The 72089-nt window shown below is 37.9% G+C and overlaps 1 protein-coding gene across 2 annotated transcripts; it reads right to left on the bottom strand.

The window, feature by feature from the left end:
- Positions 1–23186: 23186 nt before the first annotated feature.
- Positions 23187–51142, bottom strand: LOC6544440 (homeobox protein Nkx-2.1). Of its 2 annotated transcripts, XM_001973774.3 has the most exons (7): positions 50796–51142; positions 49441–49897; positions 45709–45920; positions 40935–41086; positions 37075–37170; positions 31646–31732; positions 23187–23702 (listed from the first exon to the last, which is right to left on the bottom strand). In XM_001973774.3, the coding sequence occupies exons 2-7, from the start codon at positions 49854–49856 to the stop codon at positions 23271–23273; spliced, it is 1395 nt and encodes a 464-aa protein (XP_001973810.2). In that variant the 5' UTR covers positions 49857–49897; positions 50796–51142; the 3' UTR covers positions 23187–23270. The 2 variants fall into 2 exon arrangements, with proteins under 2 accessions (XP_001973810.2, XP_026833496.1); XM_026977695.1 differs by lacking the exons at positions 23187–23702; positions 31646–31732 and adding an exon at positions 35109–35457.
- Between the last annotated feature and the right edge of the window lie 20947 nt (positions 51143–72089).

The raw sequence follows: 72089 nt of genomic DNA, 5'->3' as shown, positions 1-72089 counted from the left end.
GCTGCTGTTCTGCTGGATGTGCGCACAAAAAGGAATCAGAAGTATGAAATGCTGCCAGAGAGCGGGAAACGGCCAGCGATCTCAGCTGCAGAGAGGCGAGCAGGGGTCGCAAAGTGCCGCCACTCCAAATTAACTGGAAAATAAATCAAAGAGGAGCAGCAGTTGTCCGAGCTTTATTAGCGAAGAGCTGGCGGACAAGCTGCCTGCCCGAGGATCGATTACAAGGTGTGGCGAAATCAGTGCACAGCTCGAGGTAGAAGCCGAATTCGCAGAAGACTTTACATGAGCATCCTCATACTTCCAGGGTGGAATTTCCTCACGCAAGTCGGGGCTGAAATGTGATGCACCGGTCAAGAAATCAAGATACCGACTAGGAACAGGCACAAGGAGAGCCTCGAAGGCTCGAACATTAGGTACAGCCGATCACACGATAACCATGAAAGATTATAAACCGATTAAGCAGAGATATTACCCCAAGAATCCAAAAAGTTCCAAGATTAATGCAAAGGTAGACGAACTTCTGGAAATGGGACTCATAGACAACTCGAGAAGCCCGTACAGCTCGGATGTGTGGACTTCAGCAGATAAACGTAAAATCCAAAAAGGACGCCTACCCAATGCCACGAATAAGCTACATCCTCGAAGCGCGCTTTATGAGCAGTCGAGACCTTAAGAATCTTCTACGGTTAACGGCGAAAGGGCTGTTCCAATGGAGAGTGTAACCGTTTGGAGAACACTCCGCATCGTCCACATTTCAACGGGCACTGGACCATTTGATTGGTACGGAAATGCGGCCAACTGCCTTTGCAGTTGTACCTAGGACACCGCGTCACAAGCCAAGAGATAGGTACGGACCGAGAAAAGGTAGCAACTTTAGCCCAATTAGAATCACCCTTGTCCGTGAGCTAAGACAATACCTAGGAGTTGAAGGCACTCAACTCAAATGGGCGTGGTCACAGGACCATCAGCAAAGCCTATGAGGAAGTGAAAGCAAGACTGTTCACTGATCCAGACCTGGCGTGCTCCGATTTCGAAAAGATGTTCATTCTGCAAACGGACGCCAGCGACTACGGTATAGGCGCAATTCTCACACAGGACACCGAAGACGGCGATAAGGTCATCTCATACTCGTGCCGGGCCCTAAACGGTGCCGAGGAAAACTATTCAGCCACAAAGAAGGAGCGCTTGACAATTGTGTGGGCAATTCGAAAGTTAAGGCCATACCTTGAAGGCTACCATTTTAAGGTGGTGACGGAGCACATGGCACTGAAGTAGTTAAACAACATCGAAAGACCTTCGGAAAGAATTGCCAGGTGTGCAATAGAGCTACAGCAATACGACTTTGAGATTGTGTACAGGAAGAGCCAGTTGAACGTGGTGGCCGATGTACTATCAAGGCAGCTACTACCAAAGTCGGTGGTCACAACACCAGAGACACTACGTAGAACACAAAGGCACATCCTCAGAAATTGCCAGACTATGACATAGTCATAGAAATAAAGCAGCAGTTTGAGGCACCATACTCTCCTCTGAAAAATACGACTGAGAGAGAGAACCGCACAGTGAAGACCATGATAGCCCAGTTCGCCAGACAAAACCAGAGGCATTGAGACGAAAAATGTCTCGAAATCATTCTGGTGATGAATTCCAGTGTGTCAGAATCCACAAACCCATCCACAACCAGCATTCTTGACACAAGGCCGCTACCCAAGGCTACCGAACGCGCTATCCGACAAAGAATCGCAGGAGAATGAACGGAGCAAGTTTACCGTTCAGCGTCAGGACAAAGCCGGAGTCAACGGAGGGACATGCAGGGAGCAATGCGGAATATGTTGCATCCACACGGACATCAGGATCCTTGAGGAACTAAAAGAGAGGAACGTTAAGACAGAATAATTCAGCAGGGAAGGGAAAGCCAAGGGTAAACATTTTTAAACTTCAAACTTACCGGTGGGGCAAGCGCTATAACCATGGACTTTGGACAGGGAGACGGAAGACATCAAAGAGTAACGGTTAAAGGATGTCATATAACCAGGCCGAACGCGTGAGGCACGACAGTCAAGGAGAACGGGAATACGAGTGAGCAACGCAAAGCAACGGAATCAGCAAGAAAAGTACAGCCGTCAAAGTCAGCAAGGACTCTACGTCGAGACGTTTTGGGACAAGACAATTCTCCGAATTGAGACACAGATAGCTGAGGTACATAAAGACAAAGCACGGCTAGACTGAGACGCCTTGCTACACCGCGAATCGAGACCAGATCGTGGCGTTGGCCCTGCGAGTCTGAAAGCGTTTTAGTAGGCGAGCAGGCGTGTTCCTGGTGCCACCGGTCAGAGCAGACGTGGGTTTGACGTGTTGTTGTTTCACCCGGCGATTGCCTGGAAGACACAGCCGTTGGCTACCTAACCCAAGTGTCGAGCAGTATGCACCATCGAGGACGATGAGACCGGCAGGACAGCTGAAACGAGGCCGTCGAGCAGACCCGCCCAGGGCCGTCCGTACCAGCTTGAGGAAAGGTAAGGGTGAAACGTTCGGCTGCTTGCTACAGGAACTGCGGCGTAAGCAGACTGCATGGAAAGTTTGTAGGAACGGGACAGACGTCTGGCGGGTGCGGCCGGGATGGAACCAGGGCCAAGAGGTTGCGGCTAGCACAGCACCTGTTCACCTGAAACCGGTAACGCTTTCCTAAGCCCACAGCCACAGGCAGTACTGGGGCGTGAGATCACTTCCACGACGGAGGAGAAATCCACATCGGAAAATCAAACCAATGTGAAAAAAAAGACAAATAAAGATCAAGAACTGCTAAGTGTTGTTACTGGTAACATGGTGATCACTTTTAATATAAATTTTTGTGGGACGAAACGTCGAACGTATTTCGTAGCGAACAGACCAATAAAATCAGTTCGTTATTATTAACATTATTACCTACGTACATACATTCGTACACACTGCAAAAGAACGACACCCAGCGGAAATGAAATTTTTTGATATTTACCTTTATCCTTTAATATCGTTTGCCACCTTTAAATCTAAGTTTATTAACATAATTTAAAGAAAAGTTATTGGATTAAGTGGATTCAATAAATGTTTAGTATTTTTTTTTAAGATTACTAAATAAAATGTATGGTCAAGAAAGAATCTCCACATTATCTCTTTGCAATCATTGTATAATTTGTGAGCATAAACGTTTAAAACGTTTTTGTCATATTAGACGCATCAAAAAAGGGTAAAAGGGTATACTAGATCGTTGAAAAGAATCAGAAGGAAACGTTTCCGACCATATATGGCATATATATTCTTGATCGGGATCAATAGCCGAGTCGATCTGGCCATGTCCGTCTCTCCGTCCGTATGAACGCCCCGATCTCAGGAACTACAATGTTGAGATTAAGCATGCAGCTTTCAGAGACAAAGACGCATCGCTAGTTTATTTCCAAATGTTGCCACCCCCACTTTAACGCCCACAAACCGCAAAAACTGTGACGCTGACAATTTTGAAAAATGTTTTGATATTTTTTCATTTTTGAATACATATTGTACATTTCTATAGATTTGCCAAAAAAAACTTTTTTTTTGCCTCGCGCACTGATCCGCCCACCAGCCACCCAAAACTCTCACGACCACACTTTTAAAAAATTTTAAAGGATTTTTTATTTAATTATTTTTTCCCCAATTTCTATCGATATTCCAGAAAATTTGAAATTTCTCGTTAGCACTAGATGAGTAATGGGTATCTGATAGTCGGTGAACTCGACTATAGCATTCTATCGTGTTTTTCTTTTGAACTGTCCACTTTCTTTGGGAATTTCCTTTAAAGATCAGATCGCAAAACAACCTGTGCCGGCGTTCGTTCAGTCTCCTCGACCTGTGGGCACCTACACGATATACAAGTTAAGAACTAGTTTTATGTTTGCCCTAGAAACTAAGTAGATTTGTTGCTGATGCAAATGTTGATGCGCCCAAATCAAGTTCAGTACTCCGCACTAAGAACGGACGGCAGCGGAAATGGTACACCCCTTATCCGGGGTACCGCATTGCGCTGCACAAATGCTGAGTCGGCTGGCTGACCATGAATTCATGGCGTGATGGATTGGAGCTAGGGTAAATTCATATTTTCCCGTTTCTCTGTATTTAGTTCTGAGCAAGGACTTAAAGAATAAAGACTATCAGCTCCAGCACTCCGCCGTTAAATACATTTGTTTGATATAAATCATTCTCGCTGAGCCAAAAGGCCAGTGATCAGCAAAGGGGGGCTAAGTCACGCCCTCCACCATAATCATCGTAAGAAGTCACCCCACCTGGATAAAACCTAGACTAGGGAGACCAACCGATCAACGTTCTTCTTATCTGCCGGAGCCACTTAACTGGAGGACATCTGGACCATAAGGAATTACATAATTGGTGCCCAACGTACATAAACAACATAATATCTTAACAGGCTAGTTAGAAAAACAAAACATGTAAGTTTGAAAAGTGAATTCAATTCGGCAAATTTTAGGAATCGATTTTTTTTTTTATTTTTTTTTTTGTTTTTTTTTTATTATAGTTTATTAAGATATACAGGATAGCTATGAACCCTTTAATTACCTATTGTTTCTGCCAATTGGCGCTCCGGCTATAGGAAATATTTAATATAGCTTTTTCTAGTTTAGTCGAATACTCTCATGTTGTTATATAATTAATATATAGCTATTAAACTATTGTTATCTTTGTACTAAGTCTCTTGGTTGACGTCTTTTGATCCTTTGCCTCGGTCGAGTAATGGTGAGATCATTAGCGAGACGATTGCTGTGGTTCATCAGTCTTGAGTTGTACCGACTGGAGTGGAAGTTGATTTGATGTAGGACCGTAACTAGTTTTAGGTCCCTATGTAGCACGCTATTTCGAATGTACCACTCACAGCCTGTAATTTGTCTCGCTATTTTGTTCTGGGCCACCTGAATTTTTTTGATTTGGCTATCTCTTGCTATCCCCCAGATTTGGCAACCATATTGCCAGATGGGAGCAATGACCTGCTTGTATAGGGTGAGCTTATTTCGGGTGGAGAGTTTACTGTTGCTTCTTAGGAGCCACCAGTGCTTTGCCACAGCTGCTCTCACCCTTATTTTGATGGCTGCTATGTGGGGAGCAAATGTGAGCCGGCGGTCTAATGTTATGCCAAGATATTTGGCCGTACTACACTGCTGTACCATCTCCTCACCTAGTTGAACAGCAGGTGGTGTTTTCCTCCTTAGTGAGAAGCACACGTTAGGAATCGATTAGTGAATAGAAAATAAAAACAACAAATAGAACAACTTCATTGCATACTTTCACCAAAAATAAATTATATTGCATACCCAAGTTACTTTGAGTTATTGCTGCCCAAAAGAATAAATATAAACAAAATTGCTCTCTGGCGCAAGCCTTTCGTTTCAAAAAAAAAAGTAAGAAAAAGTTTTTTTCGTCGACTTCTATTTCTTGCAAGATTGGACTGCACTTATGCAGACAAAACATCATTGCGTGTACGCCGGCAGGGACTGGAAACGGTCAGGCAAGGAGAGCTCTCCCTGATGCAGTACTACGACGAGCTAGAAAAAACTTTTGACAATAGTGACAAATAAAACCATTATGACATACGAACCGGACAGCCCTGCTCTGTTTAATACTGAGGTCAGAGATGATGCACTCCATGCGTTCATTTCCAGCCTTAGGAAACCGTTGAGAGTCATAGTGTTGCCAGATCAATCCAGGGATTTGCCCTCAGCCTTGGCTTTGGTTAGGGAATCCGAGGCGAGCATGGAGCGCACCGCCTTTGCGGCCACGTATGAAAAGGAGTGGAGGAAAAGCCATTTACTTCCGGGCAGCAAAAGAACCAAAACCGTTCGCAGGAAAATCAGGAAAGAAGTAGCAGGGCCGAAGTCGACCAAGAAAAAAACCTCCATTTTTACAAAAAGCAAAGTAGGTTCCCACAAAATAATCAATATAATTTTTTAGGGAACGCTCCCGGCTGCCGTTCATTGAACGCCAGTTGGAGGCAATTAAAAATTTTAATAAACACAGGGGCGGCGAAAAACTACATCAAGCCCGTAAAGGCCGAATCCCCTTTCACGGTTAGTTCCATTCATGGTTCTAACAAAGTCCGCCAGAAATGTTTAATGAACGTTTTTGGGAAAACAGCGGAATTTTTCCTTTTGGACACTTTGACGCCTTTTGATGGCATTATTGGTTTTGATTTTCTAGCTCAAGTTGGATCGAAGCTGGACACAGGGAAAGTCACAATAAACTATGGTTTTGTTGTTGAAGAGCTGCAGCATCATTGTTGCGCCACTGTTAACTTTACTAACGTGAATGGCATTAATGTACCGGAATCTGTAAAAATCGAATTTCGAAACATGATCACAAATAGATCTTAGGCATTTTCAGCCTCTAACGAGGTCCTACCATTTAACACATCCGTTGTTGCCACGATTCGCACAACTGATGACATGACCGCGAGAAAACCGCCTTCTCGGTAAATGGCGGAAAGTATGAGTTTTGTTGACTACCGTTCGGTTTGAAGAATGCTGGAAGCATCTTCCAAAGAGCGATGTCCTACGAGAACAAATTAGGAAATCGTGCAATGTTTACGTAGACGACGTCATTACTTTTTCTGAAAATGAAGAAGACTATGTTAGGCGCATAGATTCAGCGCACGTAGCTTAATGTTGTTTCGAAGCAAAACCCGCCATTTGATCAGTTTCGCCGACAAGAGCAACATTCTAAAAATGCTTAAAGAGGTCGTGAACCCTGAAGTAGTGAACGTGATACACTGCGACTTGGCAAGCTTCCAAAACGACTTAATAGCTCAATTGCCGGCTACACAATTTCGCTATTGCAAAAATGTTGCGAGCAATTGGAAAGTATCACTGCAGAACACAATAGGGCACACAGGGCAAAAGCGAATCCTCCGTCACTATAACTTCCCGAAAATAAGCAGCTTAACGAAAGAGGTGGTTATAAATTGCAGGGTCTGTACCAAGGCCAAGTATGACAGGCACATAAAAAAGCAATAGCTCCGGTAAACGGCTATACCCAGTTGCACGTTGAAATTTTTTCGACCGATAAGAAGAAATTCCTAACGAGTTCTCTAAATTCGCAGTGGTATTAACAGTGCAAGAACGATAGTGGATATCAATGGGCCTTTGCTTAAACTAGTAAAATTTGTTCCCCGCTACACAGCTCATCAAATGGTCAGGTGGAACGGATTCACAGTACCTTAACAGAAATCGCTAGTTGATTTAAAAAAGACAAGAAAATCAGCGATACAGTAGAGCTGGTCCTAAGGGCAACGGTAGAGTACAACAAGACCCTACATTCGGTCACTCGGGAGAAACCGATTGAGGTTCTTCACGCAGGGACCGACGAATGCTGCCTGGACATTAAGCAAAAGTTTATAAAGGCCCAACAAAATAACATCGAACGATGTAACCCGGCTAGACAAAACCGTGCTTTTGAGGTAGGAGAAGTAGTATTCGTAAAGAATAATAAACGGTTAGGGAATAAGTAAGGACAACCTCAAATAGGTTTCCCCAATCATATTAGATAGTAAGCCAGAGAAAAGAGAAATTAAGCCGCATCACTCTACATTAGATTACAGGTTCACCCTCATAGCACTCATCACCTTAGCAGTGGCAAATGCACGGATTACCGACATTTCTCACGCCAACTACATCCCGTTCGTAGACGGAGATGTGCTGGTGCTCGAACGACGCGTCTATTTTAGGCTCTCAAGCAATCTTTCCGAGTTCACGGATATGATAGAAGAGAAGTCGTCCGAGCATTTTCCGCAACAGCACATAAAGTGGTCGCGGGCACTGCCGACGTCTTAGACTTTTTGAAAATTAGGATGACAGAAGCTCAGCTGGTAGAATCGAATTCAAGACAAATCACAATTAACTCAGAAACAAATAAATAGACTAACTTACACTATAAATAAAATTATCGAAACCCTCAAGAACGATTGGGTTGATACTCCACATCTGTATGAGACACTTCTAGCAAGAAATATAGTGTTGACAACAGAGATTCAAAATTTAATCCTCACTGTAACTTTGTTAGCATAATAAATCCTACAATTCTGGACCATGCCGATTTGAAACCAATTATTGAACAAGATATTCCAGTAGTTAGTTTACTAGAAGCCGCAAAAATTAGGGTCCTTCAGTCCGATGAAATAGTTCATGTTTTAATAGCTTATCCCAGAGTTAGATTCAAATGTAAGAAATTCTCCGTCTACTCGGTATCGCATCATCAGGAAATCCTACGGCGAAGCGGACACCTGGGAAGTCACGGAATGCACGGAGACCACGCACAACATCTTTTGCGAGCGGTCCAATCGCGAAACCTGAGCCCGTTCACTCCACGCAGGAAACACGGCCCAACGCCATACTCAGCCTAGCCACCTTGGGAGTTAATGCCCGTAGATGACGGCGTCGTCATCATTAACAAGGCGGCCCAGAGGTGCTCATCAGAGGAACGCATCTGGTGACCTTCGAACGATCAGCCATCATAAATAGAACTGAGTTCGTAAACTTGCGAAAGACATTGGACAAGCAGCACGGCGTTGTAAGGTCACCACTGTTGAGCATCGTCGGCCATGATCCGGTACTGAGCATACCATTGCTGCATCGTATGAACGCCAACAACTTGCGCATCATCCAGGACTTCAAAGATAAGGTCGGAGCCCCAGGCCACCCTAAGGTGTGGTTCGTGGCTGGAGCGTTGCTGAATGTTTTCCTGATTGGCTCACTCGTCCTTTCTCTTGTATTAAGGAGAAGATCGCCCCGCTAAAATACAGCGAGCGATTGGAAAGATTGGTACGACCGAGGACGTTCATAGAACCTAGAGGGGGTGTAGTTAACAACTAGTGATATGTTTGCCCTAGAAACTAAGTAGATTTGTATAAAATGATGATGCGGCAAAATCAAGTTCAGCACTCCGCGCTAAGAACGGACAGCAGCGGAAATGGAACACCCCTTATCCGGGGTACCGCATTGCGCTGCACAAATGCTGAGTCGGCTCTCTGACCATGAATTCATGGCGTGATGGATTGGAGCTAGGGTAAATTCATATTTTCCCGTTTCTCTGTATTTAGTTCTGAGCAAGGACTTAAAGAATAAAGACTAGCAACTCCGGCACTCCGCCGTTAAATACATTTGTTTGATATAAATCATTCTCGCTGAGCCAAAAGGCCAGTGATCAGCAAATGGGGCCAAGTCACGCTCTCCAACATAATCATCGTAAGAAGTCACCCCACCTGGATAAAACCTAGACTAGGGAGACCAACTGATCAACGTACTTCTCATCTGCTGGAGCCATTTAACTGGAGGACATCTGGACCATAAGGAATTACATAATTTATATAAGAAAGAAGAAAGAAATTCTTGCCTAATATTGTATAAGTAAAATGACATTAAATTGATGTTGCAGTCATGCGCTTCTACGATGATGTTGTTCGTAGTGATCGCTTCTTAGCCCACCCTACCAATGTATATACCACTTTATACTAACCACTGTATGTACCAATGTATGCGTTGTATATGTAACTGTTCCCAAACGTGTTTTAGATTACCCTTCCGTAGTGTGAAGGAGAGTTCTTCGATTACTATTTCATAATATAAATATAAAATATTTTCATGTTTGTTGAGCTAATATCCATTTTTATTAGCCTTTTTTGCAAATGAAAGACGTTTTTTATGGTAGCGAATTTAAGCGATTTTATTTATTTTTCTATTTATTTATTATGCAGCGAACAAAGACAAATATGCAGGCGAGAGAGCGCGATCTACAGCTGTTCTGTATAGATAAAGCTGAGGTGCCGTGGGTTCTTCAATTTTGACAACAATTGGACATAAATTTAGGCAGCTGCGAGACCCGACAATGTTCATAACGGTATAAATTCATGTTTATTTAAACCTATATCTTTCAGCAACACTTAATTAATGTGAATGCTATTTGGTTTCCTGATAAAAAATATTAGCTGGTGGAAGTGTATACAGAAACGAAAAGTAGCCTAATGCCTATTTCCATCTTAATAATGTTTACATGTGCGAACATAGCTTAATTTTTAATTTAACGTAATTGACGTTTCATATTTTTGTATTATCATTGTATTATCATTTATTCACACAAATAAAATAGGAAATCAAAGTACTGTAATCTGGATAAGCAGTTAGCTTCTTATGTTAAGATTTGGTATATTCATTTTCTTGCATTTCATCGTGACCAAATCAGGCTTACATACTCCTCCGCACTCACTATATCACAGCAACTGTGATAAAGGCCTCGCCACGTTGATGCTGTTAACGACGTATTGTAGAAGAATATATAAAGTGTGAATGTATCCTAGTTTAGTTCCTCGACGAAATGAATCTTCCTAAGGAGCAATTAGGAAATAATGAAATTATCACTAGGTAAGCTTGTTTGCTGCAAACTTTTCCATCTAGCCCTGCTAATGTAACGAGGAGACATCACCTACTTCTTGGCATGAGTTCCTACACTCCTTGCTTAGATTAGGCTGATCTCCGTGCTTGAAACATCCTGCTGTGGCCTTCAACAGCATCCTTAAGGGTTTGCAGACACAGTTTATTCTCTGCTCGCTTTATCAATCCTGTCGACTCCATCCTACACAGGTAGCAGCTCAACGACTCTAGCCAAAGGCGACTTCATGGGTGGCAAATTTTCGTACTTAACTTAACCATGTCATCCTAAACAAAACCAGGCTTGGGAGTGCGCCATACTCTTCCTTCCATCGGGACCAGAAAACATCAGGATTGGCAGGGCTTTCTGAAATTAATACTAAAGGTCGAGAATTAACTACCGCAGATATGTGACAAAGAAGGGTTCTCAGCTCATGGAAGGTCAGTATAAAAGAGCCCACAGCACGGTAAAAGTGATGCTGTGCCGTCTTCACTGCAGTTTCCCAAAGATCACTAAAGGTCGAGGAGGAATGAAAAACTACTCTAATTCCTGCGCCAAACAGAAATCCAACACTGCTTTAGTGTGGTCGTCGCTGAGAAACAAGCGTCTTAGTTCAAGCAACTCGTTCTTAGCGCCAACAAAGTTAGTTTCATTGTGGGACCGAATTTGTCGTGACTTGTGCATATGAACCGTTTTAGACCGTGCAAGATATGAACCTTCTTGTGCATATGAACCGTTTTAGGCCGTGCAAGATAAAGCGGTTCATATGCATAATAATATATAATATGCACAAGAAGCAACTGTAGAGAGAAATTTGATGAGCTCTAAATGTATCGTCTTAGTTGCAAATCTACTGAAAACACACACGTAGCATTTCACAGGAGCCTTATTGCTGGCCTCAGACTTCTTGAAAAATGGTCCACAGATATCGGTGCTAGTGGCTTTATACGAATGAGATCAATCATAACGCTCCTCTGGTAGATTCGCCATTATGTGCTTAATTAAGCGGGCTTTTGATCGAAAACACTTGACGCACTTATTTACTGTCCGCGAGGACCAACAAGTTGCGTTCATGAGCGTGATTTAGTATTAACTGGGTAACTACTAGTTTTAGACTAACTGGGTGATCCTTCGGTAAGATTATTTTTAGGCGGCCATTGAAGTCAAACGATTTCTTCAGTCGATCTTACTCGAAGAAGTCCAACTTGGTCAATGAAGGGTGAAAGCGAGGCAAGATAATTAGATGACTGCACTTCTCCTATCATCTGTAAGGATTTCACGCCTTTTCACAAATGAACCCGCTGTAGCAAAAGAATGTCCGTAACCATAAGCCCAGAATGTCAAACTCGGTTGTAAAACTTACGGTTGTATCCAAACATACTTTGCAAAGAGCAAAGGACTTCGACAAAGTTTCAATATTGGCTTCCCTGTTATGGGGGTACACAGAAAGGACGGTGTTCACACTATAAACTAATGCGTACACTTAATTAGTTCAATTCGGGTGTTTGAATTTAACTGACTCGCTACTGCGAGGGCATCGCCTTTTATTCATTCTTACATAGGTTCTTATCATCTAATTATATAATGCAGCGCTTGTAAGACGCTGCAGTCTGCGTTGGTCAATGCAGCAGAGGTTTATCTTAAATCTATGTTTGAAGCCTATGACCGCGCTAGTCACCTCCCGCGTGATCATATCTCTTGACACTTCGGCAATAGACCACTGCAATCGTACTTATCTGTAGTTGCCACTTATGCTGTCCCGTGACATGTTTATTGCAGCCCTTAAATAGAACATATTTATAGTTTGTCTACTTGTCATGTCTAAACACATGTTTAGACATTCTCTGGGGGGGAAAAATGTACGGCCAGTAGTCGTCTATCATTTATGCGTTCCAGCTCCAGCTGGTTTTGCTTCGCTAACAGGAAGTTGACAGATCTTGTTTAGCGATCTTTTTACTTCCCCATCGCTTGTTTTAACCGTGACTACCCGGACTTTATCATCTTGTCCTTTAGTCGTACTAATGATTCTTCCCATTGGCCATCTTGCAGGGTGAGTGTTCTCATGTTTTATAAGAACCAGCTGTCCCTCCTTCAGATTTGGCTTTCTTGGCGCCATTTGGTTCGCTGTTGCAATGACACCAGATACTCCTCTTTCCATTTCTTCCAAAAATCTCCTCTGATGCGTTGAATAAGCTTCCATCTATCCAAAGAGCTGATTGTCTTACTTATAATTTTATGCTTTGCTGCTCGAGTTATATTTCCGGACACAATCCATCCAAATTTGGTTTTTTGTCCCAAGATTCCATTCACGGTTTTTATTTTCTCCATCATAATCAGGGGAAATAGATCCACACCTATCACTATATCAATTCTGCTTGGCTCGTTGAATCGTGGATCTGCTAGCCTGTAGCCCTTCCACTCTTTGTTGATATCAATATCAAACTTTTTGCTGGGAAGGGCTCTATGGAGTGTTGGTAAAACCAATGCTTCCGTTGATGCTTTGAAGCTGCTTGGAATTTTTTGTTTGATCGTCAGGTGGACACTATTTTTTGATAATTGAGTAGTCTGGAAGATACCTTCGACCTCTATAGTACTCCTTACTCTGGGAATCCTTAATATTTGTGCTGCTTCCTCTGAAATCAGCGTCTTCTGGGATCCACCGTCAATAAGCGCCCTCAACTCGTTGTAACCTTTGTTTGTTTTTCACTAAAACAACAGCTGTAGCCAATAGTGTGTCTTGGCCTTGCTTAAGGCTATTGCTGTTGATACTGCGTTTTGTGTCTTCATGCAGAAGGCTGTTGTGTCTTTTGGAGCATCGATTGCATGTAATTTCCTTTCTGCAGTCGATAGCATTATGCTTTCCAAAGCATCTAAAGCACATGTTGTTCTTTTGAACGAATTCTTTTCTTTTTTCGATTGATTGTGCTCTGAATTTGAGACACTTTATCATATCGTGGCCATCCTTAGAGCAAAAGGCACACGATCTAACTTGCACTTTTCTTGTAGCAAGCTGAGCGGTATTTTTGGTAATGGCATTTACTGAGTTGTATTGTTGCTCAATAAACTCCAGTACATCTTGTAAGGACTGTATAGCTCTTGCCTTTTTTACAAGTTGTTCATACAGCTGCAAGGCTTCTGGCGAAAATTTCCGCAGCAGAATTTCTGCTAAAATTACGTCAGCAGAGCTTCCTATTTTTCCTTTTTGCTTTATGATGAATATGCTCATCATTTTTCTCATCATGGGGCAGGAAGCACTCCAGTTCCATTAATTTGTTGAAGTGTTGGGAGAATATTTTTCTGCTATTCTCATAGCGTTTGCAGATAAGCTCCCACGCTGCTGCATAGCTAGCTGCTGATCCCGTTATCAAATGGCTAACCACCATTTGAGCTTCTCCTTTTAAGCAAGCTCTTAAATATCCCAGCTTCCTTGTGTTGCTGAGCTCCTTCCTGCTGTCTATTAGTTCAGAGAACAGCTCGTAAAATTTTGGCCATTCCTTCGCATTTCCATTGAACGTTGGAAGGTCCACTTTTGGGAGTTCTGGCACGTCGCAGTTGGAACTTTTGAACTGTTCCAACTTCATTTGAAGTACCATCTCTAGTGCGGCAACTTCAGATTGCAGAATGTCTGCCTCATCTTGATGAAAGACAGTTTTGTCATACTTGTTTTCAAGCAGTTTCAGTGTGTCCGTCACGTTGGACCAATGACTTTTCATCATTGCCAGCTGCTTGACTAGTTCAATCTCACTTGAACTATCCAGGGTTTCGTAGATAAGGCTCAGATTTGCCTCACCCTGTCCGCTCTTCTATCCACCAGTTGAACCAGATTATCAACTGGACTGGAGCTCCGAGCTGATGCAGTATCCTTGTAGGCCTTGACAGCATCCATAGTTTTAATAAATATTTTATCATTAAAATATTGATGATCGCCAACTCCCAATTTTACCAGAGCATTGTTGTTAGTAGTAAATCGAACTACCAATGCTTCTATTGCTGGTATAGATGCCTTTTCCTTGATTGTTTGCAGTATTTTGTTCTGCAGCTCTCCTTGGTCTTGCATCAATTTCACAGATCTTTCCGACAACATCTTGGGAAAACAATCACTGTGACTTTTTTGTGCTTTCTGCTTGTATTCTTTGGCGTGATCCGTTGGAGGATTTTTTGATTGGTCGCCCAGTTGACCTAGCTGTGCCTCGACTCACAGCTGATTGATCAGCCAAGGAAAAGCAAGAACATAATGTTTCACCTTATAGTCCTAGTACTTAAAGGCGTGGTCTTTTATTCTGTGTTTCTTACCACTGGTGGGTAAGCGCCACGCGCACATTTTTGAAATTTTTTTTTTTATATTTTAATTTTATTTGCGATTCTTACCGATATTCAAGAAAATTATGAAGTTTCTCGGTCGCACTTCCACTAGCTGAGTAACGGGTATCTGATAGTCAGGGAACTCGACTATAGCATTCTATCTTGTTTTATCTGAATGACTGGACTAGCCATCAAAACATTCTTGAAGGAGCATTCTGAAGGAAATGGCGGTGAAACATCAAAAACGACTCATAGCTAAGATAATAATTTAGCTTCACACAAACATAACCTCTTCCATGACGCAACGAAGAGGAAAAATATTGATAGGAACGCTCCCAAATGTAAGTTCTCGTTAATGAAAGCTTTGGGCTTTGACGGCTGGAAGATGCTCTAGTTCTTTCTCAAGAGATAAGAGTCTTTGCAGAGATTGCTGGTAGGCCTCCCCCAGAAGATCTTAATTAATCGAACAGAATACTCCCCAGTAGGCAAGCTAGTAAATGGTTAACTATATTAGCTCCCAAAACCGCCGAAGCAGCACTTCAAGACGATCCAGTTGGGTTTCCTCATTAGGTGAAACAACCGCCCGCGACGATATTAAAGCCTTGCCATTGGAGCGACTGCAACCTCAGGCCTAAGCGAGTCTGAATTACAGGCAATCTCGGCAGAAGTCTGACTTGATTAACGCATAGCAGGTCGTAAAACTGGCGCTAATCAACAAATCAACGCGCTGTGGACGATTGAACTCTGTATCCGCGAGCTTCATGTTTTGGCATGTTTTATGTTACAAAGGTCGATGTTAGGATTGGGCTGATGCTCGGTTATATTGGAAGCAAGAACACCAGTGATGGACGTCAAGTATTTAGAGGTTAGAGATCGCATTGTCTTCTTAAGTTGAAGCTAATATGTATCAGGAAGCTATCAGTACGGCACGGCAAGGAACAAAGGTGCCTTAACAGTTTTTCAATATACTTTTCAATTGATGACCACTTTTAAGACAACTTATACAAAGAGTCAGACGTAATGAATTGACTATAAGGAATTAAGTGTTCAGAAACACACAGGTGTCCGACACTGGTCGGAGGGCTAAGATTTGTGCCGAAAAAGGCTAAGGTATTAGATGTAAGATCACTTCCCACCTGGTTTCCTGGCGCATAGCTTGACATGACAAAATCCATCGTCTCCAGAGTCCTGCCTCGCCGCTCCAGAAATGATGCCATTGATTCCCACTTTGGTTTTAAGTTATTAAGGGCTGGGTCCTTCAAATGCTTCTCCAATTTGGCCTAATGCGCTGGACAAGTATTTGGATGATAATGGAGGTGGACCCTTCGCTGTCAAGGTTTAGACGGCCAACCCAGGCCTCCGCTGGCATCAGCAAGCGGTCGGCCATGTCCGATCGCACTAACGATAGGAAAAGGGTCAATCATGTAACCCAAGACGCTGGTCAGGGGGAGAACTCGTACGCCGAAGCCGCCAGCGGCGCTGTGGCACAAATCGAGGACGATGCTGGGAGCGATTCGGACGCTCTCAATTTTTTAGGGGAAGATCCCTGCTACCCGTCATCAGACGAAGAGTAGCAGGGCTAGATATGAGCTTCTTAATCGATACCGGAACGTCCAAGAATTACATCAGACCGCATAAGTGCTTGCGTGGCGTTCGTCCGGTTAACTCGCAATTTAGCTTGCGTTCGATCCATGGCTCAAACACAGTCACACAAAAATGCTTTGTTGCGTTGTTCAACGTGAAAGCAACGTTCTTCATTCTGCCAGACTTGTCAACCTTTGGTGGGATAATTGGTCTAGATTTGTTAGCTCAGGCTGGGGCGTCACTCTGTTTGGCCTCCAGTCAGCTCAAATGGGGTACGGAAGTCGAGAAAATCTCCTTCCACAAATGCGCTGATGTCAACTTCACCGATGTGGATTGCTCAGACGCGCCCGCTTCAGTGCGGGAGTCTTTTCGGAAATTGTCAAACACCAGAAAAAAAGCCTTTGCAGACCCAAACGAATCACTGCCATACAATACTTCGGTCGTTGCTACCATCAGAACAGTGAGCGAAGAGCCCATATGTGCCAAGCTGTACCCATATCCATGGGCGTAGCAGACTTCGTCAATAAGGAGATCCAAGATCTTCTAAGAAACGACATAATTCAAAAATCGGCATCCCCCTACAACAACCCCATATGGGTAGTAGATAAGAAGGGCACCGATGAGGCGGGCAACCGCAACAAGCGCTTGGTGATAGACTTTCGCAAACTCAATGAGCGAACTATCCCCGACAAATACCCCATGCCGAATATATCGATGATACTAAGCAACTTGGGCAAAGTCCACTATTTTTCGACCCTGGATCTCAAATCCGGATATTATCAGGTTGTGCTAGCGGAACGTGATCGTGAAAAAACTTCTTTCTCCGTGAACGGGGGAAAATATGAGTTCAAGAGACTGCCGTTCGGCCTCAGGAACGCAGCCAGCATCTTCCAGCGAACAATCGATGATATCTTACGGGAACAAATAGGCAAATTTTGCTATGTTTATGTGGATGACGTGATCATCTTCTCGCAAGACGAGGAGACTCACATTAAACATATAGAGTGGGTGTTAAAAAGCCTACAAGAAGCGAATATGAAGGTATCGGTCGAGAAATCGCGTTTTTTTAAGAAAAGCGTGAGCTTTCTCGGGTTCATAGTCACCAGTAACGGTGCAACAACGGACCCAGAAAAAGTCAAGGCCATAAAAGAATTCCCGGAGCCCAAGACAATATTTGAAGTCAGGTCGTTTCTGGGCCTCGCGTGCTACTATAGATGTTTCATCAAGAACTTCGCTGCTATAGCAAGGCCCATTTCGAACATATTAAAGGGCGAAAATGGAACGGTTAGTAGGCACAGATCAAGGAACATTCAGGTGCGTTTCTCTGAGTCCCAGCGAGAGGAGTTTCAAAAGCTGCGCAATATATTGGCATCAGAAGATGTCATGCTCAGCTACCCTGACTATAAGAAGCCATTTGATCTAACGACAGATGCTTCAGCCTACGTTATAGGTGCGGTTTTGTCCCAAGAGGGCCGCCCTATAACAATGATTTCAAGAACGCTTAAAGACAGTGAAGCCAACTACGCGACTAACGAGCGGGAGCTATTGGCCATCATTTGGGCCCTGGCTTAACTGCGGCATTACTTGTATGGAGTGAAAGATATAATCATCTTCACTGACCATCAGCCTTTAACATTTTCTGTGTCGGAATCAAACCCGAACGCCAAAATTAAGAGGTGGAAGGCCCGCATAGACGAGTTCAATGCTCGACTGTTCTACAAGCCCGGTAAAGAGAACCTGGTAGCGGACGCCTTGTCCAGGCAGCAGCTTAATGTGCTGGAACAAGAAGAGCCCGAATCTTGTGCAGCAACGATTCACAGCGAGATATCTCTCACCCACACAATCGAGTCGTCAGACAAGCCGTTGAACTGCTTCCAGAACCAGATAATACTGGAGGAAGCACGTTGCCCGTCTAAGAATACCTTTATTCTGTTCGGGAATAAAAGGCGCCACATGGTCAACTTCGTCTGCAGGGAGTCTTTATTAGACGAACTGGTAGACATAATCGTCCCAAGGGGCGTAAACGCTTTCTATTGCGATTTATACACGCTCGCAATGATACAGGATGAGATAGTGCGGAGGCTCCCAGCCATGAAGTTCTGGCATTGCAGGAACCGCGTCGTGGACGTACTCAGAGTTGAAGAAAGAAGGGAAATCTTAACTGCTGAACACAATAGGGCGCACAGAGCAGCGCAGGAAAATGTAAAGCAGGTATTGTCGGAACACTATTTTCCCAAAATGGCTAAGCTGGCCAACGAGATCGTGCAGAATTGCAGAACTTGTGAGAGGGCCAGGTATGACAGGCACCCAAAGAAACAGGAACTCGGTGAAACGCCGATACCGTCACACACAGGGGAGATCTTGCATATAGACATTTTCTTTACTGACAAAAAGTTTTTCCTCACTTGCGTCGACAAGTTTTCTAAATTTGCCGTCGTACAACCCATCGCCTCGAGAACGATTGAGGACCTGAAGACAGCGCTGCTTCAGCTCATGAACTTTTTCCCAAGGGTAAAGACCATTTATTGCGACAACGAACCATCGTTGAAATCGCAAACGACGTGTCCATGCTTTGTAACAACTTTGGTGTTAGCATTACAAACGCACCACCACTGCACAGTACCTCGAACGGGCAGGTGGAGCGTTTCCACAGCACGTTGCTGGAGCTATCCAGATGCATAAAGATAGACAAGGGCATGAGTGATGCGGTCGAAATAGTAATTTTGGCCACTACCCAATATAATAAGTCGATTCACTCGGTCGTCAACAGGAGACCGGCTGGCATCGCCCTAACACACCCTGATGAGCCACAGGTAGAGATCCACAATAGGATCCAGAAAGCTCAAACCGCGCTAATGGCCAGAGAAAACGCTTCGCGGCAGAATAGGGTATTCGACGTTGGCGAAAAGGTGTTGGTAAAATCCAACCGAAGACTCGGCAACAAGCTCACAGCATTGTGCGAGGAGAAAGCTGTAGAAGCGGACATGGTGACCACGGTCCTTATTGAGGGGAGGGTGGTCCATAAGGACAATCTAAAATGATGCGCTCGGTAGCGAGGTCCGCGTACCGCTAAGCCTAGCGCCATCCACGCGCATTATATTCTTAAGCATTTTACGTTATTGGTGTTGGGTTCCCCCTTGCCTAAAAAACAGAAAAATCAACCATTTAAACTTTCACCCAAAGGACCAATCTTATCCGTCTCGTATATCTGTCATTGGCATCGGCACACATCACCGATTATTCGCGCGCCAAGTACATTCCCATAGTCGATGGCCAGATTTTGGTGTGGGAATATTCTGCCTATGTGAGGCACTCCGCGAATATTTCGGAGTACGCACGTGTGGTAGAGGATACGTTCGGCTTGCTCGGCCCATTTCCGCAATCACTCAGCACAGACTCAAAAATCGAGAGTCAAATCAATAGACTAACTGCCACCGTCAACTTAACAGCAAAAGAGTCGCAAATTGACACCGGTCATTTGTATGAAACATTGCTCGCGAGAAATATAATGCTCATGATGGAGCTTCAAAATTTAATGTTGGCCGTGACACTTGCAAAAATGAACATTGTTAGACCAAATATTCTCGATCACGCTGATTTAAAATCAGTTTGGCTGAAGGAGCCCACCAACACCCCCATAGGGGATCTCATGTCCGTATCGCCCATAAAGGTTCTGCAATCCAGTAACGCATTACACTTTATAATTAAATTTCCGGTAATTAAGTTCGCCTGTAAGAAAATTACTATTTTCCCTGTCAGTCACGAAGGAGCCATGCTACGATTAGACGATGGCGTTATCGCAGAGTGCAACAACGAGATTTGCACCGTTAAAGCTTGCACTGCATCAACCAGCACCACCTTCTGCCAGCTATCATCAGGCAGCTCATGCGCAGAGAACTTCATGCCGGAGGCGCGGCGCACTGCGAAATCCAACCCAGCAGCCTGGACCCCATCACCTATGTAGATGAGGGGATCGTCATCATAAATGACAGGGTCGCCAGGGTGCAAGTGGACAACGGCACTGAAATCTGGGTGCATGGTACGCACCTTATTACCTTCGCCCGACGTGCCGTCATTAACGGAACCCTGTACGTTAACCAGAACGGAGTCCAGAACAGAGTACCCGGGGTAGTGCGAGTGGCACTAATCGTGGCAGCATCATGTTGCCTCCTGTTGAGCGTTGCCATTGTGGGCTGGCGTGCCCAGAAGGCCAGAAGATCCGCCAGACGATTGAACGTGGCGATCACCGATTTAAGGTCGGCGCCTCCATCTTGAGGGGGGAGTAGTTAACTAAAGTTAACGTCGCTATGTCGAGCGCATGAAATACGACGACGACGGCATTCTGCAATGTAAGCATTATGCCGGACGTCGTTACGTAGCTGGCAAACTATATGCCCTCTTGGGTAACAAACGAAATTACTTTTAATGTGCACTGCATTTTACCTCTTCTGAATATTGCAAACAGAAATTGTTGTTCAGCCAACACGCTCAGCAGCAACAACGATTTAATAAAAGTTAAAGCTTTAAACAGGTTTGGATATGCAGATTTGCACTATGTGTTGTTTATACACAAATCTAATAAACATTAATATTACCTATTTTTTACGAAATGAAAAGACGATTTATATGTAGAGATTTCCAACGAATAGATATTATTTGTTTGTTAAACAGAAATTTGGCATGATGTGCGCATGCACATCGAAAGCGAATGCAATTCGCGACTTAATTGAAGAGCAAAACGCTTAGCCAAGGGTGCATGCGCGTGACTACTAGAGACAGAGCGCCAGAGGGGCGAGCTTAGATGATAATTGTATCGTTTTGTATTGTTTTCCCAAATCTCTGTTAACGAAATACTAAAACAAAATTAAAAAGACGAAATACGTTCCACTCAAATTTACGCAAAATTGAAAAATGAAATAAAATGTCTATTATTTTGTAAGAGAGATTTGTAGGGTATAAACAGCTGTCGGGTCTAGCAGTCGCCAGCAGATCTTAAATTAATATGTTGTAAACATGACAACATTGGAAACACAGTTATGAACCATGGCACCTCAGCTGTACATCTCATTATCGTCCCTTAACTACGTGAATACTTATTTGATTTGCTGCTAAATGCGTTGGGTGAGCGACAAACATTTCTCGGCAACATTACAAAATGCAACGAACATTTAAAGTAATTCCCATCTGCCACGCAAGATTGCATATTCGTAAGTAGCTAATACAGGGGCGTATATATGGCAAAGTAAAGGACTAACGGACTTTCACATTCGTGTTCTAAATGGATAAGGCTCAACGGAACGAATCGTAGAATGCTCTATCGCCCAAGTATTTATTTATAAGCTGAAACCGGCGAGTCAGTCAACATGAAAAAAGCATTTGGAGGACCAGCCTTAAGAAATGTATTTTCAAATTGTACTATGGCAAGCTATGCTCCAGAAAATCAAGTTGGAAGGATTAAAACATCTTATCCGCCGTATCCGTAGATCCGCCTTTTCTTGCCACAAATCTTAACCATTAGCCTGAGGTTTCTGTAAAGCTTCTGGGCACTTAACTCCATATTGTCACATTTTTAAACCGTGATCACAGCAAATCGATTTTAAGAAACAAATAGACTCCCTTTTTTGCATTAATTGCATTAAGACTGGTCATTAACTGATGCAGTGCAACACCGGCAATTGCCGTCCATGCGGATCTAAGCACCACAGGAATCACTTACAGATCACTGCTTACATAAACGCTTGCCTCTGTTTCACGGAATCATGTCCTATAACCCTCTGTATGGCCTGGGACGTCTGCAGCCCTAATTGCACAGGATTTCAGTAAACATATTGTGCTCCAAGCAACTGACTCCGCACTTCTCCGGAACCTTTGTTTTTTCCCGTGCTCTACTCGACTTGGGCTTTCAACTACACTTCTTAAATCGTGATTAGATTTTAAAGCTTCGACTTTAAAAAACAAAGTCATCTGTTGGTGCGACCAAATTTTGCGATTCTAGTTTGGTATCAAGAAATGTGTCAGTTAGTAATTTCGCGAGAAATGACTTGCATGCACTGATGGATTTGAGCATCAAATGATGGAGGCCATCGATAGGCATCTACGTAAATATGCAGAGCAGCTGCGATATCATCTAATCTCGTCACTTTCTCTATCTCATGTACTCTCGCGCATGCACTTTAGGCTTAGCGTTCTGCTGTATAAGTTCAATGAGTGAGTCTTTTTTTAATCGTAGAGTAGAAGAGTCGATCTGCGCCTAGATATTTGTACTCAATTTTACTTTACATTGCTCTGTCTGTCCGTTAAAGCGCTGTGATTTCGGGAACTATAAAAGCTAGAGATGAAGCATACAGTTTGTAGTGACGCATACACTGTTCAAATTGGATTCAAAATGTAACGACGCTGATAACAATCACACTCAAAAAAATGTATGGCCCTGTCATGGACTACATGGAAAATTAATGGAAAAATGGACTGCATACTAGAAAATTAAACAAACGTACACCCCACAATGTAATATTACTCCTAACAATTTTTTCTAATAACGTAGCCGGTTAGACTAATAAGCGTATAATATACCCAATTCCTAAAAATCATAAATTCATATCGAATATGACTTTTGTAAAATACACAATCAGAAATCATTTAACAATTATATATACCCAGGAAAAACAATAAAATAAAAGCTGTTTGCAAAATAATTTAATAATTAATATTTATTTAATGCATTGGCCTATTTATATACACTTAAACATAAATTTATTTTTTTGAGCATTTGCTTATATATTATTTTTACTATTGACGTTTCGATAGGTATATACTACAAATACTCATAATTCATTTTATGAATCTAATTTCCGATATAACATTTTTTAATTGTATTTAATATTTCTCACTTTGATAACCGAATAGAGTACACTTAGGTAAATAAACCGAGGGATTATATTCCATATTTACCATGCCCGACCTTGTAAGGGCAGGTATCCGCCACATTGTTGTTGATGTCCATTAGAAATAAAATTATTTTGGTTTCTGTATGCCATTGCCAAGCTATTCGACATCAAAGTATTATTGCAAGGTTGCTGTAGCATAGCAACATTAGAACCTCCAACAGTCCCATAACTAGCAAGTAAAGATGAAGATGTGTCCGGTGAGTGGGAGTTGGGAGCGTCTCCTGTTATAAGATTGAGACCACTCGAAACATTTGCAGTTACCGAAACAATTCCAGTATTAGTATTTCCACTATTTGCTGAACCGGTATTATTGCCTGCTGATGTCGAATTTGTTCCATGCTGTTGCGATTGACTTGAACTGTTATTTCCGGAGCACGGTTTACCGTCTTTCACAAGTACAGGAACAGCAACTCGTCTTGGTGAGCTTGCAGACTAAAATAAATAAAAATATTGCTTATAAATTTTACTTTATAATATTTAAGGTACCAGAAAGACATTTTTGGAATATAAATTTTTGGTTTGGTTTTTAAGGTTTAAAAATATGCTCTTTTTTTATGTAACATATTTAAATTCATTAAAACGCCAATAAACCAACTTAATGACTAAAATCTAAGAGAAAGGCTTCCAGGTGGTTGATGTGAGCTGTGAAGTGTTCGTTCCATCGGCTCGAGTGACGGTTGACTTGTTAGGGCGTCATTTCTGATGTACCAGTCCGCATTTGCAAACATGAGCAGCGCCCGGTTTCGAACTATTTGAACTTTCATGACATTCATTCACTTTCATATTTGAATGCAGTGGGTCATTGAGTGGACCACAATCGATTGAGTAGCTACACTTTGTTTCCAAGGCTGAGCTTGCTCGTTGGCTTGGGCAGCCAGTTAAGCTTCCTAAACTAAGCTCGACAAGTGACGGCTTATCCTGAATCAATCTAAAGTACTGCACCTGGGAAGGATCTGTCCTCTCGATCAGAAGTTACAGTGTTGCGACTTGCTTCCATTTATAGAAATGTTCCATATCTTTGACAACTTGCCGTACGTTTCCAGATATTTCTGGGTGAGACATGAATCTTCGATTCGACAGCGTTGGTTGCGAAAAGCGTGACCCGTTCATTACAAAGATCTGAAGTAAACAGAGTATAAAACACTACCCTGAGGAACGCCAGTACGAACACTTCTCATGTTTGACCTCGATCTTGATTTCAGGAAGAGAAATGGACCAGTCGGGATTAGTGGTTTCAACATAAAAGGTAAGCCATCAGCCACATACGGTCAAAGGCTTCCTTAACATTAAGGAACACAGCAGAACAGTAGTGCACGCTTTCAAATGAATTCAAGATTTGCTGTACAATTCGATGCGCTTGCTCTGGGGGTCCATGATGACGCCTAAGCCCAAACTGGTGGGCGGGAATGGCATCGTGCACGATTCTTACTCAGATTATTCTGCAAAAAAATATTCTCTCGAATGTTTTCGAGAATGTGGCTAGGAAGCCTTTCGGTCGGTATGACTCAACAAGGTTATCCTGTGTTCCTTGCTTCGGTGATATCCATTGATAGGGGAAGTGGTGGATACGTAGCATTGAAATAAAAGAACAAGTATTAATTTTTTAGGCAAAGCCTACTACTGTCAATAATGCGTGGATAATGCGTGCGTCCTCCTATAACAAGATATTTGACATTTTAACTGTGAACGGGTATGCGAGTGCTCTTCCGCGTGTTGTTGCGTTTCTAGTCCCCAAAGACGATGGTAAACATTCCCATCGATTATGAACTCTGTTCCCAGTTCGTCGATTAGTTTATCAAAGCCGTCAGCAGAACATTGAACATTTGGTGGACAATAGATAGAAGCAATGGCTATTTCACCAAGTTCGGTTTTAACTTTGACTTTGACACATTGAACATTTTGACTTTGCAGAACTGTTAACAGACAGGATTTAATTAAAATTGCACAACCACCGCGTTTCCGATCGGCAGGATGAGTTGCTTGATATGATACCCATGTAGTTTGTAGTACGACCATTGTGTTTCGTTTACAAACACGATATCAATATTATTATCTTTGTTCTGAGCTGCAGCTCAAAGGCTTTGTTGGAAAGTCGGCGTTCCACCCACTAATTTTGAAGCCGGTTTGAATCATGGTTGGTCATGGTTAATTAAAAGAAGTCCAACGAGTGCTTGAGCAGTGCCCTAAGATCTTTGGGCAATAGTTTTGAGGTAAGGCCCATTATCGACACCATCATTTGGAATAGCTTGTCAATCTGAGTAACGAGGACCGACAGTCTTTTATTGGATTGCAAAATATTTGCTCCTAACGGTGCCATTGCTGGTCATTGACCAATTTGGTGCGAGTTGCGTGTCTGTTGGGATGACTCGTGCTGGTGATCTGGCTGCTGTTTTGTTGAGGTCTTTGTTGTTGTTGTGAGTTTATGTTGACGCAGCTGACTTTGCTTCTTATTGCTACTGCCCATCGGGAAAACTGTTGACTGCAGGAAAGTCATAGAAACTGGTTCGGACTGGGGACGACTAACTTAATCTTGGTTGTAAACACAGACGGCGTTAACGTGTGATCTCGGAGCCAAGCTTGGTGGATCACTGGTGAGGAGCGATGCTGCAATGAGATGTAGCACTTTTGCACTTTGTGTCTGCTTACAAACGACACAACCTCTATAGGTGGCTGTATGGTTTCCGATACAGTAAATACATTTCACTGGGTGAACATGTTTTAAGCAGGCCTACAATCCGCGTCTCAGGCCACATCTGACGCAGTTGGAAAGCTTGTGGCAATGATTTTTGGTGTGTCCAAATGCTTGGCACCGATGGCATTGAATGATATTATCATTTTTGAAAGAGAGTTGAACCCGTTACCTACACAGTGTTTTAAGCTCGTTGACTTCCTTGTTATTAGCTGCCGGTTACAATTCAACAACGACGAACTTGGTTTTTTCGAAACGGTTTCTAGGTCTATTGACAAATCGAACCGTGTATGACATTTCAGGGAGTACTTTGGCGGGTTAACCATTGAGTCTGTCCGTCCGAAATACTGTCTGCATAAACGCTGATCTTCAAAGCCATCATATAGATGTATTCGTCCTAGCGCGTTTTTGTACAGGATCATGGATTCCAAAGCCCGCTCTAAATGCAATCGAAAAATACTCTGCAACCCTCACAGACCTATGCTACCCAATGACGCGGACTGTCTCAAACTCGCGCAATTTTTAAAATATATGTTATGGTATCAAATGTAATATTTTCATATTTTTTTACATTAATATTTTTATTATTATTATTATATTATTATTATTATTATTATTATTATTATTATTATTATTATTATTATTATTATTATTATTATTATTATTATTATTATTATTATTATTATTATTATTATTATTATTATTATTATTATTATTATTATTATTATTATTATTATTATTATTCTTCTTATTCTTATTATTATTATTATTCTTCTTATTATTATTATTATTCTTATTATTATTCTTATTATTATTATTCTTATTCTTATTATTCTTATTATTCTTCTTCTTCTTCTTCTTCTTCTTCTTATTCTTCTTCTTCTTCTTCTTCTTCTTCTTCTTCTTCTTCTTCTTCTTCTTCTTCTTCTTCTTCTTCTTCTTCTTCTTCTTCTTCTTCTTCTTCTTCTTCTTCTTCTTCTTCTTCTTCTTCTTCTTCTTCTTCTTCTTCTTCTTCTTCTTCTTCTTCTTCTTCTTCTTCTTCTTCTTCTTCTTCTTCTTATTATTATTATTATTATTATTATTATTATTATTATTATTATTATTATTATTATTATTATTATTATTATTTTTTTTTTTTTTTATTATTATTATTATTGCGAAATCTGAACGACCGAGATTGTATTTTATCAAAGCTCTTCTGAATAACGAACTGCAAGTCCTTAGTCCTTTGGTCGACCCTCCGCTGACGCCGGGAAGCGGCCAACACCAAAGTCAATGTGAAATTTGGCTGGAATAGAAAATTGGGGGCATTTTCTGTGGATATAACTGGAACAGCAACTCTCTACAATCACCAAATAGAGCTGCAATCTTTACGAATATATCAAAACCAGGTGTTGGATTTATCGTAAACCAACGCTCCAAGCTCTACCTCTCTTTTATATGGAGATATTATTATTCTGGTAAGCTTCAATGCTGATCAGAAGCTTCCTCTTATGCAGCGTTCTTTTTTTGTGGAAAGTCTCAGCTGTGCGAAGGACTTGTGTCGCTCTACCAAGTGTGCCCAATTTTATGGATTCTGCGTAATAATTTCACTCAAGGATACATCTATTTTTTATTATACCTGAGTAACAGGTAGAGTAACCGACCATATAAAGTTCTTGATTATTCTTGATTAGGATCAATAGCGGGGTCAATCTGGCCATGTAGTCGGTCTGTATGAACGTCGAGATCTCAGGAACTATAGAAGCTAGAAAGTTAAGATTAGGCATGCAGATTCCAAAGACATAAATGCAGCGCAAATTTGTTAAATGACGCCCACACAATTAAAATTTGTTTTGATATTTTCACGCCCACACTTTTAAACCATTTTAAGTTTTTTTTTTATTTTATTATTTTATTTCTAACGATATTCCAAATAATGTTGAAATTTCTCATTCGCATTTCCACTAGCTGAGTAACGGGTATCTGATAGTCGGGGAACTCGACTATAGCATTCTCTCTTGTTTTTAATTTAAAAAGAAAAAATAGTTCTGTCTGGTTTCTATATGCTATAACATTTTCTGATAACTGGTTTAATAAATTGCATAATGCAGGGCCAATAACTATAAAACTCTTGCTTAAATACATTTTAATATCGTCTCGCACCACTTTAAAAAGGTGGTTCCGCATACCTTTATGTTTACAAAGAATTTTTGTATGTCTGATCCTGTCGAACGCTTGCCGAATATCCAGGAAACCATAGAATCCACTATCCACTATCCACTTTGGCACTCATAAAAGATTTACTGGAGTTCGGTCACCTTGTGTGATACGAGCTGGTGCTCAGAGATCGCATTTTTTACCCTCGGTCCTTCCAGAAGTCTTGATAGCATGCATCGCTCAAGGATTTTATCAAATCTAGAGAACAGTCTTATCGTACACTAGCCTTCGTCCGCACATTTCTATGGTGCGTGGCTGCGTTTTAGTTAATAAGTAGACTAAAGAAAAGTCGCTCTTGACCATCAAACGATTATGCAATCATGTCCTGAGGCCTTTCGATATATAATCACATTTGATCACATTTTTAGTTTCAATAAGTGTTATTAGGGGAAATGGTCAGGACAGTTGTTGTATACAATCCATGAAATTTTGTTTGCAAATTCTAAACATTTTTATTCTATCGAAGGGCGATGCTTGCAAAGCCAAATCTTTTTTGTGGTGAAATTGAAATGTATTTACTCCTGTACTATGTTTTGTTTAAACATTCCCAATTAGATTTACAAAGTTATTCCTTACAAAATATATCACTTCTTGTCTCGAGCATACGAACTATTTGGCCAAGAATGGGCGGTCTACTTTCAAGTATCAAGTACTTTGTGTGACATTTTATATTGCGATCTAGTTATGAGCTGTCATATACATAGCTAAAACCTGTTATAGTAAACCGTGATGAAAGCCTGTCTATTTCAAATACCAAAGATAATAAAATTGTACATTTCTATTATTATATTAATGCGTTTTTTTGTACGAAGCAAAGAACAAGTTATATAAATCTGTGATGTCCACATAGAGATCGACGTATTTACTGCTCTATCAATCGTTTCTATATTTTTTCCCTCATATTCAAAGTCAAAATAAAACGAAAGAGTTGCACTTTCTCGGCGTTAAAATGTTTTTGACTTTCAGAAGAAAGGCGTCAATAGATTCCGCATACTTTATTTAAACTTTCAAGCTCTTTTGGTCGAAGAGAACAATAGCAGCTGGAGCACTCCAGTAACACTGGTGCAGGAAGGGCAAACTCCAAATCAAAGATGCCTATTGCCGCACATCGAAGGTTTTTTAGGTGTACTACAGGAAACATATTTCTGATTTAAAAGACGCATTTTGCTAGAAACAACTGGTAACTAAAAGTTGTGAAAAGAGGGCGCATACAGATTGCTAAACCAGTCTACCGTCATGCCATTTGGCTTGTGCAAAGCCTCACAAAGAATGTGACGACTAATGAATAAAGTTATACCGGCCTGCTGGTATGTTCAACTACCTTTGAAGAATATATGTTCAGCGAGCTCAGTTATTGCTTACAGCCGCAAACTTACAGTACATGTAGATACGAGTCAGTTAGCTATAGGCCTGGCTAAATATATAGGATATATTTTAGGAGCATCTTTTTAGGATGCATCTGCACAAGCGATGCACAAATTCAGGCTATAAGAGACTTTCCACAGCCAAGCTCAAACCCTAAATTTATGGACATAAATGGGTGGTGCTGGAGATTCATTCAAAATTACGCTCTATACATGATTGTCTGGAGGACGATCGCATCAACACATTTTTAATGTTTTGGGATGCCCCTAACTACTAGCCGAAAGCTGCCGTGTATCGTACGGCTCTAAGCATGGAAAAATCGATACAATATAGGAAAGCAGTAAAAAAAACTGCTAAGGAAGTTCGTTTTGATCGATTTAAGAGTGACAAATAGTCAGAATTTGAGTTAATACGAATATTAGATACCTGTTACTCAGCTAGTGGAAGTGCAAACGAGAAATTTACAAATTTTCTGAAATATCAGTAAAAAGTGGGGAAAAATAATAAAACGAAAAAAAAAATAAAAAAAATTTCAAGAGTGAGGGCGTGACAGTTTTGGTCGGTTTGTGGGCGTTGAGTGGGCGTGGCATACATTTGCATTTGCATAGCATACATTTTGGCAAATGTATAGAAATTTACAAGATATATTCAAAATGAAAGAGTATCACAATTTTTTAAATTGTGGGCGTAGAAGTGGACGTGGCAAAAAGTCTGCAAAAATCTGTAAAAATTTAAAAAATATACAAAAACAAAAAAAATTACACATTTTTCAAAAGTGTGGACGTGACAGTTTTGGGCGGCGTATGGGCGTTGGAGTGGGCAACATTTGGAAACAAACTTGCGCTGCGTCTATGTTTGTGAAAACTGCATGCTTAATCTCAACATTCTAGCTTTTGTAGTTCCTGAGATACGGACAGACGGACGGACGGACGGACAGACGGACATGTCCAGATCGACTCGGATATTGATCCTGATCAAGAATATATATACTTTATATGGTCGGAAACGTTTCCTTCTGCCTGTTACATACATTCAGCGAGTATAGTATACCCTTTTACTCTACGACTAACGGGGAAACCAAAAGAGAACTTGTTATTTGCCCTTATTATACCCGTAAACGCTTAAAATAGATTTGTTGAACGTGTATATCTGTATGAACATCAAGATTTCGAGAACTAAAAAGCTTAGTTAAGACTAAGCATGAAGATTCTACAGACGCCAACGCAGCCCAATTTTGTTTCAGAAGATTGTTGAGATAGATTGTTGAAGACACCCGTTTTCTAACATTCAAGGAACTTGATAATAGCGTTTTTCCTTTGCTTTATTTGGTTTTGACAAAAACAAAATTAATTAGGATCATCCAATTTTGGATATTATCCAAAAATTAGGGTGCGCATTACCTCAAAACTAAATCTATAAAATAATTCTAATATTAAGCCAAAATGGGCGATTTCTTTAATAACGAATTGATCTGCTTTTAGGACACAATGGACATTAGTGTACTGTTTGTTTTAGAATGTTGTCCTACCCACTCTACCGACCCCGAACAATGAATTTTGAAGAATATATTTTCTTAAATCTTTTTTTTTGTCTTGCCAAATCATTTTGGGCACGCCCATAGGCAGCCAAAAACTGTCGCAATAAACAAAACTGTCACGCCCATCCTTAAAAAAAATTGGTAATTTGTTTTTTAATTTTCTCACTTCTCAACTCGACTACAGCATTCTCAGCATTGGGCTTGTAAATTTCTATCGATTTGCCAAAAATTGTTTTTGATTTTGCCACGCCCACTCTGCCGCACACAAGCTTTACAAAAAAATCTACATTTTTTTTTAAATTTTTAATTTTATTTGCAATTTTTACCGATATTCCAGAAAATTTTTAAATTTCTTTTAAGCACTTCCACTAGCTGAGTAACGGGTATCTGATAGTTGGGGAACTCTGCATTATCTTGTTTTTTTCATTTTTCATAGGGTAGTCAAATTTTAATTCTATTTTAATCAACTAAAACAATAAACGGCAATAAAATACAGAAAAATTAATATCAGTATAAACATACACGACTTAAAAAAAATTTGGCAATATTTGTGAGGCTAGATTTTTATATATAATGATTGTTTACCTGATTATGTTGATTTTGTTCAGCCATTGCTTTTTCTTTCGCTTGTCTTTTACATTTGTATCTGTGATTTTGGAACCAAATTTTGACCTAAAAGTAAAGAGAAATTACAAAAACTATACTAAAACAGCAATCAAATCGCACAGAAAACGTTCCTGTAAAACTGTTGGTATTGTTGCAGATCCTGAATATAGAGCGTAGACTTTTACAAAGAGTCGTTGAAAATTATGTAACATCTAGAAGGAAGGTTTTCCAACCCTATATATATTCTTGTTAAGGATCAGTAGCCGAGACGATCTACCCATGTCCGTCCGTCTTTCCATCTGGCCGTCCGTATAAACGCAGTGATTTTTCGAACCATAACAGCTATATAGTTGTGATTAAGCTGTTCGAAACTGTCATGCCTACTGTGGCGACCGTCACTGGTAGGCGGTTAGCAACACGAGGAGAGCCGATATTAAAAGTCGCGGAACAGGAGGGTTACGGCACTCTAGTGCGGGCAGTTGAGCGGACCGGTGGCGCGTGTCAATTATTTACTGTGCATTCCAAATAAAGAGCATTAATGAACTATATAACCGAAACATTTTTAAATGTTGGGTCGTATTATTATATGTTTAGCATTTTGATATTATATACAAAAGATTTCAGACATTTATAAGAATTCAGAAACAATATATGAATTCAGAAATCATTTATATTTATAAGAATTTTATGATTTCATCCTCGCACTCCCAATAGCTCAATAACGGGTATCTGATAAACAAGTAACTCAAATGTAGCGTCCTATCTTGTTTTCTATTTTGGATTTCGTTATTTTCTTAGTTAAAGAAAACCCCACTTCTATAGGAATTAATTTAATACCTTAAAGTTTTACTTTAATTACACTTTTTTTCAAGTGTACATGGATAGGGCACAAAATGTATTAATTATGATGCACATATTGAAAAAATGTTTAAGTTTATAATTCGCACTCCCACTAGATGAGTAACGAGTATCTGATAGTCAATGTAATCGACTAATATTTATTGAATATATAGTCTATTGTCTACGAAATCTTTTTAATCAGCTCGGAGGTAATCATATTTTGGAAAATCTTATTCATATTGTGGAAAGTCCGGTCGTACATGACCAGGTCGTACAACACCGTTATGAGCCCACGCAGGATATATATCTTATCTTTTTGGGATGGTAGAGGTAACATGCTGATCGCCAGCTTTATTAAACTGTAATGCTCTATTTAATAGATATTCTTATTAAGTGCTTTTTGGGGGGTTTTCTTTTTCGTTCGATATTATGGGGAATCTTTGTGCTCATACTATATGTATGTTGTTGGGAAGGCGTTCTAAAATGCTATGTGCGCTATATAACTTAAAACTTGTCTAACTTTTTTATACATATTGGTACATTTAAAAAAAAACGACCAAACATATTTTTTTTCCTAAAAGTGTTTAATTAAAGCCCTTTTTAAATCTTCTATAAATTATATTTATTTGATTTCTGTAAAAATTACTACCCTTTTTTAAGAAATTAATTTTTAATGAGTGAATCAAACTGCTGTTTAAAACTGCTGCATTAAAATTATCCCTATTTAGGAAATACATTTTATGAGCGAATCAATCTGCTGTTTACGGTCTTGGGCCCATTCAAATTATTCAAAAAGGTTTTTATAAGAAATTTGTAGTTCCTTAAGGTTTCAATGTACATATATACTTATCAAGATGTGAATGTTGATAGTAAGTTTATGCGAACGACTTCGTTTATTGTCTCAAAAATGTAGATGGAAGTAAAAAGTAGGTAAAGAGTAAAGTCATTTATCGCCACATAAGTTTATATCAGGACCTTTGCATATTGAAGGTGTGAACGTTATTTGTTTTTGACCACGTTAGCGGTATTCTTATTTAACAAAGCAAATTCAAATTAAAAACCAATCTGAAAGGAACTGGCCAAAACCATTATTAGAAAGTGTGGGCGTGACAGTTTTGAAAACTAGTTTTTCACCGTTAATGTGAAATCGGTAATTTCTTCAATAAATAAAGAGAAGCTTGAACTGTCAAATTCTCACATAAAATAATTGCGAGGGACTTTTTAAAATATTTACCTATTTTTGAAATATTTAAGCCATGCCGAGTGTAATTCTCATAACAATGAAGTGTGCCAACCGTCCACATGCTTATAGAATTAAAAGTTTTTTTGTTTATCTAACCAATATAAGCCCATTTATACCATTGCAGTTATACCCATGCTTTTTGTTTGCAAAGCAGCAAATGAGACATTTGTGACCATATGAAGTACGTACATTCTTGATAGGCATCAACAGCCGACATGATAAACTATGTCCGTTTTGTCGCCTCCCACTTTTAAAACTGTATAAAACATTCGGGTAACAATTAAAAATTATAGCAAATAAATCGTAGTTTCGTTGTTTTTCATAATGAAATTTCCTTTTTCGGAAAGGATCGGTTCTTTTTTAAAATTTAATTCTGGTATAAATTTGATAAAAATCTTATTACTGCTTCAAGATTCCTTTATTGTAAAATTTCCAATGTTCTTCATGAATTTAATGAATGAATGAAAATTCGAACAATTTTATAACTAAGGTACTTTACTACCTTTACATAAACACAATACCCATGCCCATTACTTAGGAAGAGCATGATCAAACAATGGCTAGTTTTAGGGGTGTGTTTCATTGTCCATTAATGCAGTTTTATCTTTCAAAAACAGAGACTGTTGTGAGTACACATATTCTGTTTGCTTTATTCAAGGGTAATCAAAATCCATGGTCATGGGGGTATTCATTGAAGAAAATTTCCGCAAAATACCTCAGAAGGGTGACAATACAATTCAAATGTTTTTATTGTTATAACACGTCGCATCTTGAACCTTTTGTGCAGACCGCAAAAGTAATTGCTTAACCTAATGACAATTATGTGTTAAGTGGTAGGCATTGTTTGTATCACACCCCTACATCTCTGGGGTATCTTTAAACACGTCTACCAGTGCATTACATATTTCCAAAATTATGTAAAGATACTTAATAAATGAAATAGCTTGATCTATGTAGTAAGTGATCCTAATCAAGAATATATGCTTTAATGTGTTTTTACCAATTAATTTATTTATAGCGAGTACTGGATGTAATAGGTGGTATAAACAATGTGCCCCAAAATAATTTTTCTCTCAATTTTATAATAAAATCTACTCATAATATAAAATTATATATTGGCCATATTGACATAAATGGAAAATTGTTTTTAAATTTAAATGGTAAGGTAAGCATCTATTTATAGCGTTTAGTTACCGTGTTTTAGGAAAGTTATTAGTAGCAATGAAATACTAATGATTGTAAAGCTTGCATAAACGTAAGCTTGTCAAGGGTAATTATTTTTCGACTTACACCCAAATTGTAGAATATTTGCAATTCTATTAGATTGCCTTGAATATTGTAAGGCTCCGAATGTAATAATTCATTTTAATTTTTTAGTGTAATTTAATCGCTCAATTTAACACCTAGTATGTACAATACTACTACAACTATTTCAGTAGAGCACTGAATATAAATATTCGTGATCAAGTTCGCTAGCCAAATTAATCTATTATTCGGTCTGTCCTTCCGAGTGCCTGTCTGTCCGCCTAGATGGACGTATAGCGTTTCTGACAAGCTTTTTTTATTTTCCGATCTATAGCAACTATATAGTTGTCCGAAATAAACTTAAAAAAATAACGAGTATTACAGATATGTATATTTGTATCAAATTCATTTTTCCGATAGTTCCGTTTAAATATGATCCGAGTCGTTTCGACTTCAAAAATACCTGCAATAAGAAGAATACCTTTTGAAATAATTATCAGAAGATAGCCTTAAGGCCCTGTAGTATGGCGAGCAGAAACTGGCTTAAAAATAATATACTATGTTCAGCCTTATACATATTTCTAGGTGGCCAAGATACGGTCTCAAGGGATAAGTCAAAATACATAACTATTAAGAACTCAAATCTTAACATGGGCATTGTAAATAAAAAGAGAAATAGCAACTAATGCTTTAGATCCCGCTGTGGCTGCGACATTAGTTATGCATTATTAAAACTTATTTTCAGATTTGATTCAAACAAAACGCAGCGGTCTATCGAGAGGGCTTGATAGCTCAAGAAATATATCAAATTATATTTTTCTTGAACGGTATTTAATATTCAACAAGAATTTCAAAAGTGTGGCCGTTGCAGTTTTAGACGGTTTGCGGTTATTACAGTGACCGTGGAAAAATCAGGAACGAGATTGCACTGTGTCTATGAGTTCCAGAGATTGAGCCATTCATACGGACAGAGAGACTTGACTATTGATCCTGGTCAAGAATATACATACTCTATATGGTCGGAAACGCTTCCTTCTACCTGTTACATACTTTAATTTTATTATTAATTTTAATTATTATTTAATTATTTTAATTATTTTACTTATAATACGAACCTAGTATACCCTTCTATAGTGTGCCGAAATCTAGCAACCGTAGTCTAGCGTTAAAACCTATAAAAGTAAATAACAAGAACTGCTTTTCAACAGACTATAATTTATTTTGGTTGAAGCTTGCCTTGGTCAAATACAAAAACCATACCCCATCGAAAACTAATCGATAACGCTACTTTTAGCATGTTTTAGATATAAATTATAAAATATATAAATTAAAAAAGTCAAGATCTTATTGAAGTCGAGAGAAAGAGTCAGGCACATTGGCATACACAATTTAACATCACATTTAACGCACATTAGAAGTAACCTAAATTATTTTCGAAATAGTTTCATAGTTGCATATTTTAGTCCAGTATCTGTTACTTAGATAAGACATACTCGTATGTGGAGCCTTGCAAGCAGTAAGCGACTTATTTACGAAGTTTGTGTTAGCGATTGCGCACAAGTCACCTGAGCCAGCTATCTCAAAACTATTTAATAAACTTTTAGTTACCCTTTAATAACTTTTTCATTTCGGACGCCTGATAAAAATGCCTAACCTAAGAGAGCATTTTTAATTGCAGCGTACAGAATAGAAAGGTTATAGAAGGAGTTTATTCAATATAATGTAACAACAAAGGTTTTTTAATAGAAATAATTTTTTGTCACGAGATTTGTAGGCTTTAATCTGTTAAAGGGTGTTTTGGTTCATGCGAAATTCATATGGTATATTTTCTAAATGTTTATTTCTACACTACCGCCTTTTCCAAACAACTTTATTTCTTGAAAGTCTTGGTCCTTTTAATTTAGGGGGTTTGAATTGATATGATCGGTTGATTGTAAGTTATCGTGTAAAAAATAGTAGGTACCTTCGCGCACCCTTCTTATGCGCTACGGCTCTACGTGTACTGCTGACCACTCATAATTTAATGCACTCGTCTGACATTTCTTGTGTTTTTATAAAGTATTTATAGGGTTTAACTTACCTGTGTAGGTGTTAAGTGAATAAGACTAGCCAGGTGTTCTCTTTCCGGCGCGGAAAGATATCTCTGCTGTTTAAATCTTCTTTCCAGTTCATACACCTAAAATTGATTAAAAATAATTGAAATTAATTTAAATGTTAAGGAAGTGACTGATATAGTTAAGCTGACTCTTATTCTGCGAGTAACAAATGTTTATGTAGTGGGGTGCAACTTATCTCAAGCCAAATTATAAATAGACTAACCCAGCATAGACCATGTCTAACTTCATAAACAAGAGAAAATGCTGTACTCAAGTTCCCCGACTATCAAATATTCAGCTATTGGAAGTGCGAACGAAAAACATTCAACATTATCTAAAATATCGGTAAAAAAAAGAGACGGAGACAAAAAAGAATATAAAAAAAAAATTTTAAATTGTTTTAAAGTGTGGGCTTGACAGTTTTTAGCGGTTTGTGGACGTTAGAGTGGGCGTAGCAAAAAGTTTTATTGGCAATCCGATAGAAACCCAAAAAAGCGTTGCAGTTTTGTACGGCCTGTGGTCGTTAGAGTGGGAGTGGAAAAAGTTTTTGGTAAACAATATAACTATTCAAGACTATTAAAAAAATAAAAATAAAAAAAAAAAATATTCATTAAGACGGGACATTGTTTGTTATGTTTCTTGGCAACACTTCCAGAAACAATCCTGTGTAACGTTTAAGCAAGTATTGTAATATAAATATTCTGGAATCCTTGTTTTGGAAAACATCCAGAAGCGTTTCACGGAATGCATCCAAAAGCTTTTCAAATGCGTTGCACGGAGAATGTGAAAAACTCTCACGGCCTACAAAATAGAGTAGTACTTATGGAACACCTTCCCCACTCGAAAAAGATTTATGAAAGTACGTTTTACGGAATAATTCCATTTCCGACTGGGTTGCTTTTCGTAGAAATGTTTTCCACGTAAGAATGCACACAGATGTATGTATGTATGTATGCTTGCTTACACACTTATCATTTAATTTTAAATGTAATTTTCGAAATATACATAAATAATATATAAATGTAGGTGCATATTCTGGTAGTGAAGCAAGATGATTGACAGAAAAAAATATAATGAAATAACTTTTTGTAGGTGCCCGGAGGCTTCAAGATCAAACTCCAAGTTTTAAAAGCCTTGTCAGAAGCACGAGCAAGGGAATTCCGGTATGTCCTTAACAAGGTCCATATGTTTTTAACTTGTTTAGATTAAATTAAATTTACGAGTAATGTGTTTTGTTGCATAGTATTTAGTATTAGTTAAATTATTGATTATATATCTTTAAGAACGTAATGAAAAAAGGTATTTTTTGAGATCGAGATAGGTTCGTCTGGAAAATCGGTTCTTCTCCATAGCGAACTGATATTTTCTTGATATCGATTCAAAATTATCGATAGACAATTGAAACCAGCTGGTTTTTAGATGGAATATACTCAAGTTGATATCGTTGAGAACGTTTTTTTTTCTGTGGGGGTTTTCTTCGTGGAGTGTGCAAAAAGGTGTTGACATTTATACAAGTTGACAAAAAAAAATAAAAAATGCAAAAAAAAATAAAAAAAAAGCGTGGAAGTAAAAGCTTGTGGGTGTGAGAGGGGGTTTGCTATCTTCTGAAACAAATTTGTATTGCGTCCGCGTCACTAGAATGCTTAATCTCAATTTTAATGGTTTCAGAGATCTCGATCGGATCGTGATCATAATTAAAACATTCTCTACAGTCCAGTTCCCCGACTATCAGAAATTTGGAAAAAAATAAGAATATTAAAAAAAAAAATAAAATTAAATAAACGTGTGGGTGTGACATTTTTGAGCGGTTAGTGGGAGTTGAAGGGGGTGCGGAAAAAAGTTTTAAGATCAATCAAAAAATTTTACAAAAAAAATGTGTTGTCGTGGCCGTTTGGAGCGATTTGTGGGTGGTAGAGTGGGCATGGGCACATTTTTGTTTTCAAGCGGTGGGCGTCAGCCCACTCTTTCGAAAAATTCGAAATTTTTTCTTTTTTTTTTAATTTATATTATATTTTATATTTCCGTAGATATGCCTAGAAACTATTTGCACGGCCACTCTAACGCCCCGAACCGCACAAAAATGTTACGCCCACATTTAATACAAATTTATTTTTATTTTATTATTTTTTTCCAATTTCTAATGTGAAATGTAAACATTTCTCGTTCGCACTTCTACTAGCTGAGTAACTGGTATCTGTTAGTCGGGGACTCGACTATAGTATTCTCTCTTGTTTCTTAACGAAATTACATTTTTCACCCCGCACTCCCGAATTATTTACATACCCGTTATATTTTTCGCTCAATAATTAATTTTTTACTGGGTGTAAAGCAAGGAAAAACCCTTTTAAAATGTTTGGAATATTATAATGAAAAATGTATTTTTTATTTACCATGCACTTGACGACTTGGAGGCTTGAATAAATACAAATAATATTACGATTTTTTATTTAAATTGAGCAAATACTTGTTTGCTGGTGCAGTACTTTTCTTACTGCTGTTTGGTAAGCGCATACATACATATGTATTTGAACAAATATATAAACACACGGATATAAAATCGTATGTAAGGGTACCTTTGAAGAGGTAGACAAATGCAAACTGTGCAATACAGTTGTACACTTTTGTTTCATAAAATGTATTATAAGGGTTAATTTCCTAAAAGCATCAAGTCATTCTTGGCAATCAAACGTTTTTGTCATATAAAATGTTCCTGACTGTACCTCTAAGATTGTACATTTTCAAGAAAGAAAAGAATCTAAGCAATGCATATTTTTAATACGGATGATTTGTAAAATTAAACAATCTGAATCCATTTGTTCTTGGTCTGAAAATTGAGATTTTAAAAAGAGGGACGGAATTATAGCGACTCCTACGCAGTGAAAGTAATGTTCTCAAGCGTCAAAAACTTTAGAATATCCATATTATCCGTCTAATAACTTTAGGATATACATGTATCAATCCGCCCGTTCGTTTCTACCCTAACTCAGTTCTGAAGCTATCAGCATGAAGCTTTGCCAAAAATGTCTATTATTTGCAGTTATGAGAGGGAAGATGTAGAAATGGGAATGGGTCGGACCGGAGCACTTTATGTCATAGCTGTTATAGAAGTTTCGGAAAATACTTGGAAAAAATTTACCATCGGCGCTTTTGATTATACAGTGCTTTTATTCACTTTGTGTATATGAGCTTGTACCCTTTACTCGTATATTAGATTCGTTGAAATGGAACAGGTACAAAAAAGCGTTTCCGACCCTATAAAGGATATATAATATTCGGAGTCGATCTCGCAGTCTCTTCTTAAGCATGCAGATTAGGTGACCCCTACGTGTGCTATGTTTCAGAATGTTGCCACGTCCACTCTAACGACCGCAACTGCCACGCCCACAATTTTGAACAATATTTTGATTTTTTTTCCTTGCCTTTTAAATTTCTAGCGACCTTTTCGTTTTGGTTATGGTAACATATATATTAAGTAGTATACAACTGTTTATGTGCATTTAAAATTCTTTTTTTTACTATAAATAAACCTTTGCTTAGAAATGTATACGATTACAAATGACACTGAACTAGGCTGCAGATGTTAGATGCATTAAGAGTTTATATATTGTTTACAATTCAGCAGAGTGTTTAAGTAACCGTGTTCGAAGAATTCAGACTTTAAAAATGATCTTAGTTTAAAATTCATTCATATAAATTAGTAGTTTATTTTAAGATATGTAACTCTCCGTAAAACGTTTTGTTTTACTGTACATAAAAATGTTAAAGGCAATGCAAGTTGACTTCTTCCCTTTTTGTAAATATTTGTGGTTTTTGATAGTAGCAAACTAATGAAGTTAATACCAACCTGGGCTTGTGTAAACAAAACCCTTCGCTTTCTTCTTTGTGCTAAAGGAAACTGTAGCGGTTTTGTATCGCTCACACTGCAAGCTGCTAGTCCACTCATATTTCCCATATGGCTCATTGTTCCACTGGCTGATGAACTCATTAGGCGTGATACTGAAATATTCAAAAATATTGCTCATTTATGTATTTATGTTTTTTACTATTCAAAGGCATAACGAAACGAACCCAGCTAAATTAAGAGAAATGCAGATACAATCGGAAAAAAAACTTTGAGATCGGAGCCCTTTGTGAAAGTTTGTTGTAAATAGCTTTAAAAATGAAAGGCTAGTTCGCGTATAAATGGACGTTCATGGCAATATCAACTCGGCCATTGATACTGATCATTAATATATACGCTTTATAAGGCCGCAATTGTCTTTACTGCGTTGCTAAGTTAACACTATCTGCACAGGCTTAGCCGCCCTAAACTACCACCCCCCCCACACTTTAGAATATTCCATTCTATTGTTTGTCAGGCCAAATTCTTTCGAAAAACATTTGTATTGATTTTTTTGCTTTTAATTTTTTTTATTGAAAACATCTTCCTTTTGGGAGCATTTTTTGAAAACTAATAATTAACTAAAAAAGTTAGAAAGTTGAGATTAAGCATGCATATTCCAGAGACATTGACGATGCCACGCCCACACTTTTGAAATAAGTTTTGATATTTTTAAAGTTTTGTTCTTGTGAATTGCTATCGATTTGCCAAAATACGGCTTGCCACGCCCACGCTAACGTGTAAAAATGTGTGGAAATTGTTTAATTTTAATATTTGTCTTATATATTTCTATTATAGATTTTGTTCTTGTTTTAATTTAAAGCTGTATAGATCTTTCAATTCCCTAACTATAAGCGGTGTGTCCGTCCCAAAAATAACCGAACTTTTTGGATATAAAATAAAATACACATTATATTATTATCTTTGAAAGTTATTATTTATTCAAAATAGGTTCCATTTGACTCAACACAACGTTTGGAACGATCAACCAGTGCATGTATAGATTTTTTTATGTCATTTATAGAAATGTTCTTCAGTACCTCGGTTACTGATGTTACGGTTACGGCTGCTTGAATGGCTGGGATATCATCAAAAAATGCTCCCTTCATCTTGGTTTTCAGTCTTGGAAATAAAAAATAGTCACATGGTGATAGATCAGGCGAATACGGAGAATGGTCGATGAGACAAATCCCTTTTTTCATTAAAAATGAGTTATTTTTGGGACACACCGTGTGTGTATTCAACACATTTCCGTAAAAATGCACGTTAAAATGTATTACGAAATAAAAACAGCGCCTTTTCCAACTTCAGAACAACTAGTCATTTTCGAGAAATTATTTTAAGAGTATATAAGCCGTTGGTCATGCCAACATTTTTATAATGCAAAAAAGTTCGAAAATGGTATCGCAAGGGTATACCGAACTACCGAACGTAATAATTCTTATATAATTGTTTTTACTTGAAGGCCCCAACCAAGTTAAATTATTTAGAGATCTGAACTGACTTTTAATCAAAACTTAAAAGGGAAAGTTGTAATAGTGGTGATGAGTGAAAAAAGGTTCCTTCTTATGTAAAAACACAAATGTTGCAACAATTAATAAACATTTTAATAATACAATTTTAAATTATCCACAACCGTGACTTTATTATTCTAAGTTTTTAGCTTTTATTTCTAATGATTTTTGTATTTATTCTTGATAAGGTTTGCAAGTTTTAAGAAAATGTGGGAACTTTCAAAAGTGTTATATCGCTCACGGGCATCTTTTCAAAACTATCTCTCTCTTGCTTTTACATATTATTATGCTACTAATTAACATTTCATATTTATAATTTATAAAAATATAAACAACCATTTTAATGCTAGGTGAATATTTTATGTAATAAATATGTCTAACACATTTTGGCAACACCCCCAAATTCCCTAGTATGTAACGTCTTAGCTTTTGTTAATTGTTTGTTTTTTACTCGTAGAGTAAAAGGGTATACTAGATTCGCTGAAATGTATGTAACAGGAAAAAGCATTTTCGACTGTATAAATTATATATATTCTTGATTAGGATTAATAGCCGAGTCGAACTGGCATTGTCCGTCACGGCCACACTTTGAAAAATTTGATATTTTTTCATTCTTGTATATATTTAGTAAGTTTCCAACGCGCAGAAACCGGCCAAAACTCTCACGCCCACACTTTAAGCATTTTTTTCATTTTATTTTTTTTTCCCCAATTACTATCGATATTCCAGAAAATGTTGAAATTTCTCGTTCGCTTTTCCCCTAGCTGGGTAACGGGTATCTTATAGTCGGGGAACTCGACTATAGCATTCTATATTGTTATAATTAAATACTTGGAAACTTTAAAAACAATTTTTTGTATAATTTTTTTTAGAAAAATAAATATTTTTGAAAACCATTACACGATCATTAAAGCGCCGTTTTGCAGTTAGAAATAAATAATTGGAAAGTAACCAAATTAAGTCAAAGTTGTATATGTCAATGCGTGAACAATGTGGAAGCAAATCTGTTATTATGCTGTTTTTCCTTCAAACGGCTAAAGAGTGTAACTAAGAGGGTTATACTCTATTTCAGGTAAAAAGGCGATCGGAAAAAGCAATTGAATTTAAAATAATTTCGTTGTCATTGTTTACTTTAGAAATGGAAAGATGATTGTTGATTTTTGCTTTTATGACCCTACTCCCAAAGAGGTTATTATTGTTGAATGGTAAATAAACACAAAAAACCTTATTTGAATGTGTGTATGTTTGTATGAATATATTTTTGGTATGGATCTCTGTATATAAATGTATAATTGCTTATATAGGTGTATATGCGCTTCCAAGAAAAATAAAATGCAGTTCATTTACTATAGATTTTCAACGACCAACGCCAGGTAAACCTTGATTTACCCTTTTACATTTATTTTAAGCTAGTCTGATGTATACGATGACTCAAATAATATCAGTTTCGTTACACCTATGAAGAAGAGTTTTTGTACACCTATGCCGAATTATTTTATTTTTGTGTAGTGATCCGTCTTTTTTTTTCAAAATAAGAAAATGAAATCAAATAGGTTTTGCTATACATATTAATAGGTTGTATGCAATTGATCGATACAGCAACTTTGTATTAAACATTAGACTCTGATTCAAAAGGATGCATATTAAAAATTCTTTTGCTTTATTTATAAAGAAAAATTATTAAAGAAATATAGATAATAACAATGACAAAGCTTTGTAAATATTCATCATTTACGATTAAAAAAAACATTAAAAACGCATGCACTGATATTTAAAAAAAAATTATTTTGTTACTCTTGTTTAAAGACAATTTTATAAACAAAGTTGGTTTTTTTAATTCTCTAATCTTTTCATTCATCCCTTTTGGGAAGGGGTCAAAATCATGTGACTGGTAGATGAGATGAGATGAGATGAGATGAGATGAGCCTTACTGCTCGTAAATGGTATATATTCTTCAGATCAACTCATATCTGGCCATGTCCGTCGAGATAAAATACAAAGTTTTGACTAGGAATGACAATTCTCAGGACGCCTTTGAGTCGTGTCGTAAAAATGTGTCATGCCCACTCTAACGCCTACAAGCTGCCCAAAGCCATTAATCGTATACTATATGCTTGAATCGTTGTAAAGTGTACCAAGCTATCTCTAATAAGATAAGCTAAATCTATTAACACACATGCACTAGAGAAGACGCATGTCAATTTTCAGAAGATTTCCACGCCTACCCTAAATATCACAAATCGCCCAAGCCTGTCAACCCTCAAAACTGACGCCCATAAATGAAAAATACCAATTAAATGAACAATTTCTCCTTCACACTCCTACCAGCCGAGAACTGGACGCGAATCTGATAGTCGAGGATATCAACTATAGCGTTGTTTTTGGCAAATCAATAAAAATTTAAATCAAAAAAAAAAAAATTGAAAAAAGTGTGGGTGTATTTGGGCGGTTTATGGACATTAGAGTGGCAAAATCAAACTTCCGCTGCGTCTATGCATATGGAATCTGCTGGCTTAATCTCAACTTTCTAGTTTGTATAGTTCCTGAGATTTCGCCAGACAAAGAACAGAACAACATTTCTATAATAGGGCAAACTTTTATCTTAATAATATTTTAATTTTTACGGCAAAACAACTAAAATGAGTTTAAATGAGTTTATAGTCGTATCGGCAGCAGCATAGGTGGAAAATAAATGTAATTTAAAGGTAAATTAAAGGTATACCCTTTGCTCGTGCTTTTTTGTTCTCATTTGTATACGGATCTGATTTCTGGATTTCTGAGTCTAAACATCACATTTGCAGTATTCGAAAAAAGCTTTAATGGTCGTGGCACAGCCAATTCTTAAATTCTGGCTGATTTTATCAGGCCTCTTGAAACTTTTGTTTATAAACTTTGGCATTTTGCACGTGAAAAGCAAAAGTAATAAGAGATATATAGATAACTTTAGCGCGCTATTGGCAGAAGCAGGGCCTATTCACTGGTGTTATTGAAGAAAATAGCGAAAATCACGAAAAAATTACAGATTTTTAGACCGAGGACGTTTAAAACTTTTTTCGCCTATGGTCGTTAAAGAAAAGAGGGATCTATCCGGAAAAGGAAAAAATCGCTAATTTGTTATTTTAAGTAAAAGAAACTGGTACTAAATCCCAAAAATCAATTGATGTGTAATAAAATTATCGGTAATGTAAATCCATAAAACATTTCGTACATGGGGCCTTACTTACTTGCAAATCTTGGGTCGTTTGCTGTTGATCCGTACCATGATGCAGAGCTTCTCATGTCAGTATAGTGACCAGCCAGAGACAGGTTATCGGTAGGTCCACAATAGGTCTGTACACCTGGGCTATGATATAAGGTTCCCATGGCGTAAGGATTGGCCATAGTTGATGTAGTTAAAGTTCCAGGAGAATTTATACTGCTGCTACTAGAGTTTGACCTGAAAGAAGTTTACAGTACTATGTAATATTTTCTTACATTATATGTCTATTAAGAAGTATTAACATTTAACATATTTTGATTTATTTAAGTTTTACTGCACTGACTATTTTTTATAATATATTTATAGATTCGTTTTGACCATATTATAGTTTTTTTTTATATGGAACTTGTTTTATATATGGTGATTATAGCCGTTACTCGTAGAGCGAAAGGTTATATTCGATTCGTTGAAAGTTATGAAATAAAAGGGTTTCTGATTCTATTAAGTATACATTCTTTATTAGGAATTGAGGTTACTTGGTCATGCCTGTCATGATCTTTGGAACTATAAAATCAAGAAAGTTAAGATTAGGCATGCAAATTCTAGAGACAGACGCAGCGTATGTTTACGACCATAAAAAGTCGTAAAGACCATATAAATATTCTTGATCAGGATCAATAGCCGTCTGCCCATATGAACGTATCGATCTCAGGAACTACAAAAGCTAAAATGTTAAGACTAGGCATTGCAACTAGACACAGCAAGTTTGTTTTCAAATGTTGCAACGCCCACTCTAAAGCCCACAAATCGCCCAAAACTGTCACGTTGTAATAATATATTTTTAAATTTTTGTAAAAATATTCAAAAGTTTTAAAACTTTTTAAATTTACAAGATATATTCAAAAATGAAAAAATCTCAGGAACTACAAAAGTTACAATTTTGGTATTCCAGAGACATAGACGCAGCGTAAGTTTTTTTCCAAATGTTTGAAACCGCACACAAACCGCACAAAACTGCCACGCCTGCCCTTTTGAAAAATGTGATATTTTTTAATTTTTTATATATCTGGAAAATTTTCTATGGTTGCCAAAAACATTTTGCCACGCCCACTCCAACGCTCACAAACCGCCAACCACACACTTTTAAAAATGTTTAAAGTTTTTTTATTTTATTATTTTTTTCCGCAATTTCTTCCGATATTCCATACAGTTTTAAAATTATTCTTTTGCACTTCCACTAGCTGAGTAACGGTTATCTGATAGTCGGGAAACTCGACTACAGCATTTTCACGGGTCCTCTATATTTTTGAGAAAATATTCATTAAATCACTTTTGAAGTCATTTACATGGCATGTTAATATGTGAAACTTCTAAAGTACCACAGAAAAGATTGTCGTTTACGTTTTAATGCATAGCATAATGATGGCTTGACAATGAATTTAATTTAATTAATTAAAATGATTTATTTACTCTTAATATGTTCCTTATTTATTTGTTTTTTTGTATTTTTTTGTTGTATATAAATATGAAAAACTGCGTTTATTTTTCGGCGTTTATTTTACGGAATTTTGGAGTAAAAATTACTTCAAACTGATTTTCTATGAATACATGCATTCAAAAATAGCAAACTTTTCAAAAAGTTTATAAATCTTTTAGAAATTGCCACAAGCATTTAAAAAATTTGCGTAAATGACGTCACAACCTTTTGTCTCTTTTAAAGTTCGTGATAGACAAATTTTTTTAAATAAGGAACTTTTTGTTTCTATTTAACAACATTTAATGGCTTAGGACAATCTTTAAAACGTGTTTATTGTACAACGAGGTAAATACAATAATAACGCATAGAATGTAAAATTTATTTGTTGAGCATATTGAATTATTTGTTGCCAATTTAAAACTAAAAAAATAATTTTACAGTTATACATTTTATAATTTTTAATATTTTCTTCATTTAGATTTAATTCAAAACGTTCTATCAGATAACCGCAGCTAGTGGGAGTGCGAACGTTAAATTTGTTTTCGAGCATCGTCAGAAATGGACATACAAAATTATACAAAGGAAACAAATTTTTTAAATGTCGTGGTGATGTTTTTGAGCGGTTTTTGGGATTTAGAATGGATGTTGCTAAAATGTGTTTTGTATACCGATTGGCAAGACAAAAATTAAAACGAAACAAACACAAAATATATTTTAATAGTGTGGGCGTGACTGTTTTGAACGCTTTGTGCACGTTAGGTAGGTGTAACTAAAATCTAGCTGCCAAATCCTTTATTGTTTCTGATATCTTTACGTTTATACGGACGAACACCCGGCTAGACGGATGACATGGTCGAATTAACTCAGCCATTGATACTGATTAAAAATATATGTATGTATATATGTAGTTTATATGCATGGAAACGATTTTACATACTTTTCAATTAAATTTGGGAACCCTTTTAAAATATGAGTAAAGAGTATAAATATGTATTTGAAATATAGAAAACAGATTTAATTTTCGTTTTAGTTGCTCCGTTCAATTAAAATTTGAAAGTTGAGTTCAAAATTAAAACCAGACTCTTTTTTAGTTTATTAGAATTAAAGAATAATATATTTGGATGTTAAAAAATATATAGAATACGTTAAACAGTTTGAAAAAAGAAACGAGATTTTATGGACATCTTAAATCTTTTTTTCAAGCAACTAACGATACGAAAATGTGATAAATGTCGTCGGAAAGGTACACACAGAAAATCGTACACAAATAGCGAAGAAACCTACGGAAATCAAAACTGACTAAATTGATTGTCAAAATAAGGACTTCTTGCTTTTAAGGGAGGCTTTTTTTCTAGTCAATTGTTACAAGTTATTGCCTAAGATTAGAGTGAATTCGTACATCCTTAATCCTTAATTTACAAATCAAACACCTCTTAACGAGGTAAAAACTAGTAATGATGGCACTTGTAACGTACAATAGTACTGATTTCAGCTTTTAGGAGGAAGAATATTTTAAAGTCGTCTAAGAAAATACCATATTTAAAATTACCTATTTTTTGTTATTAGTTTTTTTGCCACACATGCTGGTATACCATCTCAACGATAAATAGCAAAAGTCCCGAGACCCTGGTGTTCAGAAGTTATAGGCGTACGAAATTGAGCTATTTTTTGTGGTTTTCCCGGTAAACTAGTGGATTTTTCGAAATGTGGTAAAACTGAAGTTCCTCATATCAAGCTCCAACATAAAGCTGTACTAAACCAAGTGTAAATTTTTAATTTCTACATTTTTTCATTTATAATATGCAGCTGGGTGCATGTATATGTTTTTGCATGTACATATATAAATGGAAAACAATTTTAATTAATTATGTTAACTGTATGCTTAAAAAACCTGCCTTATTATACCCGTTACTTGTACAGTAAAAAGGGTATACTATATTCGTTGAAGAGATGATATATTGACGTCGAGATCTCGAGCATGCAGATTCTAGAGACACCAACGCAGCGCAATCTTATTTCAGAGGATTGCTACGCCCATCATAACGTCAACGAAGGACATTTATTGAGGAAATTTTTAAATAACACAGGACATTAGTTAAGGTCACACTTTACCTTAAATTTAAGTCAAAAAGTCGTTCCTAATATTAAAGGTAATTTTGAAACTTTTTAAGCAATGCTGTTTTCTGGAAGTATTTACGACGCCGAAAACTGCTTGATTTTCTGGGACTTAACAAGTTGTGGAATAACGCAAATATATTGTAAGGATCTACTTATATTTACCGAAACGGAGATGGTGGATTTCCGTTCAGTTCCAGTTTGCGATACGACTCTTCAATAGGACTTAAGATATCGGTCACGCTAAAGGGTGTTGAGTGATTGCTATTAAATAAAGAACTCTGATGCTGACTATGCAGATTATGGAGGTGGTGAATACCAGAAAGGTTGTGGTGATGATGTGCAACCGCTGCCGCGGCTGCTGTAGATACGGTATTTTGTGTCGATGTTTCGTTTGTATTTAATTTGGTAGAAGTATCCACTTGATGGTGCTGGGAAATGGCAGTAGGTATCAGTATGTCCTTTGGAGATAAACTCATAACCAAATCTTCTTCATTTGGGGCGGTTACAAAATATTGATCTCTATTAATTTGTAGTTCTCTATAAGATTTTTTTTCAATTTTTGATGTGTGCGATGACATGCGTAATAATTGTTTAACAAGTTCGTAGTAGGGTTTTACCGCTAAAATACAAAAAATATATATTAATACAATTTCTTTTATTAATTTGTCAACTTTTTTTGTTTCTCTTAGGAAAATAAACTGAAATGAAAAAAATTATTTAAAAAGAATAATAATAAAAAATATATTTTAGACTGTAGAAAATGTTCTATATAAAATCGTATATAGCATCGTATATAATCGCCATTTGCGACTATTTAATGTATTAGGAAAGCCGAAACTAGCTTGAAATCCAAATTTTTACAACGGTTACTAAAGCATACAATAAGTGAACCCAAAAAACCAAGTTATTGCGATCGGAACTTAACTTAAACGTATAAAGAAAACGTTGACAGAAAAAGTTTGTAGATCATCAGATTGAGGGTGCTAGAGTTTTTTGCAGCTAGTGCCTTAAAATGTACTTGTTTGGGATGCATGCTTTATTACAACACTCTGGAAAATGACATCTTGTTCACAAACACAACCAAACTTAAACTGAAGGAAAATAGCCTAAAAATAAACTGATTTTTGTTTATTCAATTTTATTGATGCTTAGCTTATACCGATAATTTATTATGCCGAAAATTTCCGATGAGCTTTAAATTTGTAAACTGCCAGTTTCCACTAAAATTGCTGTGGGCTGTATTAAAATTTTTAATGTTGAGTAAAGCATCAGTTATCAGCATAAATAAACTTTCAATAAACCCAAACACAAACCTCCTTAAATGCTAAAATTATGAATGCTTAATTTAATGTATACATCGTGCCAAAAATAAACGACACGTAAATATGTTAATAACTAAATAAATTGTAAGTGAATAAATAGATTTTATTAGACACGATAAAATTTGTAGAGTTTCAGGCTTGTATATAATAATGTGTTGTTCTTTTATAATTTTTTAGTAATTCGATTTCACTCACTTAATTGTATTTCTTTTTATGCACCTTAATTTAAAAATACAATGTTCTATTAAATTTAATTCGGATGGGAGTTATTTGAGATCTACTTTTTAAAGACGATTTATTCACGATATTTTTATTGCCAAATGACATAGAATATGTAAAATCTGATTCTTGTTTCTTTAGCACAATATAAGTATGTATGTAAATTACAACACATAGAAGCTCACGTCAGTGAATTTATTATGAATATCCACTCGACACGATTCCGTCAAATGAAATAAGAGGTCTGAACAGTACTGACGAGTACTCCTCAGATGGCTTCTGGATAGCCCTCGAATAAGTTTTTCCTATTAACGATGACTTTGTGCTGTGTTTGGTACTGGCTACATACTTAGGTGAATAAAACAAACAGAAAATATTGCTTATTCATTTTACTTCAGACAGCCAATACCAGCTCTAGAAATAAAAGGGGCTGATCCGATAGCAAGCTCTCTGAAAGGTCACTGCTGCTTGCTTCTATCTTCGTTTCACGATGTAGGTCTCGTTTCATTCGCTCTCCAACCTAATGGAAAGTGAAATGAGCCGAAAAGGGACGGCTATAGCTTTAGGTTATCGTTATATTTTCAGGTACAAGTTGAAATTGTGAGCCGAAGCAGGAAGGCAGCCAATGGCATTGTCGTTCACAATCCTACCCCCGAAGCAAATATTTTAGAAAGGCAGTAAATTCCAATTGAATTAATTTTACTGTCACTGGAAACACAAAAAAAAATGTTAACTTAGCTTGTACTTCCTACAATTTCACAAAGACCCGTACTTTAAACGGCCAAAGGAATAATGTGGTATTGCTTTCGGATGAGCTTTCGATAAAAATATTTCTGTGAAGTACATCTACAATAAGAAATACAATCATATTTATAATTTTTTAGGTTGCATCTATTACTATGGAAACGCAAAAATAAAAAACAAATTTTACATTATAACATATTACATTAGAACAATAACTACTTTTGGCAACATCTTCTTAGTAGTTTTTACAGAGTACATTTTCCACTAACTGATGGGGTTGCGTACATTCATAGTCAAATAATAAAGTACAAAAATTCGACACATTTTCGTAAAAATCTGCAGAGTCCCCAGAATGTACTTTTCTTTAACATACTAAACTTATTAAACATGAAATGTGTTTTTAATGCAGAATCAAATTTTGTACTCCCCAGATTATTTTCTCCTACCCAGAAAACAAAACGTTCCCAGATTAATTACACCCGTTATTCGTAGAGTAAAAGGATATACTAGATTCGTTGAAAAGTATGTAACAGGCAGAAGGAGACGTTTCCGACCATATAAAGTATATATATTATTGATCAGGGTCAATAGCCGAGTCGATCTGGTCATGTCCGTCTGTCCCTCCGTTTGTCCGTATGAACCCCTCGATCTCAGGAACTATAACAGCTAAAATGTTGAGTATGGAGCTTTCAGAGACAGCGCAGAGCAAGTTTATTTCCAAGTGATGCCACGCCCACTCTAACGTCCACAAATCGTCCAATACGTCCAATTCAAATTCACGCCCACCTTTGGAGAAATGTGATATTTTTTCATTTTTGTATATATCTTGTAAATTTCTATACATTTGCCAAGGAACTTTTTGCCACGCCCACTCAAACGCCCACAAACTGCCCGCACTTTTTAAGTTTTTTTAATTTTATTATTTTCCCAATTGCATCCGATATTCCAGAAAATTTTGAAATTTCTCGTTCGCACTTCCATTAGCTGAGTAACGGTTATCTTGTTTTTAAGTAAGGACTCTGCTATTTTCTTAAATTTATATTTTCGATTTTTTATAAATATACTGAAACAATTGGAGTACGCAAATGAAAAATATTTTTCGTATTCGTCATTATACATATATACCCTTACTTATTTACTAAATAACTTCTATGTTATATACATAAGTACGTTTATATACAAAAACGGGTTTACAAATTAGATCTAATCCTTATTCCTCCAGCGAAAACTTTAGTCTTAATCCTTTTCTATCCGATACTCGTAGAGTAAAATTGTATACAAGTATGTAACAGGTAGCAAAAAGGTTTTGCTCGAATACCTAGCGAAGTTAATGAAACCATGTCCGTCCGTCTGTCTCTATGCCTGTCTGAATGAATGCTGAGATCTCGGGAACTGTAAAAGCTAGAAAGTTAGGATTATCATGCAAATTGTACACAGGTAGACGTAGAGGATTGTCACGCCCACAATTTTAAAAAATACTTTGATATTTTTGTTTATTTTTCTCCATTTTAATTTTTTTTTTTTTTTTGAGGTATAGGAGGCAATCACGACTCTGAGTTACATCTATTGGTTATTTAAACTAATCGCTTGCAACTTATTCTGACCGAACCAAAAATATTTTCTAAGTAGTCGAAAAGATGTAAGAGGGTTAGAAGACGGGTAATAAACATTTATAAACTAGAAATCATTACATTAAAAAATTAAAAGTAAATGCTTTTTGGGTAGATTCCGACGGCTAACATTTATTTGAAATTGGCCGAAGTCTTTTGTGGCTCATTTCGATGGTTTTACAGTCGTATGGAAATTCTTTGTATTGCTTGCAGAAAACAAAGCTCACGCACTCATCTGCCAATTTTTCTTTTTACATTTATTCATGTTTTTTATGTACATTTTTACAGTTTTGTTGTTCACATATTACTTTTACGATTTGATTTGGACATCCACGTATACGTATATTAACTTAGTTTAAACGTATAGAGTAAAAGATTGGTTGAAAAGTATGTAACACGTATGATGAATCGTTATTGAAATGTTTACTTTTATACTTTTACCACGCTTTCTCCTCAACAATATATTCATTTTTTCCATGTATCGGTAATAAATTTCTTTAATATATGTATATAAGGGAGAAGAGTATTTGAAGAAGATATACAAAGAAAGATACACTAAAAGAAGTATATATATATATAGTATATAGTAATATATAGTATATTACATATATATTTATGTATACTATACATATATATTGTATTTCGGAACGTGACCAGTTTCTTAATTTGATAAATAAAGTTATATATAGTTCAAACTCAAAACAATCCAATAGCTATGACAGTATAAAACTTTTAGATTCCAAAAACATATTTTGTTTTTATGATGTTGTTTTGCATATTTAAATATCTCCATGACCCTAAAATGCCTATTTGATATGAACACACTTTTTATATCGTTTCAGATGGTATATTTCAGTAAGAACTTTGCAGCGCAGTAAAGGAGATAATTGCGACCATATAAAGTATATATGCATATATCACATGATCAGTATCAGACGGGTCGATATATTCATGTCCGTCCTTTTGTTTCAATGCGCCTTGTCTCTCAATTTAAGCCTGACATTCCTTTAAGTCTTCTTTCTGTAATATTTACCTGTAATATTCACCACCTTTATTTTTGAGCCGCACATTTTTTGAAGTCTGGGTATGCATTTCCTTTTTATTTTGCGTTATATTTCAATTGGAGTATCATCTTAAGATCGGATTCGTGCGGTTCGCTTCGTCACTCAGTGGACTGCTGTGCACAGTAATACATACACGCAAACATGTGTTTGTGTATATCTTCGTTAAAAAACTCGTGGAGCTGATATGAAAATTGAAGGTCTAAGTGTCACACATTCGCTATGTTTTCAAAAATGTTCTGATAATCTATTATATAATACTATTATATAATAATATAATAATCTGTTGCTTGCATTCAAAATAAAATTTTTTCGAACGTGAGTTTTAAACACTTGAAAAGTATGTAACAGGTAGAGGAAACATTTCCGACCCTATAAGCTATATATATGCTTGATCAGGATCAATAGCCAAGTCGATTTGGGCAAGTCCGTCTTTCCGTCGGTAAAAACGTCGAGATATCAGGACCTATGAAAGCTAGAAAGTTGAGATTAGACATGCATATTCCAGAGACCGAGACGCAGCGCAAGTTTGTTTCCTGACGCCGCAACGCCCACAACGGCCAAAACTGTCAAGCCCACACAATTACATTTTTAATTTGTTTGCATTTTTATACCCGTTACTCGTAGAGTAAAAGGGTCTACTAGATTCCTTGATAAGTATGTAATAGGCAGATGGAAACGTTTACGACCGTACAAAGTATATATATTATTGATCAGTATCAATAGCCGAGTCAATCTAGCCATGTCCGTATGAACGCCTCGATCTCAGGAACTACAAAAGCTAAAATGTTGAGATTAAGCATGCAACTTCCAGAAACAGTGCAGCGCAAGTTTATTCCAAATGCCACCGCCACTCTAACGTCCACAAACCGTCCAAAACTTTCACGGCTACACTTTTAAAAAATTGTGATATTTTAAATTTTTTTAAAGTATATTTTATAAATTTCTACAGATGTTCAAAATGTTATGATATTTTTTCATTTTTGAATATATCTTGTAAATTTCTATAGATTTTTGCCACGCTCACTGAAACGCCTACAAACCGCCCAAAACTGTCACTTCCAAACTTTTGAAAATTTTTAAAGTTTATTTTCTTGTAATTTTTTTTTTCCAATTTCTTCCGATATTCCAGAAAAATGTTGAAATTTCTCGTTTGCACTTCTACTAGCTGAGTCGGGGAACTCGACTAATTTCTATTGAAAAGAATTGAAAAGAACCTTTCGCGGTTGTACTCCAAATAGCTGAGTAAAGGGTATCTGATATGTATGCATGTAAAAATATATGTACAAGTAAAAATAGGGAGAGCGCTATAGACGATAGTTCACCGAGTATCAGATAACCGTTACTTAGCAGGTGGAAGTGCGAACGAATAATTTTAACATTTTTCTAACTGATCTGTAGAAATTGTGAAAAAATTTCAATATTTTTCAAAAGTGTGGACGAGACAGTTGGGAGGTCCGTGGGCGTGGCCAAAAGTTTTTTTTTTTGCAAATCTATCTACAAGATGAAAAAATATCACAACATTTTTCAAAAGTTTAGGCGTTTTGGGACAGTTTTAAGCGGCTTGTGGTCGTAGGAGTAGGCGTGGCAAAAAGTTTTTGGCAAACTTATAGAAATTTACAAAATACATATAAAGTGTGGGCGTGACAGCTTTGTGCAGTTTGTGGGCGTTAGAGTGGGCCTGGCAACATTTGGAAACAAATTTGCGCTGCGTCTATATCTCTGCTTAATCTCAACATACTATTTTTTGAAGTTCCTGAGATCGAGGCGTTCATACGGACAGACGGACATGGCCAGATCGACTCGGCTATTGACCCTGATCAAGAAAATATATACTTTATATAGTCGATGCCGGCCGTACTCCAACGAAGCGTGAATTATCAAACCTTTCCGAAATAGTCCAACCGCTTGGGCTAGCAGCACCGACAAAAGTCTTACTTAAGCTCATATTTTAAGAAAATTGCACTACAGTCATACAATAGAATGACCCAATTCCTAAAGCCTTGAGCACGCGATGGAAAGCGTTGGTCGAGGACCTTCCGTCCATTACACACTGTCGCGTACCTCGATACATACGCCATCAAGCCAGTATCAATTCCATGCTTAGAATTTCCAAAGATAAAGGATACATATTTTTACCATGCACGTACCTCCATGCACGCATAAGGCGCTGTTGTCTACACTCAAGTCGCCAATGTTGATAGTTTTAAAATTACTTATTGAGGCAAAGCTCTTGCAGCCCCAATTAAACCCGAGTCAATTCCGCGCTTAAAATTGAATGTCCCAATTCAATGATGGTAAGCGATTAATTAATAATTCCTATATTCAGCACCAACAGTTGGACAGATTCCGAGTTTGTTCCCCACTGGCTTTCAGCTCCACCACGGAACTGGAACACCTACTAACTTTCCTCGTAGCTGCTAGAACCATGCTCGATCGGAAGACAACCCTGCAAATTTCGCCTCTCAGATCTAAATCCATCTGAAGCATCAACTCTGGTGGAACGGTCCACCAATGGCTGGCCAAAGCATTCTACGATTAGCCACCATCTACAAGCCAGTCCAAAGTGCTCTCTAATCTCGATTTAAGAATGGAATAACGGGCAAAACAGCCAACAACTACTACAACTTTCCCTGACGAAAGGATAGAGGAGTTACTCATCAACAAGATCTCAACATAGACGCGTCTCATCGTTCTCGTCAAAAGAACAGTTCATCATTCCTTACTTTGGAAGAGTTGCTGGAAGCACGAAGTCGATTCATTCGTTATGCACACAGAAAGTGTTTACCCCGGAGTTTTCGCAGCTTCTAAATCGACGCCAGCTAAATGCAAAATCTCAGCTTATTCGGTTTTCTCGATTCCTGTTGATGATTCATCAACATTCCCACTAGGACTACGCTGGTCCGATCTCCTTAAAGGAGTCCAAGGGTCGAAGGCCACAGATCGGAAAGGCCTGGTTCGTTACTTTTGTTTACCTAACTGCCAGGGCCTTCATTGCAGCTGTTAAGCTAATAAGCATTTATATAAGCAATTTTAGCCGAAATAAAAAGACGATGTGTATTTAATTATTTCGAACGCATATATTTATTTTAATTGTTAAAGCGAAATTAAGCATCGACGAGGGCAAGCATGGGTTACGAAAGTGAGTGTATCACCGACATAATTGCAGAACGAAAAAAGGGACAGAGAGCGCGAAAGAAGCGAGCTTAGATGCTTAGATAACGAAAGATTATCACACAGGTGAGCCGTTGAGTTTAATTGTGTCTCCAAAGTTGGCATGCTTACACTTAACAAATTTTTTTTGTACTTCCCCTGTTGGAAGCGTGGCAACATAATCCTCAAGGGATGCTCTCTTCGCCGATAATGCTGCTGAACAATCTTTCCGTACGTCGATTAGGCTACGGTCATTGAATCCAACGAAGAATTCTCCAGCTGACCTTATACTCGACGAAATCCATCGTGGTCAACGAAGAACGAAAGCGAGGCAAGTGAGCTAGATGGCTGTACTATAATCATTTAGTGGTTGGAGATGTTCCAAGCAAGACTCTTCAACGAAACTTCAGTACTGGCTTCTCCGTTAATGCCGTAGGGTGCCAATCAGTTATGCGATACGAACGACTGCAACCTCCAGAAAAAACCCATCCTAACCGAGTCTGTTGCATTTGGGGCAATCCCCACAGAAGCTTGACTTGACCGACGCATCGCAGTTTGTAGAAGGAACTGTCGTCGATCAGTAAGTCTATGCGTTGAGAGCTTAACATTAATGTCAATGTTTATGCAGGGCTGACTTTCGATAATATTGGAGGCAATAACAGCAGTGATGTTGGTTGAGTATTTAGACTTTCGAGAGTGCATTGAAATATTTACTGACGAACCAAATACGACGAACTTCATAACTAGAATCGCCTTTTTGGTAACGCAATCCGATGACTTTGTCTTTTTAAATTGAAGGTGATATTAAGTTAAAGCTCCACCACATATGGAAGAAGTCCCTTATGATCCGTCTCCTAAAAAGGTAACAAATCGGATGCAAGCAATTACATAGTAATATCCAAGTTGTCGGCTATCTCTAAGCTTTTTGAAAATGTTATCACTCCTCATTTGGTCAAAGGAATTTAATGATCCTTACAAGATGACATCCGATTCTTGAGTACGGATCGCCCGTTTGGAGTCCGCAATACGGAGTTCACTCGGCCCGTACTGAATCGGTACAACAAAACCTTACTGTTTACCTTACGCCTAAATTGGAATGCAAACCTTATATAACCTCCTTATTCTAGTAGTAATCAAATTCGTGGTGAAGTTGATAGTACCGACTTGGTTAGTCGGCTAAACATCTCTGTTCCAAGCAGATTCACTAGGAACTACTACCCCTAATTTAAAACCATTATAGATCTATCCATGAGTTGCTTGAGCCCTACAGAGTAATATGTTCTGACTATAATAGACTTTATCCTATTATCTCTAATCCTGACTCTCTGCTGCTCTTAAAGCGATCAATACTAACTTTTTTACACATAATTAGATATTACAAATATAATATATAAATCAATATATAATCTATGTAAAATCTTTGGAAATCCCGGAAAATAGAAAAAACCTAAAAAGGAAAGTTGTTATGGTTTTTTTTTTTTGTGGATTCTTGTTATATTTTTGTATGTTTTTTCAAGAGATTATCTCTAATTGAGGTTAGCCGTAATTCGAACATTCGCTATTTTCGTGCATTCAAACGGAATGTTAGAATTTTTTCTAACTGATTTCTTACAACGTCTTTGTCTTAGTGAAATAATGACGCGTCCACGACGTTCAAATCTTGCAACTCGAAGTAGAACAGCGCGGCTGTTGGCGTGAATTGCATCGAGAAGATATCCGTTCAAGGGTCGCGAATTTACGTGCTGCATGAAAGGAAAACTACTACTGAAAAGGAAAACAATAATGCGCGAAGAGGATCATGTCGTTCTGCTGTACGTGATGATCAAAAAAATTAAAAGAGAGGATGAGTGAGACGGACTAAAATCGAGCAGCATATCGCTATGATACTACAATGGATGGCACAATGCAATGTACTGATATCGGTGAGATGGATGTCTTATGCCAGCATTGTGCTGAGCTGATGGAAAAGTGGTTCTAGCACCATTATATCCTCCACCAAAGCCATTGCCATCTTCTGTCTGGTGGATGGTCCAGTTTCCAAACATATTTTAGCTTACATAAGGAAATTTTATAAATGCTTCCAACTGATTTCTTTCGGCGCTACTAATATTGTTGTTTCATGCCAACCGTTAAGGCAATTTCTATTCCGACTTTTTCTGCAATGGACGATCGTTACACACAAACATCACAATCATATAACAACATCACATTTTCATCACGACAAGACATATAATTTTTCTGATTCATAATTTGCACGGTTTGACAACAGTGCATTTACCTTCATTTCAACATATTCAAGGTCCAGTATATCATAAATAGGGTTCACTGTTGTCAGTCCCAAATTCGGATCATCGCTTTCTTCAAATCTATTTCATGGGAAATTCACCGCAAAAAGTGGAACAGCGTCCGGCCCCTGCTAGCTTCTGCAGGCGGCAAGTATTGGAGGCAAGTATTGATATATTATGAAGGTTACCAGGACTGAAAGCTGTCACAGCTGATTAGCGATTTTAAAAGACTACACATGACAAATTCCTTACATAAGGTCAGTCCTTGGTTGAATGCACCAAATTAAGTTTCGAAACTGCCTTAAGTTCCCTAAAGCTAATGCCGGTTTGGAAATAAATTTGGTAACCAAGATCGATACAGTCATATGGTCGGTCATTGTCGTGGCATGTATGGCTTATTGGAAGTGAATATTTGCTTACAACGCCAGGCAGTTTGCTTTGGAAATTCGTACAGGATAGTTTTATACCGTGCGTTTACTTCCCTTCTGTCCAAAGACTTTGGCGAAGTTACAACATTCTCTAAAAGCTACCGGAGTACCATGAGCGAATGGAAGGCTAGATCGTAAGATAGTGGTACCATTACTCCATAAGCTTAAATACTTTAATAAACACACTCAATGATTTCCTTCAACTGTTCGTCGGTTTTAGTATTCATCTTGAGGCCTTAATATATTGGAATGAAATCTTTTTTGTATTGATACGTCTTTGTCAGCCACAGCGTCTTTCAAGTCTTTAGCGTTTTACAATACTCATTTATTGGCATTCATTAATATCAACAGTCACGAATTTCATTAGTGCAGAGTTGTCAACACTGAAACGGAATGCGATTTCTTTTATTTTCAGAAGATGTTTCTGCATGCTTTCATTAAATTGCCTTTTTTTGTCCGCTATCGACTTACATATGTTACTGAGTTCAATTCACTTCGGTTTTGAACTCTCTGTCAAACCCCTCTGTTATATTCATTTCAGCGAAACCTTTTAGAGAACTTTTGGTGGAAATGTATTTCAGTACATTATTCAAATATATTACGGAAGCCAGGTCCTCGAAATCGTTAGCCTTAGGATTTGTTGAAAATTTTAGTAACGTCGTTTCTTAATCAAATTTCGGCGACATAAACAATGTTTTTTAAGAGTTGATCTTTTGAGTGTATGAAAGTGCATAGTTGATTTCGGTTATGCCTATCACCATCATATGCATAGATACATTACATGTAGATACATTACTACATAAAGTCAATGTTCTTTTGTAAATTTTTAAATTTTTCCTTACTTGTACTTGACAATCAGCGAACTGATAGAATCATCTCAACGCCTGTTCAAAAATGGTTATTACTGATATTAAATATCACCGTCGTCCTTGACTCTATATTCACGTGTGTACAAAACATAAAGAAAAGGACTTGTGGCTTTTTGTATATGTATATATTTTTTGTGGCCTGTATATACATATATATGTATATAAATGCCCTGCTTTTTGATACATCGATTTCTATTCAATGAATCACCAATTGCTATAAATATAAATAAGCAATATAATAAATATAATAAGGCATTTCCTAGGAAATCATCGCTTATACAAGCTTCACAAAAACACCGCTAAAACAGTGCAAAATCATCGCATTAATCATCGATGACTAAGCGCATTTTAACGGACATATCATCACCTGATTCAATAAATGCTTCCAACTGACTTCTTTCGGCGCTACTAATATTGTTGGAGATAATTTCATGCCAACCGTTAAGGCAATTTCTATTCCGACTTTTTCTGCAATGGACGATCGTTACACACAAACATCACAATCATATAACAACATCACATTTTCATCACGACAAGACATATAATTTTTCTGATTCATAATTTGCACGGTTTGACAACAGTGCATTTACCTTCATTTAAACATATTCAAGGTCCAGTATATCATAAATTGGGTTGTTTAGAACAAATATTAAGACATAATATTAAGACATAATATTAAGACATTTGTTTGCAGGAGTGGATACCAATAAGAAAGTTAGTTCAATGAACTACTATTCACAACGATTCATGGTACGGGGAAACCATGACAACCACATTTTGAAATGTCGTATGTATGTCAAGATTGTGACAAGATTGTAGGAATGTGAATGTATTTTGTGCCATAAACATACATTGGAAGTCCGCGTCATATGCATGAGTACGCCCAAGATGCCATGTCATGTATTCATCATATTTATTTGCAACAACTTTTTTATGGTCAAACACCACCTGCCCGCCATGACATTACCGCCCGAGTTACCATGCAAAACTTGAAGGCTTTAATGGATTCCATCATGAAATACAATGTCTTTGGCAAAACTGTGCAGATAAGATTCGACCAAATGAAATTGATTGCGTCATCAGTGCTGAAACTCATGATCGTGATTCAAATTCGATCAACTGTGAAAAAGTTATTGATGAAAAAAATGTAGCTTTCCGCAGTTAAACGTAATAAACAAATATATACGATACTTTTTTCAATGTGTCTTCAACTCTTGCCAGCTCTTGTGACTCGGTGTATTCTAATCCTTAAGAAGCTATTGTCCAGGGAGCCTACTGATCGACTATCGTCCAGTGACAATCGTCCGTCTGATGACATTGGCGCCCCAATCTCGGAGCACTGATAACTTAGAGAAATTTTGTTGACCGGCATGACTCCCTGACGTTATATTGAGAGTGCTCGTACACGTACCTTTCCTTTCTGCAAATACGGTGGCGAAAATTGGCATCGGTTTGGCATCATCGGCCCTCGGCCTTGTGTCAGCATTATCTCTGGCCTTTTTTCTTCTCAGTTCCCCTGGTTTTGTCTGGCGACTGTGCCGGATTTCTGATACATTTTCTGAGCCATTACAATCGAAACAAAATCCCCTTTTCGTGGAGGCGAGACGACCGAGATTTTATCACACATGCGCCAGAGCCGGGTAATGAAAACATAATACCCTGTGTCTGGCAAAGTTGCCACAATCTATTGGACCAAGTGTAACCGTTTCGAAGGAATCAAATTTGGACATACTTACCGATAAGATGCTCGAAGCTTCGATGAAACCTACTACTACCACTCTCAGCCTTTGGATAATTCCTTAAACGCAGTCGAGCAAGCTGGGACTATTAAACATTATGCAAATTCGTTAGGTTTCTTGCCCCAACAATTCAATACCTTGCAAGACGAAATCAAGAGTACCGATATTCTGATAGATCGCATAATTCTGGAAACAACTTCCACCAAAGGTTTGGCTCCAATAATAGAAACAACAGCGAACCATGCTTAAACAAGTACTACTGTCGTCAAATACGCTAGTTGACGTCTAGTTGATCATCTGCATCACCAGCGATTACCAAGCATAACCAACCGAGTTTATTACGCTTATGACAGAGAACTACTGGCCATTTACGCAGCTATTATGTATTTTAGGCACACTCTGGAAGGACGAAATAATGTCATTAAGACGGATCACAAACCTTTTATTTACTCATTCTAACAGCCACTTCTTCATATCCCAATTTTCCTCAACCATTATCCATGTTAGAGGCGCAGACAATTTCGCTGTGGCTGGCGCTTATCGAGGTTGCCGGCTATCTCGATGCCGGTATCTTCGGTATATGTCCAGAGGAAATCGAAGAACACCAAACCTCAGACCCGAATTAGCAGGGATTGTTAACGGAATTACAACCTGGTGTTGAAGCTGGGATGCTTGCCAACGTCGATGAATCAGCAAACGCAACCACACCAGTCAGCGTCTGAACCACGATGGTCGGCAGTACAACCAACCTGGCAGAAGGTATAAAATACAGCCTCCTCATTGGGCCCAAAAAAAGAAAAGGGATGTCTTCGAATAAGGCAACTTAACTAAATAACGGTGGCAGCCACATCGATTGAAATCCATCCGCAGAGGAACCCGTGGTCAGGGCAAGGATTCTGGAAAACGACAAATCAACAAGCCAAAAGTATACAAGCGACCTAACAAGCCCCATGGTCTTTAGGAAAAGCAATCGGCTTGTGCAATCACCCATCCTGAATCCGAGTGGCACATTGGAGCCACAGAGGACCTTAGAGAATGGATTAGTCCAAACCCCCAGGGAACACGCCGCATAAGAAGAGAACGCATGAAGGAGCTGCAAACCAGCCTCGCCGCATGGATGAACACCACAGGGCACACCGAAAAGCTGAATCACAGCGAGGCCGCAGCAGCGTGCCCAAACTGCTCGCACTGAGCATGGCACATGGCTGATAAGGAGCTGCAAAGCCAGGATGTAGTAAAAGGAGCGCGCAACCGAAAACGACTCAGTCGTTGACAGCCTTTCTCAAGAGAAACCCGAAAAGCGCCCGAGACCGCCGCCAGCGAGACACGTTGTCGCACACCAACGCGAGACTGCGCCAAATAAGACCGCTTGTTCAGCAACATCGCGGCACAAATGGCGCACGGTCATAAAAAGAAAGAGGAATAATTCGGACAAAGTACACACACGCCCGGAACCTAACATTAAAGCGCAAGGGATCGTACAGCGAGACCGTTGTCATGGTCACTGTCAGCGGTTGGCAGACCTTCGGAGCTACGTTAGAAAGGTGTATCGTACTTAAAACAGTTACGTTTTCCTGAAAGTGACCAAAGGAAGCGCAAAGAGCGCTGAATCGAGAAGGAAGATGGGCAATAATGAGCTTAGCATCTGCTTTTGAAATCCGTGGTCTCGAGGCGCAGACCGCGTGCAATCTGAAGTCGGAGGTGGCTCTACTCAATATTGGCCACAGCGACAATTGAGTCTCAGACCAAACAGGGAAAGCAGCCATGAGGGGCTTTTAAAAATGCGATAAGAGCCAGCAAGTGCGAATGCTTTCAAAGCCTCTGCGAAGAAGCAGAAGACGACCCGTAGGTCGGCGCCTAAAAGATGGATATCCGGGACCCGACTTCCGTAGAAAACATTGTCCGACATTGGGGTCGGTCTACCATTACCCCTAGGCAGACATGGTCATGCGGACACAGATGGTGGCCTGTTACGGAGCCCGAAAATCTGGCGCCTACGTGGAGTCTCAAACCCAAAAAGGCACCAGGACTTGATCGGGATCCAAACAGGGTAAGTAAGCTGCTACTGCCCCTGCACCTGAAGGAGACCTCTTTGTCAAGGATGCCACACAGAAGTTTCTGACAAACATAATAACAGCTCAGATGCTCTAAGATACCCGTTACTCAGCTAGTGGAAGTGCGAACGAAAAAATTCAACATTTTCTGAAATTTTTTGAATTTGTAAAATTTTTAAAATGTGGGCGGTAAAGTGGGCTATACGTTAGAGTGTTTATATTTGCGCTAAACTTGCGCTGCGCCTATGTCTCTGGAAGCTGCATGCATAATCTCAACGTTCTAGCTGTTGTCGATTGGACTACTGTCGATATAAAAAGCCACAAGTCCTTTTCTTTATGTTTTGTACACACGTGAATATAGAGTCAAGGACGACGGTGATATTTAATATCAGTAATAACCATTTTTGAACAGGCGTTGAGATGATTCTATCAGTTCGCTGATTGTCAAGTACAAGTAAGGAAAAATTTAAAAATTTACAAAAGAACATTGACTTTATGTAGTAATGTATCTACATGTAATGTATCTATGCATATGATGGTGATAGGCATAACCGAAATCAACTATGCACTTTCATACACTCAAAAGATCAACTCTTAAAAAACATTGTTTATGTCGCCGAAATTTGATTAAGAAACGACGTTACTAAAATTTTCAACAAATCCTAAGGCTAACGATTTCGAGGACCTGGCTTCCGTAATATATTTGAATAATGTACTGAAATACATTTCCACCAAAAGTTCTCTAAAAGGTTTCGCTGAAATGAATATAACAGAGGGGTTTGACAGAGAGTTCAAAACCGAAGTGAATTGAACTCAGTAACATAAGTCGATAGCGGACAAAAAAAAAAGGCAATTTAATGAAAGCATGCAGAAACATCTTCTGAAAATAAAAGAAATCGCATTCCGATTCAGTGTTGACAACTCTGCACTAATGAAATTCGTGACTGTTGATATTAATGAATGCCAATAAATGAGTATTGTAAAACGCTAAAGACTTGAAAGACGCTGTGGCTGACAAAGACGTATCAATACAAAAAAGATTTCATTCCAATATATTAAGGCCTCAAGATGAATACTAAAACCGACGAACAGTTGAAGGAAATCATTGAGTGTGTTTATTAAAGTATTTAAGCTTATGGAGTAATGGTACCACTATCTTACGATCTAGCCTTCCATTCGCTCATGGTACTCCGGTAGCTTTTAGAGAATGTTGTAACTTCGCCAAAGTCTTTGGACAGAAGGGAAGTAAACGCACGGTATAAAACTATCCTGTACGAATTTCCAAAGCAAACTGCCTGGCGTTGTAAGCAAATATTCACTTCCAATAAGCCATACATGCCACGACAATGACCGATATGACTGTATCGATCTTGGTTACCAAACCGGCATTAGCTTTAGGGAACTTAAGGCAGTTTCGAAACTTAATTTGGTGCATTCAACCAAGGACTGACCTTATGTAAGGAATTTGTCATGTGTAGTCTTTTAAAATCGCTAATCAGCTGTGACAGCTTTCAGTCCTGGTAACCTTCATAATATATCAATACTTGCCTGCAATACTTGCCGCCTGCAGAAGTTAGCAGGGGCCGGACTTCATATACCTGTATATACATATATATGTATATAAATGCCCTGCTTTTTGATACATCGATTTCTATTCAATGAATCACCAATTGCTATAAATATAAATAAGCAATATAATAAATATAATAAGGAAAATTATCGCTTATACAAGCTTCACAAAAACACCGCTAAAACAGTGCAAAATCATCGCATTAATCATCGATGATTAAGCGCATTTTAACGGACATATCATCACCTGATTCAATAATCTCTGAAGAGAGAGAAATATTCATCGCTTTGTCATTGTTTTTTTAGTGGCTTTTCATGTCTTATTTTCATCACACCTTTAATAAATGAGTAATAAAATTTGACTTATAATTATTCTAATTATGCCAGGATCTAAATATAAACATGTTAAAAAATACATATAAGATTCTTGTTAACCTACAGAGCTTGAACTAGCTTAATTTCAGTTGCGTTCGAAAATGGTTCCAATTCTTCGAATAACCTTAAATAAAAAGGAGAGAATCGAGTTCCCCGACTACCCGTTACTCAGCTAGTGAAAGTGCGAACGAGAAATTTCAATACTTTCTGTAATATCGATGAAATTGGGAAAAAAAATAATATAGCGAAAAAAAACTTAAAAATATTTATAAGTGACAGTTTTTCGCGGTTTGTGGGCTTTAGAGTGGGCGTGGCAAAATGGTTTTAGCTATGTATATATCTATAGAATCTATTTAATTTCTATTTAGAAAATATATTTATAAAAATGAAAATAAATATCACAATATCACAAATATCACGTGAAAAGTTTTGGGAGACTTGTGGGCGTTGGAGTGGGCGTGGAAAATTTTTTTTGGAATCTTGTCAAAAATGAAAATATATCAGAATATTTTTCAATAGTGTGGGCGTGACAGTTTGATTTGAGATTTGCGTCTAAGTCTCCGGAAGCTGCATGCTCAATCTCAACATTCTAGCTTTTGTAGTTCTTGAGATCAAGTCGTTCATACGGACAGACAGATGGACGGACATGGCCCGATCGACTCGGCTATTGATCCTGATCGAGAATATATATGGAGAGAACTTTTTATGGTCAGAAACGCTTCCTTTTACCTGTTACATACTTTTCAATGGAAATATTTAGTATAATTTTTTACTCTACGAGTAACGGGTATACGGGTATATAAATTAAAAGGTAAACAATAAATATATATAAAATTCCGGAGTCTTCTGTGTCTTGACGTCCCACGGAGTTTTTTCCAGCTTTGTTTCAGTTGTATATTTCATATTTACAGTTGTATTTCATGTATAGAAAAATTTATTAAATCAATTTAATCGAAATTCGAATTCGAAAATAATTAAAATTTAAATTTCATTTAATTTAAAATAATTGTCTTACTATTTTCTTAGAAACTGGCACTCAATAAAAATCTGCTTCTCATAAAAATCTAATCGCTTGTGACTTCGCGGCTCCTGCCTTTTAGAAAATAAATCTGTTAATCTATTTCGTTCTGTTATTTTTATTTCCTCGTCCCCGTCCTTTTTACAAACATAATTTGTCGTTACATGTCACAAGTTTAGGGTTTCTTACGAAGCCTATGCGGTCGGCGACTGAGAGCGTCGGCTTAGCAGTCGACTATAAATGAAAAGATTATGAATTTCTTTGAAATGTCATTGCTAATTCCTCGCTATGATTAAACACATTAACATCGCTTTTTCATCGCCTTACATTTTTAGGAGGTATATCACGCGTAAGAGATCGTCGGCTGTGCAACCATTGCATTTGGCTCTGCTGGCGTGCAAGATGATTTTGTAATGTTTTTCAGTAGCGATGAATTGTAGAACGGCAGGGTATACATATGTATGTATTGCTTGTGTACGTGTGCTCGGACCTTGGGCATTTCCTGACATTGCACTTCACATACATTTGCTTGTACTGCGAGGCCGGAAGATCGTATTTCGATCCACTCGAGTTTCTGGTCACTACAGCGATATATGCACACTACAGTATCAAACTTTATTATTATTATTATTGTCTTCGTGAATTACAAAAGACTCGACTGACATGACAATTTCATCGATTGAAACCGTTGCCTTTAAGCTTCAACACCTGACTTTTACGAATTCTAGTCATTCTCCTCATTTTCCTACCCTGTTTTTCTTGTCCCAGCCGTTTTGTCGATTTAGTTTTTGCTTATGATACAGATCCATCAATTTATTGTCAATATCGTTATTTACATTAACAATATATTTTACAATTCCGCTTTCATTCTAGTCGTACCCAATTTCAACGCCGACAATTTCCATACTAAACGTTTACAATCGCAATGCCAAGATCTCTCTTTTCTCCATTTTACAAACTGAACCCGCAGTTTCAAATTAAATTAAATTAGATTAAATAATGTGCTGGACTATAGCATTCTCTCTTCTCTTTTATTATTTATTATAATTTGTTATTATTTGTGTAGCCAGTTTCTATTGATATACCGGAACCATTTTGGCAACGGCCACTCTAACACCCACAAGCTGCTCTAAGCATGTTTTCATTTTCTAATTTTTTTTTTATATTGATTTCCCCGAAAATTGTAAAATTTTTTGGTTTGCACTGTTTAATCGAAATTTAAGCAAAGAGTGAGTATTTTTGCTTTTTATTTTAGTAAAATATTGAAAAGCATTACAGGAAGCCAAGGTCGAATGGCTATGAATTCCAGCAAGAAAGGCGGACATAAGAATAGCAGATCTTATTTTACTCAATTGTCTTTCATCTCTGCCCCATTGAATTTTGAAGGCTGGGGGATCGACTATCCTATTTTGTCTGACTAGGACAGCTCAGACCAATGTTTTGCATAATACGGTCTTAGCGTATGGCCAAACTGGACAGAAGTCGTATGTGCGGGAATATTGGCTAGCAATGACAACAATCATACGGGATGGGATCCTTACAGTTTACACAACTCTCTATGCTATTCAATTTTGGAGAACACAGAATAAAAACCAACAATTTATAACACTTGTAATGGAAATGTTAGAAATCAGATGTGCGAAAATAGTTTGTTTAAGAAGTAGCTAACAGTGGCGCAATTGGTAATGGGTCGAATTGCACTTATTTAGTTGTTATCATAAAAAGAAAACACACATTCGTTTTTTTGTGTTGAAAGCATAGGTGTCTAAACATGTGTTTAGACATGATAAGTAGACAATCTATTAATATGTTCTATTTAAGGGCTGCAATAAACATGTCACGGGACAGCATAAGTGGCAACTACAGATAAGTACGATTGCAGTGGTCTATTGCCGAAGTGTCAAGAGATATGATCACGCGGGAGGTGACTAGCGCGGTCATAGGCTTCAAACATAGATTTGAGATAAACCTCAGCTGCATTGACCAACGCAGACTGCAGCGTCTTACAAGCGCTGCATTATATAATTATATGATAAGAACCTATGTAAGAATGAATAAAAGGCGATGCCCTCGCAGTAGCGAGTCAGTTAGATTCAAACACCCGAATTGAACTCATTAAGTGTACGCATTAGTTTATAGTGTGAACATTTTGGTCCTTCGAGAAATTCTGTTGTTTTCCCCACCAGTGGTAAGAAACACAGAAGAAAAAAAACCAGCGCTTCAAAGTAAAAAGAGCAAGGTTATTCGAGTGATTCTGTTGTTTCCCCCACCAGTGGTAAGAAACACAGAATAAAAGACCACGCCTTAAAGTACTAGGACTATAAGGTGAAACATTGTGTTCTTGCTTTTTCTTGGCTGATCAATCAGCTGTGAGTCGAGGCACAGCTAGGTCAACTGGGCGACCAATCAAAAAATCCTCCAACGAATCACGCCAAAGAATACAAGCAGAAAGCACAAAAAAGTCACAGTGATTGTTTTCCCAAGATGTTGTCGGAAAGATCTGTGAAATTGATGCAAGACCAAGGAGAGCTGCAGAACAAAATACTGCAAGCAATCAAAGAAAAGGCATCTATACCAGCAATAGAAGCATTGGTAGTTCGATTTACTACTAACAACAATGCGCTGGTAAAATTGGGAGTTGGCGATCATCAATATTTTAATGATAAAATATTTATTAAAACTATGGATGCTGTCAAGGCCTACAAGGAGTCGCAATTAAAGGTAGAAACACTTGAAGAAATAAATAAACCAAGTGGATCAAAATTATCTGATACCGCAGCAGCTCGGAGCTCCAGTCCAGTTGATAATCTGGTTCAACTGGTGGATAGAAGAGCGGACAGGGTGAGGCAACAGATGAGCCTAATCTACGAAGCCCTGGATAGTTCAAGTGAGATTGAACTAGTCAAGCAGCTGGCAATGATGAAAAGTCATTGGTCCAGTGGACACACTGAAACTGCTTGAAAACAAGTATGACAGAACTGTCTTTGATCAAGATGAGGCAGACATTCTGCAATCTGAAGTTGCCGCACTAGAGATGGTACTTCAAATGAAGTTGGAACAGTTCAAAAGTTCCAACTGCGACGTGCCAGAACTCCCAAAAGTGGACCTTCCAACGTTCAATGGAAATGCGAAGGAATGGCCAACATTTTTCGAGCTGTTCTCTGAACTAATAGACAGCAGGAAGGAGCTCAGCAACACAAGGAAGCTGGGATATTTAAGAGCCTGCTTAAAAGGAGAAGCTCAAATGGTGGTTAGCCATTTGATAACGGGATCAGCAGCTAGCTATGCAGCAGCGTGGGAGCTTATCTGCAAACGCTATGAGAATAGCAGAAAAATATTCTCCCAACACTTCAACAAATTAATGGAACTGGAGTGCTTCCTGCCCCATGATGAGAAAAATTTAGGGAAGTTTTTGGATACTGCGAGAGCATATTCATCATAAAGCAAAAAGGAAAAATAGAAAGCTCTGCTGACGTAATTTTAGCAGAAATTCTGCTGCGGAAATTTTCACCAGAAGCCTTGCAGCTGTATGAACAGCATGTAAAAAAGGCAAGAGCTATACAGTCCTTACAAGATGTACTGGAGTTTATTGAGCAACAATACAACTCAGTAAATGCCATTACCAAAAATACCGCTCAGCTTGCTACAAGAAAAGTGCAAGTTAGATCGTGTGCCTTTTGCTCTAAGGATGGCCACGATATGATAAAGTGTCTCAAATTCAGAGCACAATCAATCGAAAAAAGAAAAGAATTCGTTCAAAAGAACAACATGTGCTTTAGATGCTTTGGAAAGCATAATGCTATCGACTGCAGAAAGGAAATTACATGCAATCGACGCTCCAAAAGACACAACAGCCTTCTGCATGAAGACACAAAACGCAGTATCAACAGCAATAGCCTTAAGCAAGGCCAAGACACACTATTGGCTACAGCTGTTGTTTTAGTGAAAAACAAACAAAGGTTACAACGAGTTGAGGGCGTTTATTGACGGTGGATCCCAGAAGACGCTGATTTCAGAGGAAGCAGCACAAATATTAAGGATTCCCAGAGTAAGGAGTACTATAGAGGTCGAAGGTATCTCCCAGACTACTCAACTATCAAAAAACTATAACTATCCACCTAACTATCAAACCAAAAATTCCAAGCAGCTTCAAAGCATCAACGGAAGCATTGGTTTTACCAACACTCCATAGAGCCCTACCCAGCAAAAAGTTTGATATTGATATCAACAAAGAGTGGAAGGGCTAGAGGCTAGCAGATCCACGATTCAACGAGCCAAGCAGAATTGATATAGTGATAGGTGTGGATCTATTTCCCCTGATTATGATGGAGAAAATAAAAACCGTGAATGGAATCTTGGGACAAA

This window comes from Drosophila erecta, unplaced genomic scaffold (genome assembly GCF_003286155.1).
Source record: "Drosophila erecta strain 14021-0224.00,06,07 unplaced genomic scaffold, DereRS2 tig00000021-arrow-pilon, whole genome shotgun sequence".
NCBI lineage: Eukaryota > Metazoa > Arthropoda > Insecta > Diptera > Drosophilidae > Drosophila > Drosophila erecta.
This window is presented reverse-complemented; position numbering and strand designations above follow the sequence as displayed.

What these genes read in the sequence shown, in the direction of transcription:
- LOC6544440 (XM_001973774.3), bottom strand. Translation starts at nt 49,856, where the DNA reads ATGTCATCGCACACATCAAAAATTGAAAAAAAATCTTATAGAGAACTA. An exon ending in AATCCACCATCTCCGTTTCG is followed by an intron (nt 45,921 to 49,440) that starts GTAAATATAAGT and finishes AACTTCTTTCAG; the next exon opens with GTCAAACTCTAGTAGCAGCA. An exon ending in AACAAAATCAACATAATCAG is followed by an intron (nt 23,703 to 31,645) that starts GTAAACAATCAT and finishes TATTTATTTTAG; the next exon opens with TCTGCAAGCTCACCAAGACG.